At 35.6% G+C, this 72,089-nt stretch overlaps 4 protein-coding genes and 1 pseudogene across 5 annotated transcripts; 3 read left to right on the top strand and 2 right to left on the bottom strand.

Annotated features, from left to right (window-relative positions):
- Positions 1-2,724: 2,724 nt before the first annotated feature.
- On the top strand, positions 2,725-5,168 carry LOC131638176 (BTB/POZ domain-containing protein At5g03250-like). Its single transcript, XM_058908722.1, has 4 exons — positions 2,725-2,786; positions 3,024-3,093; positions 3,311-4,468; positions 4,652-5,168. Exons 1-4 carry the CDS (start codon positions 2,725-2,727, stop codon positions 5,057-5,059), a joined length of 1,698 nt encoding a protein of 565 aa, XP_058764705.1. The 3' UTR covers positions 5,060-5,168.
- Positions 5,169-10,307: 5,139 nt separating this feature from the next.
- Positions 10,308-13,031, bottom strand: LOC131638166 (proline transporter 1-like; annotated as a pseudogene).
- Positions 13,032-14,320: 1,289 nt separating this feature from the next.
- LOC131638167 (leucine-rich repeat extensin-like protein 6) lies at positions 14,321-14,791 on the bottom strand. The gene is made up of 2 exons (XM_058908713.1): positions 14,639-14,791; positions 14,321-14,506 (listed from the first exon to the last, which is right to left on the bottom strand). Exons 1-2 carry the CDS (start codon positions 14,789-14,791, stop codon positions 14,321-14,323), a joined length of 339 nt encoding a protein of 112 aa, XP_058764696.1.
- A 3,511-nt stretch (positions 14,792-18,302) lies between these two features.
- Positions 18,303-20,117, top strand: LOC131638171 (uncharacterized protein At4g04775-like). Its single transcript, XM_058908716.1, has 2 exons — positions 18,303-18,596; positions 19,552-20,117. The coding sequence occupies exons 1-2, from the start codon at positions 18,399-18,401 to the stop codon at positions 19,936-19,938; spliced, it is 585 nt and encodes a 194-aa protein (XP_058764699.1). The 5' UTR covers positions 18,303-18,398; the 3' UTR covers positions 19,939-20,117.
- Positions 20,118-25,892: 5,775 nt separating this feature from the next.
- LOC131638179 (cystathionine beta-lyase, chloroplastic-like) lies at positions 25,893-30,594 on the top strand. 2 transcript variants are annotated; one of them, XM_058908727.1, is made up of 13 exons: positions 25,893-26,065; positions 26,586-26,760; positions 26,845-26,954; positions 27,080-27,150; positions 27,242-27,333; positions 27,689-27,776; positions 27,907-28,018; positions 28,171-28,267; positions 28,781-28,862; positions 29,492-29,609; positions 29,856-29,963; positions 30,050-30,152; positions 30,238-30,594. In XM_058908727.1, the coding sequence occupies exons 1-13, from the start codon at positions 26,000-26,002 to the stop codon at positions 30,411-30,413; spliced, it is 1,398 nt and encodes a 465-aa protein (XP_058764710.1). In that variant the 5' UTR covers positions 25,893-25,999; the 3' UTR covers positions 30,414-30,594. The 2 variants fall into 2 exon arrangements, with proteins under 2 accessions (XP_058764710.1, XP_058764709.1); XM_058908726.1 differs by having other exon boundaries at positions 25,896-26,065; positions 26,842-26,954.
- Positions 30,595-72,089: the final 41,495 nt, after the last annotated feature.

A 72,089-nucleotide genomic window follows, 5' to 3' on the forward strand; every position in this document is an offset into this window, starting at 1 on the left:
GGAAATATTAAACCACATCAAAATTGTCTTGTTGTGAAATATAACAATAACATTTGACCACACCAGAAATTTTGAGGTGTGGGACAAAAAACAATGTTAACCAAAATAAATAACCTCAAGAAAAAAAAAAAGAACATGCCAAATAATGTAAGCATATCCACAACAGGCAAAGGGAAGATAAAAGACTAGTGCACAAAGAATTTTTTACCCAATTTGATCAAACATATCTACTCTAGAGGAGAGAAAAGTTCTCTAATTCAGTATTCTCTAAGAAATGTTACAAGAGATTACAAATGAGTTATAAGAAAATAGTCTCCCAAAAATAAATCCTATTTTTTACCCATTCCATTCCATCTAAAGGCGACAATCCCAATTATGAAGTCTCAATCCAAAACTTCACCATTTAGGATGGATGGGCAGGTGGAGCTTCCTTAAGACACACAATACTTGATCTTAAACCCCCAAATTTTCTCTGCTAGTTGATATGATCACACGGATCTCTGTGTCACACGTCAGATTAGACGGGGGAAGTTTCAACCTCATGATTTATATAAACTTCACCAAGTTTGGATTATAAGTATTATCTCATTCTCATTCTCAAATTATATTTATGAAACTTCACTGACTTGCCCGTTAGAGTGCTAACCTTGGAGGTCCTCCCCGATCCTTCATACCATAAGCTCTCGTTGCCGCACCAAAAGAGTTAATTCCATCATCAAGCATATTTTTTGTTCCATTTTGGAGTTGTGGCATCTTTTGTGATAATTTACTTATAGTTCGCACAAATTTCCATAATATATTCATTTAGTTTTGAAAGTCACATGTCACTAGAAACTATATTGCGTGATCAATCATGTCAATCTTCAACATGACTATTAGGGTCACCTCCCGAGTACATACCTAGAGATCATAAAAAAAACTCATTGTTTCCCCTCATGCATGGAGGATCATCCAGCAAGGAAGAGCTAAATGATAAACATTCACCAGAAAATTCCTCAAACTCTCAGACAACAGAAAAAATTGAAAAAAGAAAGACTCATTTTAGGATTCTAAGATAGCAAGAAGTTGGAAGGGATATGTAGCATGACATTTCTGTTAGTGGTGATCATATTTGTCGATAACCATACAATGTTAGAATCCTTATCAACAACGAAAGTTCATGTAAATTCATATATGACAAAGTATTTGGAAGACTGAGGATGGGTATAGAAGACCTCACTTGTATGAAGGTGCGAGTCTTTAGGCATTCGATGACTCTGTCACTCACCCTCGTGGTACTAATGAATCGCTGGATTCCATTGGAGAAGGAAGAAACATGAGGACACTGAAGGTGCGTTTCATGGTGGTCCCTTGTGAAAAAAATTACAATTACATCCTAGAAAGGCCTTCCTCACAGTATTATACGCAATAGCTTCACCCATCCACCTAAAAATAAAATACCATAATTTCTTCGGTGAACCAGATGTCATCCAGGCTAACTTTCGCGGAGCCTACCTAAGTCACGAGACAATTTCAGAAGACCCATATGCAATCGTCCTCGCTCTACAATGAAGAGAAATGAGACCCCACCCCTGCCAACGACAAAGTTAATATCGATATGTGCAAAGATGAGGCTATGTCGAATGACGAATACAACTCTCTGGTGGGGACTAAAGAGAAGACACTAAAGCCGGTTCCAGATAGAATATTTGAGATCGTACAAATCAAAGAAATGCACGTCATCTATTCCAAACTAGGTGTGCCTGACTTGTTGACATTATTGAGGAGAAGCCTTATTGAGTGCCTAAGAGCTAACACCGACCTCTTTAGAATCTCTCTCCGATGAAATGCACGTCATCTATCCCAGCATAGCATGTCACCATACGAATATCGTCCTTTGTATATGAGATATAGCTCAGAGAATGAGACGAAAATCACCCAAGAAAGCCAAAGCTACCACGAGCATAGTCTGAGGCATGCTCTATGCCAACTTTATTTCTAAAGTAAAATACACTGAATAGTTATCTAATGTTGTCCTACTTAAAAAGGCATTTGTCAAACAAAGGATGCATGTAGACTACATCGAACTCAACCGAGTTTATCTTAAAGATTCATCTAGGGTTGCGACTAGTCGCCACCTTCTCTTGTAATAACTTCTCTTATAAATTTTCTAGATCTTTCTAATATTCTATTAAGTAGAACCGACTACATGGATCAACTTCCGACATAATATTATATTCAAGACCATACTTCTATCCAAAAAGTTAATTTTGAAATCTTTTTTAATAACTTCTCTTATAAACTTTCTAGATCTTTCTATATCATTAAGAAAATAAAATTAAGAAAGTTTTAAATTAAGAGACTCTTTGTTGATCGATTTATTAAGACAAAATAGTAAATAAATATTAAAGAGAGCTAAGTGAAAAGAGTATGATGTATAAGTTAGTGTTAAGTGGAGTAACAGATAAAAAAAAGGTGTAGAAACTAATGGGCCAAGTAATACCTAATTAAAAGGAGTATAGCCCATTTTATTGGAGTGTGTCTACTTGAAATCAAATTTTGTGAATATTTTAATAACACAAAAATTGCGGAAGCATTAGTTTCGGTTATTTCAGTTATGTGAGCTTTAGAGTCGCGAATTTGTGTTGTGGACAATAATCATTCATCACAATCACAATGAAACGGTTCCACTCTGCTCTCTTCTCTCTATCACATTTCAATCTACGTTAACCCAAGCTGCAATCAATGGCATTGCTCAAGCTTGGATCCAAATCTGATGATATTTTTCGTCGCGATGGCCAATCATGGTAGCCATTTTTTTTCCTATTCTTGTTAATCACACCATGATCAAATCAAATCTAATATATGATTTTGTTATCATACAAGAAATATCTATGACCTAAATTATATTTTATGCTCTTTGTTTTTGTTCCTCAAGTGTGATTATGTTAATTCACTTAATTGTGAGTCAATAAGATAGAATGAGGAATGAATTATGTTATAATCTCATAATTTTTTGGCATATGATGGATATCTTGTTGTAGGGTTTGTACAACTGGACTTACTAGTGATGTTACCATTGAAGTAGGCGAAACTTCTTTTTTTCTTCATAAGGTATATGAATTTGGATTTTAGTTGAAAATGATTGTTTGATATAGACACTATCTGCTTTAGGGTTTGTTCCGCTAGGGAACAAGAAATGTTCGGTGAAATTATGAAGTTGAGTCTTGATGGGGCGGAGTAGATCTCAGGTGTGGCGGTGCAGATAGACCTGCAAGGTTAACACTATTTAAATTTATTTGTTTCTGATTCTTGATTTTTTATGATGCAGTTCCCCTTGCTTTCTAGAAGTGGATTACTAAAGAAACTCATCGCGGACTCATCAAACGAGGACGGAACAACTTCCATTTTGCAACTTCATGAAGTACCTGGTGGAGACAAAACATTCGAGATCATAACAAAATTTTGCTACGGTGTAAAACTCGAAATCACACCTTTAAATGTTGTTAGTCTAAGATGTGCGTCAGAGTATCTACAAATGAACGAAAACTACGGTGAAGGAAACTTAGTAGACGTAACCGAAACTTTTCTCAACGAAGTTTTCAGCAGTTGGTCGGATTCGATAAGAGCACTTCAAACATGTGAAGAAGTTAAACCATATGCTGAAGAGCTTCACATAGTTTCAAGATGCATTGATTCCTTGACCATCAAGGCATGTTCTGAGGATATTATATGCTCCGAAACTAAATCTCAAGCTTCGAGTGATGAGTGGTGGTATGAAGATTTGTGTTTGTTAAGTTTACCTTTATATAAAAGACTTATTATATCGGTTGAATCCAAAGGTATGAAACCGGAGAATATTGTTGCATCGTTGATATATTATCTTAGAAGATTTATACCTTTGATGAATAGACAGTCTAGTTTCAATGATAAAGCTAGTGTTAGCCAAGCGACAACACCGAGTAGAAGTTCAGAAACGAATCAAAGGACGTTATTGGAAGAAATCGTAGGGTTGATTCCGAATAAAAAATGTGTCGTACCTTCGAAATATCTCCTTAGGTTGTTAAGAACAGCTATGATATTACATGCGAGTTCATTGTGCATAGAGAATTTGGAGAAAAGGATTGGTTCTCAGCTTGATCAAGTTGAGCTTGTGGATATTTTGATACCAAATATGGGATACTCAGTTGAGACACTTTATGATATCGATTGTATTCAACGGATTATTGATAATTTTATGTCGATGTATCAACCTGCAACAGCTTCAGCTACACCATCATGTGTAAATGAAGATGGATCATTGATTGGTGGTGTTGATGCATTGACACCTATGACAGTTGTGGCTAATTTGTTGGATGCTTATCTTGCTGAAGTGGCTTTGGATGTTAACTTGAAGTTGCCTAAGTTTCAAGCTCTTGCGTCTTCGATTCCTGATTATGCGAGGCCATTGGATGATGGTTTATATCACGCGATTGATGTATACCTTAAGGTAATGGTTGCATCGAGATGTTCATTTCAAAGTTATTACCATTTGAAACTTGAAAGTAATCGTTGTTGACACTTCAAATTTAAAATGTGTCTGATAACAGACACATGCTAAACTTGAAGCGTCAGCAACTATTATTAATTTAGTATGATGATTCTAATGTGAGAAAATTTGTGACGAGTACAGGCGCATCCGTGGCTGATAGATTCGGAAAGGGAACAATTTTGCAGACTTATGAACTGCCAAAAGCTTTCATTAGAAGCAAGCACGCACGCTGCACAAAACGAAAGAGTACCGTTGAGAGTAATCGTGCAGGTCCTATTTTTCGAACAGCTTCGACTTCGAACATCGATTTCTAGCTGGTTGTTTGTTTCGGACAACCTCGAGACTTCACAAAGTGGAAACCTTGGAATCACAAGGAGTAATGGAAATGGTCAGGCGGACACTGTACAAGGTGGTGAAAACTTGAGGGATCGAGTCTCGGAGCTAGAGAAGGAGTGTTCGAGTATCAGAAATGAGATTAAGAAACTCGGTAAAACTAAGAGAGGTTGGAGCATTTTTCCAAGAATTTTCTTTAGAAAACGTTCCTCCTAATGTTGCAATATAGTTGTTATACTTGTTAATGTTCACTGAGAAGTATATATAGCTCACTAGTGGAGATTTTGTTCAACTCCATCTTCTAATTTTTTTTCTCTCAATTGAATACATTGCTCAAATCAATTATAGATAAGGCTCTTTTGGCGAGTGCATTAATTGGCATACCTAGTTGACACCAAAGGCCATGCACAGTCTGGTTATTGTGACATATTGAAAATCTAACAATAACCAAAATTGCAGAAGAACCACAGGCTCAAGATCTGCAAGCTAACTATTGTTTAACAGATTTAATTTAGAAGTGGAATATTCGGAGGTTGTGGCAACTTCATGGCCATTAGCAAGGCTTTTTATATTTGTTATTGTGTATGGATATGTGCAAGAAAATACTGAAGCAACAATCAGGTTATATTCTACATGAAGGCCATCAAGAATTACCAATATATGATTTGATTCTTCAATTGCATAACCAATTGTTGCAAGATTATCTACAACTTTTTGAATAGTTAGAAAGAATTCAGTGAGTTTTCAAATTTTCTTGATGTTGAATCTTGAGTTGAGTGATGTTGGATAGAATTCGGGGTGCCGAGTAAACTTGTAAATTCTTCCGGATTTGAAAAGCATGATACCATTCCACTTTCTTAATCATACTATCCCGGAATCAATATGAGGGTCCTCCCTTTAGCACCAAGAAGAGAAACCACTCTCCACCAAGGAGACACAGAGTGAAGGTAGGCATCTCTACCTCCTGAAACGGAAGACGTCAAAATAACTCCATATCTAGCATATAAAATATCTTTCCAAATTCCTTTGTCTCCCGAGAGTAACTGCCACCTCCACTTATCCAACAGAGTTAAGTTAACCAACCGAAGGTCATAGACATTGAGGCCTCAAAGTTTTTTGAGATTTCAAACATCAGACCACTTAACCCAAGTGATCTTAGATACCCCTCTAACACTACTCTATAGAAACTTTCATTGAATTTTCACTATCTTCTTCCAAACCTTAACGCGTATTTTTAAAAAAGACAAAAATAAGATAGGAATTGCATTAAGAACAAAATTAAGAAGACCCAATCGCCCTCCCAGAGAGACATACATATGTCTCAACGAGTGAAACCGCCTAGAAATGAGGTTAACTAAGGGTTCCCAAGTAGATGACAAATGGGGATTCGCTCCCACCGGGAGACCAAAATACTTAAATAGGATGAACACTTGGTGAAAATGATGGAAGCCGCAGGCTAGGTCAAGGAAAGAAGGATCGAAATTCACCCTAATAAGACTACTCTTGGAAAAATTCACCCTAAGGCTAGACTACTAGCTCAAACACACGGAGGATAGCATTGATGGACCAAAGTTTCTCAATTGAGATATTTTCCAAAATAATTATGTCATCTGCATACTGAAGATGAAAGACCACCAATTCTGAGGAAACCCCTCGAATACTAGTATAAAGTTATTGGTCCATAGCCCATGAAAACAACCCACTAAGACCTTCGTCTACCAGGAGAAAGAGGAAAATAGCTAGTAGATCCCCTTGTTTCACCCCTTTTGAATGCTAATTTCTTGGGTCGGGAAACCATTAACCAAGATCGCAAGATTATTAAAGAAAACACATGCACAAATTCCACCTCACAACTTATCATTAAAACTGAAATGGGAGAGCATATAATCCAGATAGGACCACCTAACAGAGTCACGTGCTTTCTTGAAGTCCACCCTAATTGAAACAAGTTTTCTTATTCTTTTTCACTAGGTCCACCAACTCATTCACAACAATAACCCCATCAACTAGAAACCTACCCTTTAGGAAGTCTGACTGATTAGAAGAGATAAGCTTATCCAAAAAAACTAGATAGCCCCTACCAAAACTTTAGGTATGAGCTTATAAACTTCCTTACCAGTGAATAGGCCAAAAATATCCTAACTTAGAAGTAGAATCAACTTAAAGGATAAAGATCACAAAGAAAGAAGAGAAACCATGAGGAAGAGAAGAAAACTTATGAAATTTCTTAAACATTGTCTTAATCTCATCCCTAAGAAGAGCCCATAACCTCCTAAAAAAATGAGAAATTGAACCCATTAGGACCTGGACCTTTATTCCCATCACATAAAGTAACAACCTGGTCAATCTAAAAAAAAAAGGGTAGTAAGACTAACACAACCCTCCTTCGAGATATATGGGAAAAATCTCATCCAACCTAGGCCGATCAAGAAGAGGCTCTCTAAAATGATTGGAAAAGTAATTAACCACCTCTTGACGAATCTCAAACACTCTCTCCACACAAGCATCATCAACCTTAAGGGATAAAATTGTGTTCTTTCTGGATGTACTCTTAATACAAACATGAGAGAGACTAGTATTTGCATCCCCTTCCTTAAATCACTTAACTATATATCTCTGAAGAAATTAGGCATCTCTAATCTAAAGTAAGGACTAAAGATCCGAAGTAGCCTTCTTCCTAGAGCCAATCTCCTCCACCAAAAGACTGCCCTGCTCAATTTAAAAAATCTAGAGAGCTCACCCCCTGCCTTAAGGAAGCAATCTGGGTTACTATGGTACCAAAGACTTGATGATTATAGAAATTCGACATACCCTTGAAAGCATTGAGCTTCTCTTTCAAAACAAAAACTTTCCAGCCAAAGAATTGAAAACTAGACCAGCTTCTACACACCAACTCACGAAAGAGAGGATGAGAGAGTCAATATTATTGAAACGGAAAGGCTTTATCTCACAACTGATTGGACTATATGAGAATAATAGGATAATGATCCAACGCATCTCTAGGTAGAGCCCATTGAGATGTAGTCCCCCACAACTCCTACCAACCTTCCAATATAAGGATCCTATCCAAGCGACTTGCTGCCTCACCATAAGGCTGGTATTAACTGTAGCTCCTACCTAAAATAGGAAGATTGAGTAAATCCATCTCAGAGATGAAGCCATTGAACTTAATCTAAACATGATTTACAACATTAGGAACAAAGACATCCCCACCAATTCACTCACCCGAAGAATAGACAGAGTTAAAGTCCTCCATATTACACCACACCTCCCCGCCAAGACTTTCCATTCTCAAGAGAAGATCCCTCTATAGAGGTCCCTTTTCTCTCTCAAGCTACACTTAGAATAAATGTTACCAACAAAATAAATCATCTTTTCTACTCCCCACTTGATAGACACACCGATGTTAGTAGTACCAGCAAACGAAAAAAGAGATGAACCCTTTGAAGAGCACCAAATGGAGAGAGCTCACCACTATCACTTGAAGATGGAGAAAAACTCCAATCACGAAAATAATTCCCCCATAAAACATGGACAAAAGAATCAGAAAAATCACTAGTCTTAGTCTCTTGGATTATCCATGAATATTAAAAGGCGCTATCAACATCGAACACAATTCGTGAACATCCTAGGTGACATCAATGGCCTATCTATGTTCTAAATCCACCAAACAATGAATTTCAACCATAGAACTAAACACTAACTTACAATCTAACTGGCATTCTAAATACAATAATTTTAGACGTATCATATTCGGAATGTTCCTAATATATTGCAAGTGCCCACTATGCCAACGTCAAGTTAAATTGAAACTCCTACCGTCAGCATGCTCATGATACTCCATCCGTTTTACAATGAGTGATTCAGCCCACTATTTCACATAGATTAAAAAAAATGTATAAAAGTAAGAAAGAGAATAAATGTTTACCATAGTATCCTTATCATGTATTGAAAATGATAAAAATTTATTAATTAGAGGGTAGAATTGAAAAAAATATATTAAAAATTAAAATTTTAAAATTGACATTGATTATAAAGCAGTAATCTGTCCTTCGAAAAATGATGGTGATATGTTGATGATTTTGTTGCATTCCTTTACTTTGTTTTGGAGAGAAATAATACTATATTATTATCTATTGTTCTAATGAAACGTTGTCTCTTTAACCTTGCTTTTTTATTAACTTTTTAGAATGACTCTTGAGATGATTAGGAAGGTAGCTCGTTATATTGATCATTTTAATCAAACTTAGTATATCTCTTTATTTTCATAGATAAATAATATAATAATATATTTTAGTCGAATATTTAAATTGGTTAACAATCCCTTAAGCGGGTAAAAATATTTCACTTCATGTTTTAGTTTTGTTAAATAAATAATGAATTTTAACAATATAAAACTTTGATTGATCATGTTAAAGTTAAGGATATATCCTTAAAAAATGTTTAAAGATATGTCCTAAAAAAGTGTTTGCACATATAACATTGTATAGCCGTCACTAGTACAAAAATGTTAATTTACACCCGTTTTTTTATTAAATTTACACCCATTATTTTTAATAAAAATCGGGTGTATATCCACAGGGTGAGAAATGTCTAACGAATTTATACCCGTTATTTTTAACAAAAATCGGGTGTAATTGGGCGTAATTACGTTTTTAATTACACTCTGTTTTAATAAAAATCGGGTGTAATTGGGCGTAATTATGTTTTTAATTACACCCTGTTTTAATAAAAATCAGGTGTAATTGGGCGTAATTACGTTTTAATTACACCCTGTTTTAATAAAAATCGGGTGTAAATGAGCTTAATTACATTTTAATTACACCCTGTTTTAATAAAAATCGGGTGTAATTGGGCTTAATTATGTTTTAATTACACCCTATTTTAATAAAAATCGGGTGTAAATATGTTCTTAATTACCCCCTATTTTAGTAAAAATCGGGTGTAAATACGCCATTTATGAATGAACAATTATATTTATTTACACCCTATTTCATAAACACCATTTAGTTATATTTTATTTTCAGTCATAATATTGCAAATACTATAAAATCATACACATAAAAAATCATATTTTAACTAAGTCAAAATATTTTTAATATTAACCAAAAAGTATACAAAATCATGTGCATTCATACTATAAAATCATACACATAAAAATTATATTTTAACTAAGTCATAACACTTTCTTCATATATAAGTTTTCTTCTTCTTCTTTGACTTTTGTTTTTGCAACATTTATATATCCTTATCCTCCAGATATTTGCAAAAACAGCCATGGTAACAACTACCTTGTGGTGAAACAAATGGCTAAATAGATAAAGAGAAAGGCACAAAGGTAACAACTACCTTAAGGTAGCCAATCCTTGTTCGGTCAATGATACATTGATTTTACATATGTGAGCTTAATTCTATTTGTTAATTACTAAAACTAATGCATATAATTCTATTTGGTAATCCACTATCATGCATCCGCAAAGAACTGATACTTTTGGATATTGTTGATGATGAACCGAAGAGCTGAAATAGTTGTTGCTATTGTAAGTAGAAATGAGGATATTGTTGATGATGAACCGAAGAGCTGAAATAGTTGTTGTTATTGTAAGTAGAAATGAAAATATAATGTTGATCCAATGCCATGCCTTCTTCTCAATTCTAGCTCCCTTTCCCTTTATCTTAATTTAAAACAAAATCATAAACAAATTAATTAGTCAAGTATAATAATAATTAATAACATTCTAGTGAGTATAGAGATAATAACCTTAAGAAAGAGCACATGCTTGGGAACATGAAAGTGAGGGGAACAAGTGAAAATGATCCAAGCAAATTTACAAAGTCACCCATAAAAGGAAATGCAGCTGCGAAGAATGTGTTTCCGGTATAGAAGCAGACGCGTAGTAGAAATAAACGTTTAAAATTCTTTCCCGAATGCATACCCTTGTCGATTTCCAGAAATCTAGTGTCCAAAGCCTCGTGAATCGGTGCCACAAACATCTGCATTTTATTTGAACATTAGTTTGTTCAATTGCATCTCAATAAATACTTATATGATGAGACATATGCTAAATACTTACATGTTGAGAAACTATGGATTGTAGAAAAACGATGACATTAACAATGACATTGATCCATCTTGGTCCACTTAAGTTTTCAGGAAAATATGAAGATACCATTGATCCATAAGCCTAATATCCAATTATAGTAACACCATAGTAGAACAAGATTCCCACTGTAAATTGTGAGTACAAGGCTTTTCTCATGTTCTTTACCGCTGGCTTACGTAGAGTTGACTGTATTTCAGGAAGCATGCCACTGGTGTTTGTAACAATGATTGCAGAAATAGCACCAAAGCTATTGAATACCTTGTTCACTTTGCTTCCGGTGATGGTGAAATCTTTGTTGGGGTTTGATTTACCATCTTTGACAACAACAATGAGAAGAAATACAATGTAAGCGAGGGTGATAATTGCAGATGCTCCTAAGTCCTAACCAATTTCTCATTGAAGATAATGTTGGAATGGAGAAGGAAAATATGAGATATGCAGCTCCTGTGATTGCTATGTAATATTGAAGTCTTAAGGGAGAATCACTGAATTCTGAGTTGATTTCCTGTCATATCAAGGTAAAAACAATAATTTTTTCTCAGAATTGACTCATTCGATCAAAACAATAGTTTATGTTTGTAGACTATTTGAAAATAAATATGCAAGGCCTAAAATGCGGTCAAGACTCTCTTGATGCTTTAACAAGAAGGACCATCTAAATATGCATCACATTCCGGCACAACACCGCCATTGGCATGCTGCACAAAAGGTCACAACAGATTCAACTTCAATCATTCAATCTTCCAGCAGAAACTGTAAAATTAAAAATTCACTATCAAAGCATAAGACACTAGCCAGACTTGTGGTGAAACTTCTTCAAAACCTCCAATTAGATGCAACAATATCTATCACACATGTTCTTTACCTCCACCATTTTAGCTTCTTCCTTGTAGATCTTGTATAAATCATCTTTGAAAAACTTTCTTGTCCTAGCCACTAAAAGAAGTTAAATAACATCACTAAATGACATGTCTACTTGCATATATTGTTGTAAGAGTAAACAAGCATTTTAGTACTACAAATTATAAAGGGGCACAATCAATCATAGAAATCTTATTTTTACACACCTAGCTCAAACTGTATCTCCAACTTGCAGAGTTAGTTACTACAAAAAATAGAGCCTCTATATTCTATGTTGAAGAAATATAAACACAAATTCACACAAATGGTAAAGTATCATTGAGAATTAATCAGAAACACCAATTAAGTTGTACAAGTTCTCTTTCTATTCCAAACCATGGTGAAAATGAAGGGAAATGAGAATATTTATGTATGTATTAACTATCACATATAAATAAACCACAGAAATTTGAACCACTTCCATTGATTGTAATTACAAAATATACATTTTAACACTAAACAAGGTACATAAGGATGTAATAGAGAGGCTCTAAAACTTTAATTTTGACCATATAAATCCAGGAAGATTATTCTTACCTTTCATTTATGTAAGACAAGCTCAAAGCAAACAAAAGGCAACCACAAATTGGTGTACACTCCAACAAGAGAACCCAAGTCCCTGCATTTAAAGTCATATAAAAAAATAGTTCTAAGACCCTGCTATGTTAATCAAATTGGTATATATTAGTAGAATCGGTGAGGAACGCTTTACATGGAAGTCGCACTACGACACAACTATATCAAAGTTCTGCCAATCATTTGATGAACCATGAACTTTGATAGCTAGAAACATAATTGTGGTTTATTATAATAAATTTAACTAGAGTAGTGTTTAACATAGGACACATGTATGAAGAAAAAGAAAAACAGGGCATTTCTAAAACATGGAAAGTATAAATAAACAAACCTGTTCAATTTTCAATCTCATCTGCGTGTTACTTAGAACCTTATTTAATAATTCTCAAGAAAAACAGGGAATTTCTAAAACATGGCAAAGTATAAATAAACAAACCCTGTTCAATTTGACGACAATTGATCGAACACCTAGTATGAGTCTCTTGTTTCTCGCAAATAGAATCGTCAACAATCATATACTTAGCCGAAGAAGAGACAAGCCCAACTGTGCCATGTCTATAACTCTCTTCTAAAGATTCAGTAGAAGATTCCACTATAGAGGAGACCATAATCAAGATTTTACACAAAATCAGGATGGGAAAGTAAAATTAGAGAATCTTAACACTAATAGTAAGATTATACCAATTCTATAAACTAGCACTAGTGAGACAAAGGAAAATTAAACCCTACCCAGTTGGATAAACTTTGGCTAGGGTCATACTAAGAACACATTTAAATTGTAATTTCTGATTGGGAAAGATTTTCACACAATATAACAAACATGTCTATTCTTCAACTCTTCAGGACTCAAATATCCACGGCTGGCTCTGTTAACTTAACAGGGTTGATCCCATCTGTATTTGGCAAATTCACAGGAGTGAGAATCGTGATGCCTCGAACAACAATGTTGCTGCATTCAATTTCTGAATATCATATGAGTGCATGATTTCAATCAGGTAAGGCCTTGTATAACTAAGCTCCCCCTTATGAAACTTTTGCCACCACACTTCACCTTGTCCATCTAATGTTCCATTGTCCCCTATTCAAATTCATTGTTAAAGAAACCAAATTTTAGATTAATCCCAAAAGCTTAACCGGATTGTACAGTTCAGTCGTCGATTCGCAATATCTCAAAAGTTACCTGTTATGACTACATCAGTGAGGTTGGTTCCAAAAATCAGACTACTATATCGTCCGCCTTGAGTGTGCAAGACTAGTTAAGCTAATAATCAAACCTGAGAGGCAAGAATGACATCATCTGTTTTCATACAAAGCACTTGTAAGACATTTAGGACTTTAAATACAAGTAAATTTAATCACACTCACATGTATACACTAAGGCATTCCAAGGCACATCCATATCCCACTTAATTTCCCGACACCACATAGCAAACCACCTCATCTAGAATTATCTAGTAAGTGCATTAAACAAAAGAACAAAATCAAAAAGTATATGAGCACAAGTACTTAAATCCATCCATTCTTGCATGTGAACAAACATGATAACAAATAATTATGAAAAATAACTTAATTTAAGTTGTTTAACGGCATGTTTTTTCTATTTTACAGAAACAAGAATTTTAGTTTCCCAATTATTAAATCACTAGAGTAAAGTAATAGTCCATGTTTCGAAATTCTACCGTTTTTTTCCTTACACCACTGTTTGATAAATCTAAATTGAGCACAGGAGAAAAATCCCACGGATTTGGAGCATTGATCGATATAATCCTTAAAATATCTATATATGACTGTCATAAACATTGACCTTAAAGAACACAGAGATATTCAGATACCTAAATGATAAACAGAAATTATCATCATAAAAAAGAAAGAACAAAATAACTGACAAACATACCAATCAATTTTGCTGTTGTTGATTTGGAGCATTTGGTGGAGGAGGCATGCCAGACCGAGGTGGACCATACGCTGGAACACCACTTCCAGGAGGAGGAGGCATGCCGGGACGTGGCGGCTGTTGCATTCCAGGACGAGGTGGAGGAGGTCCTCTCAACATCTGTCCAGGAGGAGGTGGTCCCATATGTCTCTGTCCTTTTTCTCCCATCAACATTCAAAGCACTTCAAGTACATTACATTTGCATATTCACATAGATGTACTGACTCAGATGATCTACCGCCGTCTAAAGGCTTGTGTGTTCGAAGTTTGTCCATCGCCAACCGCTCCAAACTCCGTCACTAAGGCACTGTAAGCTCTGCAGCTCATAGCACAGTACTCAACATAGTGCTCCTCAGCCGGGTTTTTTCGGCTCTCAACTACATTCAAGCTTAGGAAAGCAACCAATAGAGACAGTAACAACAATAACACATCCATAGGAAAGAAATATGAGAAATCAACAATGTTAAGCTATAGATACATGTATAGGTCTGTGTTTATATATAGAGATATATAAATGGTAGTGATTATTAAGCATTATATTTTGCACTTCCTCACTCCACCCACCCACTCAAGCTGAAATTATTATAGAGTTGGAAAATATTGAAATGTGATCTGGACCTTTCAAGGAAGAATTTGAAGTATAAGTCAGAGTATCATTTACCATAAAGAGAACCATTATTATAAAGAAAAATGACAATGAGCAGGTCGAGATCCTTTCCTTGCAGAAGGTGTATATGAAGAAGTCCTTCAAAGTTCAAAGAGACATTTTTACAAACACTTTCCATGCATCCATCTCTCACATTTGAAAGTTCAAATTTACCTATTAACTTTACATTTAGCATAAACAAATTGTTGAGAAATTACAAGAAAAAAAATCATAAAGTTATATAGAAGCGTCCTAAATTGTTATTGTAGATTGAATCAGATAACGATGATCAATAACGTTGCTGCGTTGAGCTCACCTGTGTTCTGGAATCGTTGCAGTTGTGTGTGTCAGTTTTCGTTTTTGCCGATGATGATGATGATGTGGTCCGTGAGGTGAAGCTCGCGTCGGTGTTTGCGATTGCGTTGAAGATTGGAGGATATGTAGGTTGTGCTTCTGTTGTTGATGCACCGTGGTTGCTGTTGAATCTGCTTGATGGATAAAGTTGTGTCGATGTGCTGCAGATGGATGATGGGTTCTGTATGTTGCGGTGCTACGATCTGAATATTGAGGCAAGTGAAGTTGTATGTTGGAGACTGACTCTCTTGCAGGTTTAGATGCGTCAATGTAACAAATGTTTGAAGATTGTGGATATGTTCATTTGGGGTGTCGAGTTGAGTTATGAAATTTAATAATTTTTTTAAACAATTTAAATTTACACCCTTTTTAAATTTAATGGGAGTAATTGATATCTGATTATAATAATATTTTTAATTTACACCTGATTTTTAATAAATAGAGTGTAATTTGTCACATGTTAATCCTTAAAATGAAACTTTATTTACAAAATTGCCATCACGTTTCTAATTTACACCCGTTTTTAGAATATCGGGTGTAAATTTTTAAATTATATTATTCTTTTTGTACTAGTGCGTGAGGAGGTTAGAGACTATAGTCAAATATACAAAATATTTAATATAATTTTTTCTGTCTCAAAATAAATAATTTATATAAAAAAATTAAATTAATTAAACCAAATTTTTATTTAAATTTTTTTATAAAAAATATTGTTGCAAATATATATATATATATATATATATATATATATATATATATATATATATATATATATATATATATATATATATATATTTTAAAACAAAACAAATGAGTTCTATATCAGGTAACAAATGATATTTAAGAATGTAACGGTTTGATTTTGATGAGTTTTAAATCAAAGAAAATTTTCAAGTCGACGAAATTTTATCAATTCAATTTGATTATATTTTAAATATCTTTTTAGAAATAAAACTTCATCAAATTAACCGACTTAGTTTGATTTAGTTGATTGGTTTAAAACACATTTTTTTACGGATAGCATAGAAAATTTTATTTGAAGAAGAATAATAACAGAGTAAAAAATATTGTAAGAAATGTATGATTATTTTAAAAACTATCAGCTCTACAAATAAATTTTTCACGTTCTGTATTTTCAAACAACCTCGAATTAAATTTAATAAATTCATATAATATACTAAAAATTTAATAAATTCATATAATATAATGATAATAGTTCATCATCAAATACAAATAAATTCACCCTTAAACTAACTAAATTCATACAGCATATTCAACATAATAGTAGATCACCATCAAATACAAATAAATGCATAATACATATTCAAAGTGATGATAATTCACCATCAAATACAAATACAATCATCATAAAATTATGTTCTTCATCAAAATACTAATATAATTAAAATAAAACTCTAATTCCAAAGATGGAAATTGAGAAAACTAACTAAAAAATTGTAAAGTGAAGCAACACATACATGATGTGTTGTGTTTGTGTTGGACCAGCTATTCATGGAATGCAAGTATATGATGATTATACACATTGTTTTAGTTCATCGGTTATGTAGTTTTTAAAATGACGATTGTGAACTGAACCAAACTAGTTCGGTTTTTGTTCTGTTCAGGAACTAGTAATAGCTAGAGATCGAATAAAATAGATCTCAAATGCGTTGAAGTGGGCTACCCGTATAACAGGGCGGGGATGAATCTGCAAGTTTAACACTTCAATACTTAAGTCATTGAAAATGAAAAAATAGCTTGAGTGTGTGAATAAGAGAATACCTAATGTGGCGCGGATTGCGCTCTATTTAGTATGAGCGGTTAAAACTGTCTTTGTGCAATATCTAGCGTCTCGTGCGGATTTTCTTCCCAACTGAGGAAAATGTGATGGAGGTTAGAATCAGGTGTCCTCGCCAAGGGTAAGGCCTCACTCGCTTTGTGCATCCTTCTGTGCAATGCGTGCTATTGACCCTTTCATTGTGGGCATTACGAGTGGCTCAGAATAGTTCGTTTGTTCAATTCGAGTTTTAAACAAAACCAGAATATCTTTTTTTTCTCTCGATTTTATTTGGATATTCAATTTCTTTGAATCAGCTTACAAATTAATAATACATGCGAAGTTATATTTAAAAATCTAAATTTTAAATTAAATATTGTTTCCGATAAATTTCATTTACCTGTGAAATTCTTATTAAAACAAACCCTAAATGTAGACATATTTTGTTCCTAAATTTGAATTATAACTAGTTATATTTTAAAAATTTAACGGGATCCTATTTCATTGGTGATTATGTTTGAATAACATGAAATGAACGGAGCGGAGTGGGATAGAGCGGAATGAAGTGGAGCGGAATAAAAATAATATTCCATTGTTTGGAAATTGTATGACGGAACAAGGCAAATTGTTCATTTCATCCAAATTAGAGGTGAAGAAATATGATGGTAAGTGGTGGAATGGAATAAAATTCATACCACTCAATTCCGCTCCGCTCCATCTGTTTTTAAATTATCCAAACAATGAAATATTATTTTATTCTATCTCATTCCGCTTCCAATTCCATCAATTCAAACAAAGCCTAAAAGTTAATTATAATTTTGAATGGCAGAGTCTTAAGCTACTATTTCATATGTTCAAATATATAAAAAGAACATTTAAAATCTTTGCATTTTAATTTTAAATGTATAAGTTGAAAATTTCTTTTTAAAATACATAAAAAAATAGGCATCAATTTGATTACATGTAAAATAAAATATAACTATTTGTTCACGAGAATAGAAAAAAATATATAAGAAAAAGAAACACGCTAGTCCCCTTTCATTTACTTGTACATGTTAATAATCACTAACATACTCGATAGGCCATTAGTTTGTTTTCAAAATGACATTTATTTAATTTTTAAATTAAAATAAGAGTCATATAAAATGTTCACATGTTGGTTCTCTATGTTTCATTAAATCTCTAACCTCCAAATCAATTTCTTCTTCTTCTTTCTCACATAGAGGTGTCTATTGACTAATCTTAATTGGTTCTTTGTGTACAAAATGAAGGGTGTTGTTAGATTTGAGACTTCACCAATACTCTCCAAACGTGAAGTGAATTGGAGTGAACGTTTTTCAAGTGTTGATACTAATGAAAGTGTTGTTGCTCCTACATGCAAATGTGGAAAAAAGTGCATTTTATACATCTCAAAGACGTCTAAGAACCCTAATACACCCATCTTTAGGTGTCCCTATTTTAAGGTTAGTAATCACTTGTTTTCAATATTTCTCAAATTAGATTTTGAATCATACTTGTTAAATTTTTTAGGTTAAAAATTTAAATAATATTGTAGCGAGATAATTTTAATGAACACTATGAAGAAGGAAAAACCAAATATATTAGTGATGGACGGGCTTCACAATATGGCCATAGGCCGCTTGAATTTGATATTAGGCTCTTCTATTGGATTCGTGTCGTTCTAAGTAGTCTTTGCTTGTCCAATAAACATGAGTGATGACGTGTGACAATATTTTACTTATTCAAGAGTGAGTCCGTGAGAAACTAGTTTTTCTTACGATTCTAAGGAGACTAAGGGTCTGTTTGAAATGGTTTTTGTTTTTAGTTTTTAAAAACTGAAAAGTAAAAATCAAAACACAATTTAGCCATTTCAGTTTTTTGCTTTTAAAAACTGAAAAATTGTGAAGAGTTTTTAAAAACACATTTGTAAAATATTATATTCAAACAAGTTTTTAGTTTTTAAATTTTCAAAAACTAAAATAGAGTTTTTAAAAAGCCTTTCAAACAGGCCCTAAGTCTCCTCTTGGCTACGTCCCCTAGTCGTGGTCGTGGAATTAGGATAAACCACTCTTTGGCTCTCTAACCCCAGTCCAATAAATTTCCAATTTTTCTTTAAAAAATTATACGCATAGTTTCTCACCACGTTATGTGATTTAGTTTTAATCACTATCAAAACACAATACCATATAAAATTCTACAAACACAGGACTACTATTATTGTACTTTTTAGCAAGTATAAATCTCAAAAGCAAAAATGATATATTTACAAGAATTAAAAAAATATTTTTACAAATACTAAAAACTAAAAATAATATACTTGCAAATACTAAATAATATATTTAAACTTGTTTTTTTATTTATTTTGTTGTTGCAATTTTAATTAGAATTTGTATAATTAATTTTGGTTAATTTTTACAGCAACACAATAGGCCACATTGCAACTACTTCATGCAGAAGGATAAATTTATTGAGTCACAAACCACAATGATTGGGATGCAGTCAAAAGCCACAATAGTTGAGTTGCTTGAAGCTAGGATTAATGAAATGGAGAAAGATGTGAAAATTATGAAATTTAAGATAGAGAATGATATCGAAGCTAAAATCATCCAATTGGAGAGAGATATAGAAGTCAAAATTAATCAATTTGAGAGGGATATAGAAATGGCTAAAACACAAATAATTCAAATGCAAGTGAGAATGGAAGAAGGAAAAAATTGGAAAAGATGTGTAAAAGCAGTAGGGGTTGTGATTGTGATTTGGTTATATCCTTTTGTGTTTGGGAGTAGAAAAAGATTATGCAAGTAATCTCTGAAGTTAAATTTAGGTGTATTTATTTTGGTGTGATGTTGTATTTTGAGTTTGTAATAAATTGTGTTAATTTTATTCTTAAAATCTAGCCCAATGGGAAATACTAATATGGTAAGGTTGAATATTTTATTTATGTTCGAATCTAAATTGTTGCAATTAAGTATGCGTTTTAGGAACTAATGATTGAGTTAGTATTTGAATTTGTTTTCTATGAATGATTTGTTCTTTTTCAAGTTTTTTATTTATTTTTTAGTTGTTTTTTATTAATAAAACTCTTTATTAATGAGAAATAATAATAATAATAATAATAATAATAATAATAATAACAATAATAATTATAATAATAATAATAATAATAACAATAATAATAATAATAATAATAATAATAATAATAATAATAATAATAATAATAATAATAATAAATAAACAAAGAAAATGTGGAGCATGTACCAAACTCATCAAAAGTAAAAAATGAAGAGAAAAGGTAATTAGTTAAATCAAAAGAATCTTTAAAATAATTGTCTCAATTATTCTAAAATATTTCATCACATGTCATAGCTTCAATATATCATGCTTAAGCCAATTTATCCGCAATGGTATTTTCTTTGCAAAAGATATAAGAGATTTTAAATATAAGCATGTTATTGGTCCAACCAGCCAATAACTTTTTAAATAATTAATTTTTTATTGGAAAAAGTTTGAGTTGCAAGGGCTGAATCACTCTTTAACAATAGGTGTTTCATCCCTTTTGATGTGTTGTCGGCCACATATTTTTCGATCACGGTAAGATCAGTGGCGCCGTCTGTGGGAATCTTTTGTTTCCCCATCTTTTCTTTTCCTAAAACCAAAAGATAAAAAAAAATCTCAGTAATTGATCATGGCCGGTCAGGCGACAACAATATCGATGGTCCCGAAACCGCCATCTCCATCATTTGTAATGCTAACAACGACAATGAAATGTTGTTACAAGAGGAAGGAACCCCAACGAGGAGAGACGGGCACACCGCTTCCCCCTCATCCAACAACGCGGATGATAACTCCCTTCAATTCATCGAAACCCGCAAAGGTCTAGAGAAGACGCCGAAGAAATTTCAGTCAATTTCGGTGTCGTCCAACACCGGCTCGACCATGGATGCCTTGTTCGCAGGACTCAACCAGACAAATGCATTGATTTACCAGCAAAACGAAAGGATAAGAGCATTGGAGAAGGACCTTCGTTCACGCTCTCTCCCGCGGAGACACTAACGCTATGAGTCCCAAAGCCCTTTGCCTAGACAACTGTGCTGCCGCCCGACGTTGGAAAATCCGCAGCCGTTGATGATAAAAAAAAACACAACTCTTCTCCTCCCCATGAGGATCGAAGCTCTCCGGGTACCAAGAAAAACAAGGCCAGTCAACCTTCGTTTGCCTCTACCCCAAAGAAAAGGGTTGGCAAAAGAACTTGTCGCCACACTGCGATGACAACCCTCGACGAGAAAGGTATGACCACTCTTGTCACAGTCGCCAGTTTAGAGTGACGAAGACGACCTTTGCGGTCCATTATCTCGAGCAATCATGAACGCTCTCCTTCCCTTTGCATTGGAAAAACCACCGAACTTAGGAACGTATGATGGCACGACTGACCCCCGACGAGTACATCAAAAACATTGATGCTCTGGTCGATTATCATGGTGTTAAAGACGCCATGAAATGCAGGTTATTCCCCACTACTTTGAGGAAGGGTGCCATGACTTGGTACAAGAGCCCCGCGGACGAATCCATCACTTCCTGGAAAGACCTAGGAAAACAATTTTTGAGGCACTTCACTGCTTCTCGTCACCATCCAAAATCTGAGGCGACAATCAAAGCAACCATGTAGGGGAAAGAAAAATCTCTCCGAGCCTACATCGAGAGGTTCAGTTGGGAAGCTGTCTAGATTCTAACTAACAAAGTTCTTATTCATATCGAGAACGTGAAGTACATTATTACAAGTAAATTTCTTCCCAGGGGTGAAGTGGAGTTACACGGTTCCCATTTTAACGACCCTTAAATGTCCTTCATTTTCCATTTGAACCTTTTGTCCATCGGTGACTTCAAAATAGGTTTTGAATGTCATTTTGTCTTATGAAACAAGGATAGTATCACAAGTATCATACCACAATCCTTGTACATCACCTTTAATCGCCATAATTTTGTTCATAATAGCAATTATGCTATCATCAGCTTGAACAACATTTGCCTCATCTTGGGACTTGTTGTGCTTGCAATCTCGAGCATAACGATCGTGTTTGACACACATAGTAGTCGCCTTTCAGGCCTTTTAATCCTCCAGAATTATTGAATTTAGTTTGATCATTCTTAGGACCGAGATAGTTTTTCTCATCATTTAGCTTGCTTCTTCTTACTTTTGTGCTCATCACACTAGCTTTAGAAAATTCAACAGTCTCAAATTTCTCTCTATCTTTTGATTCCTCCTCGATTTGAAGATGTTTACGGATTTTCTCCAATGAGAAGTCCTCGAAATTATGGAGAAACTTCTTCCTATAAATTTTTCAAAAAGATGACAATTTTGCAATAATTGCACCAACTCAAAAAGCTTTAGTAATATTGATCCTCATAACCTTCTGTTTGTTTACAAGAACTTGTAATTCGTGCACTTGTGCAAGTATAGGTTTTGAATCCAACATTTTAATATCAAAATACTTAGAAATTAGAAACATTTTAGTACCTTACTCCTCAAAACAGAATTTGAACTCGAGTGCCTTTCAGATTTCCCTTGCAAATTGATTGACTCCATACAGAGGCTGCATAAAAGATACGATAGTGTGTTCAAAATATGCCCATGACACAACACTTTACCCTTCTTTTGTTTCTAGCATTCAGTCTTGAGTTCGTCACAATCATTGTCTTGTGATTTTGGAATTAGTGCCAATTCAGGATCCAAAAAATAGAAGATCTTTAATGCAATTAGGAGGAAGATCATCATATCTTTCTAGCGAGTGAGGTTTCTCCCATCGAAACAGTTTAACTTGACAAGGTTCTGATTCATCATTTTAATGCTTAAAACTGAGGCTTTAATAGCCATTATTTGAGATACTATTAGATTGCTAGTGAGAAACTGTAAGTTAAATGGGTCAAAACTGAAATCGTGCATATGAACACTTTCCTAATAGTATTTCAAGCGCTTTCTAACTGTCTTAGAGTCTACACACCAGAGATATTCAACATATCTTTGAGTTTGCATAAGATAGATGAAAACTCGAATGGGGGAAGAGAGAAATTTAAAATTTACAATGAAGTGGAAAAGTTCAATTTGTGTGTGTTTCTTAATCCAAAACAATCTATTTATAGAATGAATAATGTTGTTTCACAAGGTTCTGACTCTTGATAAATGACACCCTCAATTGCTCTGATGTGTCGTGTTTAAATGTCACCTACAAGCCACTATTATCATCACTACTGTAACGACCCAGAGTACTTTTGGGATGATCGACTGACCCCACAAACCAACACGGGTCTTTTCAGCATGTTTTGACCTCACTCCCATGCTTTCCGGGAAACTTCCCAGAAGGTCACCCATTCCAGAATTGCTCCAAGTCAAGCACGCTTAACTGTGGAGTTCTTATGGAACAGGCTACCGAAAAGAAGATGCATCTTGTTAGTATAGGTAGTACCTATCAATCCTTATAAGTTTTCCTTCAACCATGCAGTCTTATACCTGCACGGCCTCAAGATCCCTCTGATTCTGATGTGGCGACCACCTTTTTCCTCTTCAGCCTCAGGTGTTCCATGCGGCGCAACCACCCCTCGCCTTCTTCGGCCTCGGGTGTTACATGCCCACCATCTTCTGCATGGTTCGTCCTCGAACCATATCGTACTAGGAGAGGTCTGACTCTGATACCATTTGTAACGCCTCAGACTGCTTTAAGGATGATCGACTGGCCCCACAAACCAACACGGGTCTTTTCAGCATGCTTTGACCTCACTCGCACGCTTTCCGGGAAACTTCCCAGAAGGTCACCCATTCCAGAATTGCTCCAAGTCAAGCACGCTTAACTGTGGAGTTCTTATGGAACGGGCTACCGAAAAGAAGATGCATCTTGTTAGTATAGGTAGTACCTATCAATCTTTATAAACTTTCCTTCAACCATGCAGTCTTATACCTGCACAGCCTCAAGATCCCTCTCATTCCGATGTGGAGACCACCTTTGCCCTCTTCGGCCTCAGGTGTTCCATGCGGTGCAACCACCCCTCGCCTTCTTCGGCCTCGGGTGTTACATTAAGTGATTAAATAAAATGACCTTACTATGTTGGATTTAGAATTGGAAGAAGGAAGAGCTATCATAACACAAAGAGGAATAGGGTTTGGAGGAGAGGTGAAGAAGAGAGCCATGGCGGAAGAGAAAAGCTAGAGGAAGTCCAATTTTTGCAGCAAATTTCTGCAGTGAAACACCTTAGTAAAACAAACATTTCTCCCAATCCAACCATTGGATCGTCGCGGTTCTTGGACACAACGTTCCAGACTCGTAGAGGTTTTTGGTGCGTCTCTGCACGTTGTTAGAAAAGATTTTCGGAGAAAAGTTGGAAGCGGCGACATAAGCTATGACAACCGGGAGAGTAGAGCAATCTCATATCCAAGGTAACAGTGGGGTTCTAGCTCTATAAACGGGATTATGATGAATGATATGTGGGGGTTATGGTTGTATGATTGCCTCTGTTTTGTGTGTGGTGATTGTATTGTTGAATGTTGAAATTGATTGACGTCGGTGAATAAGGTTATAAAAGTTCAATCAATGGTTGTGGGAAATTAACCTAGGGGGAGTATTGATCTTTTTAATGTAACACCCTGGATTTCCGCTTACCCCGCAGGACTTCCGGCCTACCAAGCATGTCACCAGCTTAATCAATAATCCCCCCAAGGTCCGCTTACCGGCTGCCCAGGAAATATTGTTTTTGCCTCCCGCAGGAATCGAACCATGTACTTAGGGGTTAAGTACATATTCATTGCAAACTTTATTTTAATGTCCGCGCCGCGTCACCAAAAGTTCGTAAAGAAAAATAGGGCGAGATGAGACAAACATATTAGAGGGTAAAAGTCTAAAACTTTGACTCGTGTTGTAAAAACTTACGGACAAATTAGACATACCCGACAGACTGGACTTATTTTATCATCTAACTACATAAGTACCCGTTACTTAATTGAAAAAAGTTATTTTTGTTTGCAACAAATAAGTTATTTAAAGTTTTTTCTACATTAAACATACCCAATTTTAATTTTAATTTTAATAAGAGATTAATTGAAATACTATATCAATCTAAAACCATTTTATATTATCATCCAATCAAAATGCATCATTTTAACATATAAATATAGAATTAAAAATAAAAAAACTTATAATTTAATCATTTTAATAATTACTTGTTCTATATTTCTCTTTTATATGTCATAATAATAATTACATGATAAAGTGGTTTTACAATAAAAGTGTATGATAAAGTGGTTTTATAATGAAAATGTATTCTAATGAATACTCCTATTATAATTATCTCATTTGTATTTTTTTAATGTATTTTAAAATAAATATTTTTTTAGAATATTAATACAATATTTTTTATATTATTATATCTCTATTTATTAACTTTCATGTTTTTCAACTACTCTATTATTTATAATAAATAAATATATTTAGTAAATAATATTAATTTTAAGGGAAATGCTAACAAGTGTTTCAAGGGCACTCTTTAAGAGCTTAAAAAGTAAGTTTTTCTTGGAAATATACCTAATTAATGCATCGAAAATTGAAATAGTGAACTTTTTAAAGAATATTTCCCCTGGGACACTCGTTAGCATGACCCTAATTTTATTATTAAAATTAAAACATTTAATTATTTTTATAAGAATCATGTAAAGTTTAAATAAAACATTTATTATGAGACGGAAGAATTAGAAAGAGAAATAAGTTCAGCAGGTATTTAACCTTAACCTATTTTGCTACCATGTTGATCTTGAAACCGGCAGTGGGCACCACCATATATACACACACAGACAGCACTGTCTGTTTTCTCTAAACACCAAACAATGGTTTCTTCTTCGATCTCTCTCAAACCCTTCGCTAATTCAGTTTCAATTTCTCGCCCCACTCAGGTAAACACCGCCACTATATCTTTTCTTTCCTATAAACTGCAGCAGAATTACACCTGCATAAAAAAAGTACTCTTGTAGCTATTTGAACTCTAAATGTTGCTTAATTATTACCACTTCGTGCTATAACTGATGCAAAACGTGTGTTTCTTGTTTGTATAGTAGTATTTCACATTTGAATTGATGTATTCTATTCTAGAGCATGATTATGATTTCTGGAATTTTGTATTTTTCCCTCATTGATTGATAGGGATAATCACACTTCTCATTTGAATCGGTTAATTTTAGGGCACAATTTCCGGATATTTGTATTTTTTTAAATACTCCCTTCATTCCTTGTTATAAGCAAAAAATTCACTTTTTAAATACATTAAATAATCAATGTATCTGGTCCATATATAGTCCAGATACATTGATTATTCAATGTATCTAAAAGATAAATTTCCTTTTTTATAATAAGGACCCGAGGGTAGTATAATTTTGCGTGTGTTTGATGTTGATATGCATAATGGTTCAATTATAGAGCACAATTTCTGGAAAGAGTTGGGATAGCTTGGTGTTTAGCAAGTCGGATAATTTCAGAGGAAATATACGGTTGTGTGGAGACGGGTTGAAGCTACGTTGCTCGGTTGATAGAGAGATGGATGTGAGCACTTCTGCTTTGGTGGATGATGGTGTTGTTGCTGAGTGCTTAAATGGTTTGTTTTGTGCTTTTGATATGTATGTAGTGGTTTTTGTTTTATGGGTTTAGGGTTTATGCTGATTCTTGTTGTTTGCAGAAGAGGAGGTAAGGGAGCCGAGCATTTCGACAATGTTGATGAATTTCGAGAGTAAGTTTGATCCTTATGGTGCAGTTAGTCCGCCGCTTTACCAGACTGCTACTTTTACGCAGGTGAAAATTTGTGTGAAACTTTTTTTTTTTTGTTGAATGTATCTGTTTTTGTGACTTTGAATGATAATTTCGCTGTTTAGTATTCTGTAGTATGTATTCATGGTAATTTGTGTCTCTTGGTGCAGCCTTCTGCAATCGAAAATGGTCCTTATGACTATACCAGAAGTGGAAATCCTACTAGAGATGTTTTAGAAAGGTTTGCCGTGACTTGTTGGCTTATGTTTTGTATTGCAATTGTGGATGATTGATTTCTTATTTGATGACCTTTTCATGTTTTGCATTCTCAGCATTCTTGCAAAACTTGATAAGGCGGATAGAGCCTTTTGCTTCACCAGTGGAATGGCTGCTTTGACTGCTGTTGTTCACCTTCTTAAAAGCGGTACTTTTTCCCTCTTAACACCTGATCTTAGTTTATTGGATTGAATATATGTTTTAATTCGCTAAAAAGTAATGTACATATGCTATGCAAAGTTGGGTTTGTTGTTATTCATTCACTGAATGTTTATGAAAAATATCTCTATTTCTTTATGTTGGTCGTAAAATTTGGTTTAATTGTATAGTAAGTAGTGCATATTTCTTTATGACCCAGCTTACATGTTGTATCTTTCTTCTGCTATTGCGGGGGCTCTAGTAACCATGTGTCTGTATTCTAACACAATATTTTTTCTAATTTTGACAGAGACTTGATAATTTTTCTCGCTGTTTAATATTTATTCCCATTAATATACTTACAGGTGATGAAATTCTCGCTGCCGATGATCTGTATGGCGGAGCTGATAGGTTGCTGTCCCAAGTAGTTCCGAGGAGTGGAGTTTTGGTGAAGTTAGTGTGATTTATGTTAGTCTGACATTTATTTTCTGTACAATGATTAAGTATAGAAACAAATCAGCCAAGTTTCTTGATTCAGCTTGGGTTAAGTCCATCATTGTTAATTGTAATTTTGATTTTGTAGACGGGTAAATACAAGTGATTTGGATGAGGTCGCATCTGCTTTTGCACCCAAGACTAAGCTTGTATGGCTGGAGAGTCCAACCAATCCCCGGATACAAATTTCTGATATCCGAGTAAGAATCTCAAGTGTTAATTATGTTGATTAAGTTTCTCTGCTGCTGTTCTCCTTATTGTAATGTATTGTAGTAAGTATTTTTTTTTTTTAAAATGGTTCTTCGTTACGTAATAAAATATTGTTTTTCTTCTCTTTTTAATTAATCTCCAGAAAATAGCAGAATTGGCTCATGCACATGGTGCTCTTGTTTTGGTGGACAACAGTATAATGTCACCTGTATTATCCCAGCCGTTGGAACTTGGAGCAGGTATATTATAGCTATGAAAATCACTTAAACTTAATTGCATGCTAAGCTGGCCAAAACTTGCGAGAAAAGAAAATCGTTGTGTTAACTTTTAAGTAATGAATTAATACTCTAAGATCATGAACTACATAGGTTCAGTTGCTACAATTAAAGGAAAAAATGTGAAGTTACTACAACTAGTGAAGAGAAATATTTTTGACTCTTGATTTACATTTGAGTAGAAATATTTTGTCATGGAAGATGAATGCAAATTCTCATTTTCTCTCTTCATTGTATGCTTCTTTATGTATAAAAGAATTTGAAATTTCTGAAGGAGCTAAGCATGGACTTCTATGCTAAAAGTATACATTACTCGGACCCTAAAATTTACCTCGCTAGCTGATTCGACTTAAATCAAATTTCACTTTTGCTTACTATGTCTACCATCCCACCCCCAAAAAAAATGAAAGTAAAACATCATTAATGCCCAAACTTTACAGTTTACCCTGTTGAAGCTGGTAAAATTTTCCTGCACAGATATTGTCATGCACTCAGCTACGAAGTTTATTGCTGGACATAGTGATATTATGGCCGGCGTGCTTGCTGTGAAAGGTGAAAGGTTGTAGCTCTTATTTCATATTTATCAGCTCTTCAGATTTTAAATATATTAATATATTTTTGACATTGTTGCTTTTTAATCTGAATTTCATTCATCCATTGGAAAGCATGTTTCAATTGCTTGTGTAAATTATTTCACAAGATTTGTTGAAAAAAATTCACAACCTGTCACGACTTTGATTATGGTCTCTGGATATTAGTTTATTGTTTTCATTGTAACTTGAGTACAAGTTTTCATTGGAAAACTGTAATTTCAAAATTTGATTGTATGCCATGTCTGTCGCAAATGCGTAAAGTTGTCTATTCATTTACTGATTAGGTTGGAATATTTCACAAGGTCTTTTACAGGGTGTGAACTAATGCATATTTCAATTTTCATATATTTTTTGTGTGAATCACTTCACAAGATTTGTTGTGAAAATTTCATGAGCTGGCCGTAAATCACGACTTTGATTATGATGATCTGGATGGTGTTAACTATTATAATTATTGTCGATTTTTGTGGTCAAATTTGTTTAAAAATTTCATTTCTATTTGATAAATAAAAGATCAAACATATCTTTTATTTCCCCCTTATTTTCTATAGACCTTCCACTTCAAATGCTTACCTCCTTTCTTGATTTTCTTAAGGTTGGCAAAGGAAATATATTTCGTACAAAATGCCGTGGGCTCCGGCTTAGCTCCAAATGACTGTTGGCTTTGTTTGCGAGGAATCAAGACTATGTCCCTTCGAGTTGAGAAGCAACAGGTGCTTTTTCAAACATTATTTCAACTTTCAATTGCTGCTATTTATCTAATGATACTAGTGTCATGCCTTATTTCAACTTTCAAGTGCGGAATTCGTAAATTTAAAAATTGAGCTTATGTTTGGGTCCATGTACTATGCTCTTAAATCTGTCAAAACATTGTAGATTGCACAGAAGCATACTACATATATTTGATCAATAACCACTTATTTTATTCAATTTTTCAATTTGGGGTTAAAACCTCTTAGGAGAATGCACAGAAGATCGCTGAGTTTCTTGCTTCCCATCCGCGAGTGAAGAAAGTTAACTATGCTGGTTTGCCTGGTCATCCTGGGCGAGATTTACACTATTCTCAGGTGTTTTTGATGAGTTGAAATTTTGTATTACATTTTCTTTGCCTTGCATTCATTTCCTCATATATTTTTATCTGGCCCCTTTCCAGGCAAAAGGTGCAGGATCCGTGTTTAGCTTTTTGACAGGTTCACTTGCGCTCTCAAGGCATATTGTTGAAACCACCAAATACTTTAGCATAACCGTTAGTTTTGGTAATAATTCTTCTATCCCGTGCTCGTTAAGATGATGAAGTTCTATATGCTTTTCTGCTGACCATGTTATTTTTCTGACTGGCAGGGAGTGTAAAATCACTCATCAGCTTGCCTTGCTTTATGTCACATGCTAGCATACCTGCTGCAGTCCGCGAGGCCAGAGGTTTAACTGATGATCTTGTTCGTATATCCGTTGGTATTGAAGATGTCAACGATCTGATCGCTGATCTTGACAATGCATTTAGAACCGGGCCTCTGTAATTTCATATAACTATATCCACCTTTGTGCAATTGGATTTTCTGTATGCTTTGAATTAAGAAAAAATAATTTGTTCTGATGAAAATGTTGTGAAGATTTGGAAACATGTATTTGTAGTGTATTGAGATGTAGCTGTATTTTTAATCTAAGTTCAGAACATTTATTTAAATTATCTTATTGAAATTTTTAACAAAGTGATTAGTGAAATTGTTTTGCCAATTATCTTTTTATAGAAAAAACAGTAAGATGAAAAGGGAATTTAACTGCAGACCCTTTTTACAATCAGGTTTTACTTTGATGAAAGTTGTTGCTTGAAAAAGTGTCAAAATAGCACACCTTTTTGTTTGATTACAGAAGGAAAAGAAAACATGTGCCCCATCTATACTTTACATGATTTAAAGAAGCTTTCTATTTGTCTGTGTTTATGCTAGAAACAATGGAAAGTGGTCACAAAGCTGGAGCCAAAGGAGTGGTGGTTATCATTTGAAAGATAACCAAATGATTTTTACTCTTTTTCCAAAGGATAGAAAGAAAAGAATTTTATCAGAGCAAAATTACTCTAAAAACTAATATCAATTCTCTCCAAAATAGATAGAGTTTTTATTTTTAAAATTTTAAAAAGAGACCAAAATATATTAACAATAAAATTGATAAACAAAAAGAATGAGTAGAGATCCACTCCATTTCCTAAAAAGAAATGGAGGTCCATTACTATAGTTTTGAATAATTTTAGGTGCATAAAATTAAATAAATAATAAATGTATGTCCCATGTCTTAGAAATACGTGTAATATATACATAAAACTATAATAATGGACCCTCCATTTCTTTTTAGGAAATGGAGTGGATCTCTATTCAAAAAGAATTGGGGACATGACCATAATCCATTGAAAAATTTGAGTATAAGAAAAAGATAATTCTAACATATTCTTTACATAGTCGTACCTAATATCTAAAGATAAAAGTCAAAATAAGTCAAGACAATAGATCTGCTATGCTAGCAAAAAAGTTTACATATGTATTGTCTTTTAAAAACACCTACGAGATGAAGAAAGACATGTTAGTGAAAATATGTAAACAAGCGGTTTATGCTAGCAAAAAAGTTCACATATGTATTGTCTTTTAAAACCACATAGGAGATGAAGAAAGACATGCTAGTGAAAATATGTAAACAAGCTTGCCATATGTTTCTAATTTACTGAGGAAAGAAGGGAAAGAAGTCATGACTGACAGAAGACTTACACTATTAAAAGAGAGTCTGACTCCACCTAAAATTTGATTCAACCTTTGTCTTTAGCCGTTTCAATAGCTCTTACAACGCCACAAAACTAAATTAGCATGTGTTGGAGCGGTATAACGGCAAACAACAAAAGTTTTGGAAATATTTATTCGGGAAATTATCGTCTCCACAGGGACTAGTGCAGTGAACTGCCGTTCAACAGTTTCCATAGTTATGAGTTTGCTTTGGAATGAATTTAAATATGAAAATGGAAAAGTAAATATCAACACAAAAGAATTCATTCTTCAGAAAGAAAAGACTTATCAAGCATTGTATATAATCTACTTCTCACAAACTTAAACTTATCGACTAGTTACACTCAACCTACAATACTCGTCAATGTCATCCGGCGTCACTCACACCCTAAGTCATTTCTAACCTAAAGTAGAGAGGACTATTATATCATCTCGACGACGATCTCTCAGCACACCTCAACAACACAACAGACATCCATATCAATCGTATCAACGATCTCTCAACCGACACAACCAACACGAAAGCATTAAGCTTCGACACCCATAAAGATTGTTAGCTCTAAATCTATCTTTAAAATCCAGAAACTAACAGATAATCATCGTAGATAAGGATTCAAGAATTCTATCTCTAAAACAACCTAAATCCCTAGCACAGAGCAAAAATCTAAGACAACAATCAACAAAGATTTGTAAAGCAGTCTTTATATAATGCCATGAGCGACAAATATACATGAGTTCAAAGTCAACATATATACAAAATCCAACTAAGAAATAAATAGAGAGAAATAGAGATAAAACCACAAATCTTCCGGTTTGTCAACGCTGGTTTATGAGCAATTCACCTCCGAATAACCGAATGCACGACCCAAAGTTGTTATCTAAGCTAATCCTAGAGAAAAATGGGTGGAATTGGCATGGGAGCACAAAAATCCCCAAAACCAACCACCACAAAACCTAAAATGTTCTAAAATGAAAATATATACAAAATCTGTCCCGACGCGTTCGCCCGACGAGGCAAATGCTCCGCCCGACGAACGACTTTATTCTGGCCACACAGCCTGCGCCACGTCAATAAGTGAGCAAAAATATCTTTCGCCCGACGAACGAAATGCTTCGTCCGACGACTCCTTCTTCTTCCGCCCGGCGAACAAGAGGCGGCACAAGGCAGAAGCAAGACCATTATTTTCCAACGCTCGCCCGGCGAGCCAATTGCTCCGCCGGGCGACTCACACTAGAAGTAGCTTTTAATTTTCCTCACTTGCTTCTTCCTTTATTTATCCAAAATTGCATCTTTGAAGCTTTATTACTCAATGCTCCATACATGCTCAAATACCAACAAAATGAATGAAAAATTATTAGTCGGTACATAAATGAATCAAAAACTCAATTAAATACAAAGTATACGTATTGTATGTAATATACACTAAAACACGTCTAAATTGAGGAAAAAGAGAAGATAAGTGTCGCAAAACTATACACAAAATAACTGCAATTTGGTACTTATCATCATGGAATTATCCCAATTCAAACGTTCAGCAAATGCTAAGAGGAACAAACCAAGTTAGTTTCTAAAGATTCCTCAACAACCAGTAGCATTGGGGGGTTAGATGTGTGTGTATCATCAACATTACACTTGATCGAGTTCAAAGAAGGAGGATTCCAAATATTTTTTAAAATATTAATTTTTTTAAAATTTATTTTTTATGTATTGAAAGATTAATTTAACATCTTATAACATAAATATACATTATTGAAGATTAAAACATAATCAAAATTACAATTTTTAAAAAAAAAAATGTATTTGAAAAATAATTTTTGTGAAAAACTATTTGAAATAGATTCAAATTTAAATGATTTTTTTTTAATTTTGATATAAAATAATTATAGTAAAATGTAAAAATATCTAAAATAAAGAATAGTTATTTAAACTAATTATTGATTTAAAATTTTTTTAAAAAAATTTGTATATTTTTTAAACAAAAATATATAACACTATAAAAATTATTTTGAAACAAAATAAACAATGTAACATTATATTTATTTATTTTTTGTTTAATCCAAGAAATTAAACTATTAATTCTTAAACATATAAAAATCAATTTCAAATTTTAAAGAAATTCCAAAATCTTACCTTTAAGTGGTATTCAAAATTTTCAATTTTTAAAACAAAATATTTCTTGAATTCTATTCATTTTTAAAATTCCTTAAATTTACCATCCAAAAAATAAATAAATCAAATTACTCTCAAAAAGTTTATTCATCCAATCACATTCTTAAAGAATTGCAAAGGTAACATGAAAAAGTACTTTAAAACGCATGTATTTATGTCTTGCATTGTATAGCAATTGACAAATCAAGCTTTAATAATTTAATCTAATGCAAGGCTTTTAGGTTGACACCAAAATCAACTTGCAAAAAAGCCTATATAGGTTCTTGCTATATAAACACCATAAGGTATAACGTGTAGACAAAACTGGCCAATGTGGCTCCAAAAAAGCAATACAAGCCCAATTATGCTATCACTTCACTTTACCAATTTAGAGGAACATGGAATCCCTTGAAATTAGTTTTTTTTTTTTTTTTGCATATGAGCCATTTTATCAATCGATCATGTCTTCATCATGAGTCAATTGTTGGGGTGGCAAAACGGACATCCCGTCCCGCAACGCCTTAAACCTATCAAAAAATGAGCGGGACGGACAAGTCCGTCAAGTGGAAATGAGCATAAAAATCATGCACGTTCCGCCAAGGTCAGAATCTCTTATCAGATTTGATTGCAAGGTCAAAATCTAAGTCAATGTCTGATAGAGATAACAACAGATAATATTGATTAGAAATAAATAAGAGAGCAAGACAACACACAAGTAATTATCCTAGTTCCTCCTACAAATCAAGAGTAGTCTAGTCCCCTTGCACTTCCAAGAAATTTCTACTATAACCAAATCTGATTACAAGTTGCTCAAGCACACAACAATAAACTTTGAATGCCCAAACACACAAGTAAGAGACTTCAATGCTCAAACACACAAGCAAGAGACTTTTGATTGCTCAATCACACAAGCAAGAGACTTTCAATGCCAAAACACACAAGTAAGGGACTTCAATACTCAAGTACACAAGCAAGAGACTTCTAATTGCTCAAACACATAAGCAAGAGACTTTTGATTGCTCAAGCACACAAACAATAGGCTTCTGATTGCTCGAGCACACAAGCAAGAGACTTCTAACAATCTATCTAACAGATGAATGATAATGGTAGAGTGATAATTACACTTGATATACAATCAGAGGTGTAAACAAAATTACAACACAAAAACTCTAAGACTTAAGAACTTCTAAGAATGTATGATTGTTAAGAAGTTCTAAGTTAGTTTGTGCTCTATGTTTTGACAGAGTAACTTCTCTTTTTCTTATCAAAGTGAAATCTTGTATCTTTTTCCAAATCTTTAGCACATTTTATAGAATTCCATGAAAGAGTCGTTGGAGAGAACTTCAAGCACAAGAGAGTCTTTAAAGAGTAGCATCAACAGATTCGTTGCAAAGCTTCCTAAAATGGTTAATGTCGTTCCAAACTCATTTGAAACTCCTTTAATACAAAAGGAATTATTAGTTGTAAAACTTCTAGCTTCTGCAACTTTTTGATAAGTCTTCACGTGACCAAAACATGACAGATTGACCTTAGAGTATGATAACGGAATGTTAGAAAATCCTCGGTTCTTGAGCTTTGACTAGACCTAACTTCTGGTCTTTCAGAGTCTGAGTCTTAGCTTCTGATCCTTCAGACTCTAACTCTTCAAAGGATGGGTTGATCTTCAGAAGTTGACTTGATCAGAGTATAGAGACTTCAGGTTTCGATCATCAGAAGATGACTTGATTAGAAGTTGATTCTTCAAAGTTTGATCTTCAGAATCTGTCTCTTAAGAGCTTCTCTTTCAATGTTTTATGCAGTTTCAGAACTGACTTTCAATAAGTATATTGATCTTTGTACCTAGAGCTATCAAAATGAGTTAGCCCATATGGGTCGGCCCGCGAGGCCCGAAAAATCATAGGGCTTTGCCTTAAAATTAGAGTCTATATTTTTCAGGGCCTTTTTAACCCAGCCCTGAAAAGCCCGCTACCCATTAGCGCAAGCCATATGGGCTGTGGGTAGCCCATTAGACCCGCATAATTATAAATTTTTAAAAGATATATTAATATTTATATTATCTTACTCCAAAATAACATAACATATTGATTTTTCTCACTTCATTAAATTTTATCTCTAATCTATTCAATCTTTCTCTTTTAAATATTATAAATTGATATAATCAAAAATTTTTCATCGTATTATAATAGTTTTTCTCTGATAATAAATATTCAAGTATTATTTTATACAATTTAGACATATATTGTATTTAGAAACACATTATAGTATTTATAAGAGATAATATAATACTTAAAATGTATTATGTTTAAAATAACATAATTTTTAATTTTATTTATAATGAATATTATGGAGTTTTTATTTTAATTTTTTTAAATAAAAAAACTCATTTAGGGCCGGGTAGTCCAAAGTCCATGTAGGGCCGGGCTCGGGTAGTAAATCTCGAGCCCATATTACACATGATCTTTTTGGCCCAGCCCTAAAAAGCCCAGGGCCCGCAAGGACCGACTCGTTTAAGATCGAGTAGTCCCTTTTAACAGTTCTATTTGTACTTGCACACTTGAACACACATTAGTCTACTCGGTTGTTCCTTAAATACTTTGTTATCATTAAAATTTAAGGGATATAGTATAAACCAATTTTGTTCCAACACGTAAGAAAACAAGGGTTTATTTATAACGTGTAATTAAAATTATTTTAAGAATTGTAAAAAATGGTGAATTAATTAAAAGAGTGTTTTTTTAGTAACGAGAATTTGGTAAAAATTGTCATGACTTGTTTTTATTTCATATAATAATAATAATAATAATAATAATAATAATAATAATAATAAAATAATAATAATAATAATAACAATAATAATATAGAGTTTATTATTTTTATTATTAAATATTTTGGTATATGATTATGAACTTAGATTTTTTTTTGTTGTGGTTATTGATTTTAAATACGACTTATGTGTTGTGAAATTATTAATTTTTTTCATACCATTCGAGTACAACCGGTTTATTATGCTATTCTATATATGACATAAACACAATTATGTGCTTAATTTTTCACATTGACTCATGCGAGTATTTTCTAGCATAATTAGGATAATTTAATTGTCATTTGATTATCAAGCGATCAGATAAACATACAATTTTGATATTACATTTGCAGGTAATCTTTGTGTGAATTTTAAGACCTTCCCATTTAATTTATTAAATTAAAAATCTAAGACAACAATCAACACAGATTCGTAAAACAAGTTTTATATAACGCCATGGGCGACAAATATACATGAGTTCAAAGTAAATACATACACAAAACCCAACTATAAGAAAAAACTCAAAGAGGAAGAGAAATGAACCGAAAATCTCCCGGTTTGTCAGCTTTGTTCGACGCTCAATCCACCTCCAATCATCCAAATGCAAGCTCCATAGTTGTTTTCTAACCTAATCTAACCTAAAAATGATAGTTTGAATAGTTAGGAACAAATACCCCAAAACATAACCTAAAAAATGTGATTTTTTCCCCTTTTAACGAGCTGTTGTCCCAAGCAATCTCGCTTAGCGAGCTTATCTCGCCAAGCGGTAGCAGAAAAAAACAAATTTTCTTTTCACCATAACTTGAGAACCGTAACTCCGAATTGCGCCTGATTCGAAGCGTTGGAAAGCTTATTCAATGCTCTATCTAACAATGACTAAATAGAAACCAAATTAATGATTTTTATCATCCTTATTTTGAGCCTTATTCTATGATGAATTGGTAAAATTTACATTCTTGAAGCTTAACCTTTGGCCTTTATTACTCAATGCTCCAAATATGAATGAACACCTACAAAATGAATGAAAACTATTAATCGGTACACAAATGAATAAAAAATACAAGTATGCACATATTTACACAAAAGTTGGGATTTTATTATAAAAACAGAATGAATAGAATCGATAAGTGCCACAATTATATACTCAAAATAACAATATTTTGGCACTTATCAGAAGATATTTGCTCTTGTAGATTAGTCGTAAGTTTAGGTTTTAAGGATTGGGGGATGTAGAAAGTAGGGTTAGGTTTAGGGTAACGGGAAGGGCTTTGAGAATTTGGGCTTTGAATCTTTGAGTTTGGACTCGATGAGTTTGGCAAGACCAATAGCTTGGGAAATTGAGATGGATCGATGAATGACCATTTCATTTCGAATTTCGGGGGCTAAACCAGAAATAAAACAATTCAGAATTGCATCTCAAGGTAAACCAAAAACTTGGTTACCTAATTTCTCAAACTTAGTTTGGGTAATCCACATCAAAACCATCTTATTTAATTTGAATAACTCAGCTTGATGGTTGTCATAAGTTGAAGAACCAAAACGCAACTCCAAAGCTTTTGTGAATGAGAACCAATCTGTTAATAATTGATTCTGATGCATCCATTTAAACCAACATAAAACATCAACTTTCATGTAAAATGATATTAAGGATAATCTATTTTCAGATGGCAAATCGTAAAAATTGAAAAATTAATCTACTTGAAATAACCATTCTGTTTGGGGAGAGATGTAGGATGGGAAAGCTGGTGGGGGCTGTGCAGCTGTGTTTCACATTGGGGGTGTTACCGTAGGTTGTGTATGTAACACCCCAAATCTACCCCGCAATAAAGAGGAATACCAGAGTACAAAATTTCAAGCAATTAGAACATAACGATTCGGAGCATCACATTTTAAACAACAAAATCACATACATATATCATGCTCAATCACTTAGATACATAACACACATGTAGGAGAACAATATCGAAATCATTAATCATTGTCAGCCAATCAAGTACTTGCATCGCAGCGGAAAATCATATGTCAACAACAATACAACTCATAATATCACGGCCAAACACGGCACGATACATCTAAAAAGTCTCAGCATAATATAAGGACAAGGTTTAACAAGGATAAACACAAGAAACCAAAACATAAACAAGTAATCCAACGTTCCCCGAGTGCTACGTATTAGAGCATCGACACACACCGACTCGAGATATAGGTACACGACTACTCCGCGTCATTACATGCACGTTACCAACGGAGGGTAACATTCAAACAGAAAGGGTGAGATATCAATCATTATAAAGAAGCGTATGATAATATTCAAAGCGGAGAAATAATCATACATCGGTCACCACTTCTCAACATATATCACTTGCTACTGTTCACAACATTCAACATCTTACCGACAACAATGATATCAATCTCAATTAAGGCATACATAGTCATTTATCACATATGCTCAACAAAACAACCATCAAATTGACACAAGATAACATTCATGTTATGCGCACACAAATATTCAAATACGACTCATCATACGACTTTACTTATGCAACTCAAACAATGCAAATGCATGTGGTACCATTGGAGTAAAACTCCCGTCTCAAACAATTGCCATTGGGCCGTCTCAAACATTCGCCACAAAGGCCGTCTCAAACATTTTCCACTAGGGCCGTCTCAAACAATGCAATGAATGTGACTCAATGATGCACATTCACAATCACACTTAACGACATAATCGACTCGAACAACACAGTCCACGTAAACGACATGATCAACTTAAACGACATAATCAATTCCAGATATCCAATGTCAACAAAATCCAATTCAAGAAGATTCCAAGAGTATTCAAAGTTATACAAAGCATATTCTACGGCAAGACATCAATTAGGGATTCACGTAGGTTCAAACGGCACTTAAAAAGGAGTTACGGTTCAAAAGATACAGCATTTCAAAGTTTAGGAAAAGTTCTGCAAAACAGGGTTCGCGGCGCCAACAGGGTTCGCGGCGCGAACTGAGTGAATCAAATATTTCCTAAGTTTCTTCCAAGCAGTTCGCGGCGCCAACAAGGGGTCGCGGCGCGAACTAAGCAGATCCAGAACTTCCAAAGTTTCTGCCAAGGGGTTCGCGGCGCGCACAAGGGTTCGCGGCGCGAACTGGCGATTTTCAGAAAACCCCAAACACAGAAAACAGCATACGAAACCCATCCCAAAACCCCTAAACTCAACCCAATCAAGTTGGAAAACATCAAACATCACGAACAATCACAGAATACATGGTATAAACACAAATACAACACATATTATGGGTCTTATAACATCATAACATCAATTTAAACACATTTCAAATCATCAAATCAAGCATTTGTTCATGGACCTTAACATCTCTACACACAACTTCCATGGATGCAACATACAATTAAATCCCACCCAAAACATCATCATACATCCCTTTAGCATGAAAGAATCCCACCCTTACCTTAGGTTTGGATTGAAGACAACTCTAGCTTCAATATTGAGATTCCCCTCTTTCTCTTCACTCTACTCTTCTCTTCTTTCACCAAAAACCCCAAAATGAACTTCTAATTTCTATTTCCTCTAAAACCCTTGTTTTAGTTAAACCCTTACTATCTTAAATTACTAATGGGCTCTAACTAACACCCCTCACTTACTAATACCGACTTAGGCCCAATTATCAACAACACTTACTATCTTATATTATTACTAATAATCCCCAAATAAAACAACATAAGATCAATTAAACATATAATTAAAACATAATTCACATAAATAAATAATTAAAGAAAAATGGTCGTTACAACTCTCCCCCACTTAGAATATTTTCGTCCTCGAAAATTACCTCAATCGAATAATTCAGGATGCGACTCGCGCATCTTGCTTTCCAATTCCCACGTCATACTTTCACCGGTAGCACCCGACCAAACGACTTTCACCAAAGCAATCTCTTTGCCTCTAAGCGTCTTCGTCTCGCGATCCTCAATCCTTATAGGCATAGTCTCCACCATGAGATTATCCCGCACTTGCACATCGTCCATATGAATCACATGCGAAGGATCCGAAACATTCTTTCGAAGTTGCGACTCATGAAACACGTCATGCAAATTCGAAAGATTAGGCGGTAAGGCCACTCTATACGCCACATTACCAACTCTCTCAGAAATCTGATATGGTCCGATAAAACGAGGAGTTAGCTTCTTCGACTTCAAGGCTCTCCCTACTCCGGTAATCGACGTAACTCTCAAGAATACGTGATCACCAGCTTGGAATTCTAAATCCTTCCTCCTCTTATCATGGTAACTCTTCTGCCTACTCTGAGAAGCCTTCATCTTCTCACGGATCAACTTAACCTTGGTAGTTTCCCGAACAATCTCAGGTCCAAGTACTACACTCTCACCCGTTTCATGCCAACACAACGGAGTCCTACACCTCCGACCATACAACACTTCAAACAGTGCCATACCGATACTCGAATGGTAACTATTGTTGTATGTGAACTCTATCAATGGAAGATAAGTATCCCACGTACCTCCCTGCTCAAGAACACAAGATCTCAACAAATCCTCCAAAGATTGAATCATTCTCTCCATTTGACCATCGGTCTGAGGATGATACGCCGAACTCAACCTCAACTTAGAACCCAACGCCTCTTGCAAACTCTTCCAAAAATCTGAAGTGAACCTTGGATCTCTATCCGAAACAATATACAAAGGAACACCATGCAACTTCACAATCACACGGACATAAATCTCCGCCAACTTCGAAACCGGATAAGTGATGTTAATAGGTATGAAATGAGCCGACTTCGTAAGCCTATCAACAATCACCCAAATCGAATCATGTCCTCTCACGGTATTCGACAAACTTGTCACAAAATCCATGGAAATACTATCCCATTTCCATTCAGGGACTTCTAACGGTTGCATTAAACCAGCAGGCTTCTGATGTTCAACCTTTGACTTCTGACAAGTCAAACATGCGTACACAAACTGAGCTATGTCACGCTTCATTCCAGGCCACCAAAACAAATTCTTCAAATCTTGGTACATCTTCGTAGCTCCGGGATGAATACTCAGATTACTCCTATGACCTTCCTCAAGAATAGATCTTTTCAAATCCACATCATCAGGTATACAAATCCGATCATGGAACCTGATCGGAAAAATAGCAAGTGTACTATTTTTACGAAGTAGTAATAAAAGGTGAAAAACCAAGTATTGATCTCGAGGACTGCGTTGGAATATAAGTTTTATAATTATTCAATTAAATAAAAAGTCAACTGGTGTTTTTGATTGAGTTATAATTTCTAAATAAAAATAGCAGAAAGTAAATTTAAGCCTTTTTCACTAATATGAGTAAATGCCAAGGCAAGGTGTGTAATTTGCTCTGTAATAACCCTGAATTCTTATTTGAGATCTTTTCAACAAGTTCATGATATTCAATTACTAAATCTTTAGAGTGTTTGCCCCTAAATCCTTATTGGGCAAACCTTTGGTTTTTCATCTATAAACCTAAGTCCTTAGAGAAAACAGATAAAACCAAGCTTGTTTTCTATAAAGAGTTCTTAGTGACCATAGGGTATCCCTAGTCCTAGGTGATATCTACTATGGTTCAATTTAATACAAACCTTAACAATTGCGAGCCGGCAAATTGTTAATCATAGAACAATCTTTATTGGTCCGATAAAGAAGGCATTAAAAATAGTATAAAATCGAATTGAATAACATAAACATGAAGTCGATCAAATCAGAATATCAAAGTTATTACAAACCAAATCAGGGACACCCCCCTAGCATTGGGGGGTTTAGCTACTCATATTGTTCAAAAGAAATTCAAAAGTATCAAAGTTAAACATTACAGATAATTGGGGAATTTGTGATCTTCAATTGCTCTTGCTCATGAATGATCTCTCTTCTCCAATAATCTCATACGTTGCTCTGCTTCAGATTCAATTCCTTTGGTTGTGTAAAAGATACCCCTTCTCTTCTCAATCCTCCACTATATATTGCAAACCCTTCTTTTTAAGTCGGAAAGTACCAAAACGCCCTTCTGGATCACTTTTTGAGTGAAAATCATAAAAACATGAAAATTTGCGTAACAAGCCAACACGGGTCGTGTTAGGCAACACGGGTGCCCGTGTTGGTCCTCTGGATCTCTTAAAAAACAAACTTGTGCTCAGTAGAAGCAACACGGGTCGTGTTAGGCAACACGGGTGCCCGTGTTGCACCACTACTTTCCACTTTTCCTTCTTCCTTGCATGCCCAGCAACACGGGTCGTGTTACTCAACACGGGCGCCCGTGTTGCACCACTGACTTTATCTTTTCTTCTTTATCTTGCTCTTTACCTCCGACATTTCTTGCACTGGGTCGCGTGAAGAATCTCCTAGATCTGAAATACCATTAAACAACCAAACCAACGCATAAAAGGGGAAAATAAACTCGAAAACTAACAAACGGATAAAACTTGCAAAAACAAACAAAACTACTTAAACAGCTTAAAAAGACTACACTATGACATTAAGAAGTGCAAAATACCTGGATTATCATCAGGAAAGTGACAAAGACATAGTGAGAATCGTGACCGATCACAACCCCAAACTTATTTCATTGCTTGTCCTCAAGCGGTGCTCGAGAAACAAGTAAGGTCCCCCCCAAATTATTCACAGATATCTTACCACAGTACTGCTGAGATTTTTCGCACTTCCCTTTTCTTAAATTTTCAATGATTTCCTTCTTCCCCGAATATAGTGACTCCGTTATACTTCCACATTGCGGTGTCTCTTTACCTGTAAGCTTATTCACACTCTCACCAAAACTCTCATGTTAAAGTGTCTGCACTCAATGATCAAGGCATGCACAGTCAACTCATAGATTTGTATAACATTTATCTTCATCTCATGCGCACACGACACACTTTTTGAGGTCTTTTAAGGTTGTAACGGGGCTAAGGGACAAGGTGGGATGAACAAACAAACGGGAGAACTAGAGGCTTTTGGCTTAGAATCAGAGTTATTATCTCGCTCACTGTGTTAGTACGAAGTTCACAATCACAAATGTCGGACACCGTTTCTTAAGATATTTGACTAACTACTCATATCTTTCTTTGAATATCTCTTTTCTTGCGCATCTTTATTCTCAGATCAATTTCTTCTATAGGTAAGTGCTCCCTTTTTGTATTTTTCATTTCTTTTTTTTTCTCTCTTTTTTTTTCTTTTTTTTTTTGATTCTTTTGCACTTATCTATTCTTCTGATTTCGGTGTACCGACCCCAAACTTAAATTGTTTCACAGCTTGCAACAACAACAACTCTTATCTAAGCAGGGTAAGGAAGTGTTTGGGTTATGGGTTAATTCATGCATGTATTAAACAAACAAAAGGCTATATGGCTCAAACGGGGTTAACAAGGGATAACGTGAAAAGGTTGGCTTGAAAGGCTCAGGTGTAAAACAAACAAGTGCCTCAGTGTGTAAACATGTGCATTAGAAATTTCAACAAAAACTTACACAAATCAAGAGTGACGATGGCATACCTGACAACTCTCATGATTATTTTGTATTTGGCTTTTTATGATCCTCACCATGTTTGGTCAAGCTTACAGGGTCCGAAAACACTTCTTGCTTGGTACACTTTATCACCTCTCTGAGTCTGCAAGTCTATCATTGGGTCCAATTCTTGAAAGCGCGTCCGATCATTGAAATCAACAGTACCAACCTTTTGGGGGTTCCTTTCACCACTGCGAGGTGCGATTTGGTTCACTATCTCAAATTCTCACCACTTTTCCTGCTAACAATTTCAGCATCCTGCACTGACATGTCATAGCTAACACACAAACTATCATAAAATACTGACAAATTCAAAAGAGATACGATATCAAAATGAAAATGAAAAGAAAATACTGAAAGCGATAAAAGAACTCCCACCACACCTGAACGAAACATTGTCCGCAATGTTTTTGCATAAGCATGAGAGGTACATACCGGACCTACTGAGGAGGGGGTGGAAATTGCAACATCAGACGTTGCATTATCTCGTGCATATCAGTGATCATTATTCCTTGACGGGTCTGCTCTTCTCCCTGCCGGGTTTGCTCAGTTCACAGATGCCCAATTTCATATTGGACCCATTCCCATTGATTCGGAGCCATAGAAGAGGATCCTGAACCATAGGTATTAAAATAAGAGGGCTCCTGTGGGAACTGATGCTGAGTCGGGTCTTCACCGTCTCCTTGATTACCTGCATCAAAATCAACATCTTGGTCGTCTCCTTCCGGAGCGACATTAGTGTAGAGCCAGTTAGCACGATTAGACGTGCTGGCTTTTGCCGGGTCAGGTAATTCAAACAAGAATCGACTTCTGCTTGTCAACCAATAGCCACCATTAGAAATAGTAATCATGGATTGATGAATAAGAGACTCCATATCAATCTTAGTTTTACCTGCAATAGGAGTGTCAGTGTCCAATAATTCTTTGTAACCAAAATGAACCGCAATTTGGGTGATAAGACCACCCACAGAAATTCCACCCGACGAGGCACGACCCACCTTGCCTAGAAAATCAGCCACGAACGCGGCGGCATTAAGCACATCATGATGAAGCATTGCATAGAGGAAAAAGAGTTCCCTCATGGTCGCAACGCCATGACTATCACCCCGGCCAAATACAGTATATGCAAGACCCTTCTGGGCATAGCGAATACATGGATTCTGAATCCATGAGGACTTAGCACTCGCGGCGACATACGCCTCCAATCCTGTGATATCGCCCCAAAATTGTTGTCCCGGGAATTCATCCGGAACAGCCCCCGGTCCATAGATGGGCAATTTGAGGATACCCCCTAACTCCTCTACGGTTAACTCATGAGCTTGGTTAAACATGCGGAACTTAAGAGTACCAAAGAAGTACTTAATAGACCCGTTCCACTTTCTTTCTAAATGAAACTCTATTGTGCTTAGAAACTCAAGAGTGAGACGTTCATAGGATGGTGCCTCCATATACATAAATTCCAGCATACCTACAGAATGAAATAGCCTATCAATTTCGATTTTAATGCCTAGGGTATTCATAGTGTTTTCACAGATATACCTTGTGGGGATGAGCTTCCGTTTGACATGGTTCAAATATCTTTGGTGATGCTTGGGGTCCTCAAAGAGAATGTCATGCGGGTTGGATTGGCGGACCGGCCTTTTGCGAGTGCCTGCAGACTCAGCGACTTGCTTACCCGTGTTGGTTCTTTTCTTTGGTGGCATGATGAGTACCTACAAGAAAGAGAACAAACAAAATACAAAATGAAAAATTTATGAATTAGAAGAAAAAGTTACCGTAGGGTTGAAGAGGGTGAGGAGTGGAATAACTTTTGTGAAGGTTGATGTGGGTTTGGAGTAGTGTAGAAGGGGAAGTTGAGAGCTTTAAGATTTGTTTTAATCGAGGTTTAGGTTTTTGTGAGAGAGAGAGAGAGGTTGAAGAAAAGTGTTTATGAAAGAAGGAGGAAATAAAATAATAAGAAAAAGGAGGGTATTCGATTCTGATTGGATGGAAAAGAGGTGGGATGGGTGGGGTCCATGGGCCCATATAAAAATTTTTGAAAAAATTTTCATGTTGCGCAACACGGCCACCCGTGTTGCCTTACTGATTTATTTTTCTGAAAACAGCTTGCTCCCAGTGGACGCAACACGGCCCGTGTTGTGCAACACGGCCACCCGTGTTGCTCCACTGTTTTCACCCTTTCTCTCTTCTTTTTTCCATATTTCGTCTAGGGCAACACGGCCCATGTTACCCAACACGGCCACCCGTGTTGCGCCCCTGGTTCCACTTCACAAAAATTTTCTTCTTCATTTTTTCCTTGTTTTTCCTCGCCTTGTGACCACCACTGGGATTAGCTTTTCCTGAAACATTAAAAAAAACACACATAAAAGAAAACAACGAGAATACATTAGAAAAATCCGTGGGTTGCCTCCCACGAAGCGCTTCGTTTAACGTCGCTTGGCTCGACGATCGTTCATCTTATCCTGTAAGGCGAACACTGTGAATCAGGCCACTTTCTTGTCCTTGATAATACGGTTTCACCCGCTGTCCATTCACTTTAAATGTATCCCCGTTGGTTTGATTTTTTAATTCTATTGCTCCATGAGGGAATACTTTGTGAATTAGAAATGGTCCTGACCATCGTGACTTTAACTTTCCAGGGAAAAGTTTCAACTTGGAATTAAACAGCAATACCAATTGACCTTCCCGCAATTCCTTTTTCTGAATCCTCTGATCATGCCATCTTTTTGTTTGTTCCTTGTAGATTTTGGCATTCTCGTATGCTTGATTGCGGAACTCTTCCAGTTCGTGAAGTTGAGTTGTACGAGCTTCACCGGCTTTTAGAAAATCACAGTTTAGGAATTTGGTGGCCCAAAACGCTTTGTATTCGAGTTCGAGCGGTAGGTGGCATGCCTTCCCATACACCAATTGATACGGAGACATACCTATCGGGGTCTTGTACGCTGTTCTGTATGCCCAGAGAGCGTCATCTAGCTTGGTCGACCAGTCTTTGCGAGAGGCACTAACTGTTTTTTCCAGAATTTGTTTTATTTGCCTGTTAGAAACCTCGACTTGCCCACTTGTTTGAGGATGATATGGGGTGGCGATCTTGTGTTTCACATTGTATTTTTTTAGCAAATTCTCCATTAGTTTATTTAAGAAGTGAGTACCTTCATCACTGATTAGCGCTCTGGGTACTCCAAACCTAGAGGAGATGTTATGCTTGAGAAAAGTCACAACCACTTTCGCATCATTGGTGGGTAAGGCTACAACTTCCACCCACTTTGATACATAGTCAACTGCCACCAAGATATAATTCTTCCCGAAGGATGGTGGGAACGGTCCCATAAAATCAATCCCCCATAAGTCAAACAGTTCCACTTCCAACATAGCATTCTGAGGCATCTGATTTCGCTTTGAGATGTTACCTGTTCTTTGACATCTGTCACATTCTCGAACCACATGGTGAGCACCCTTGAATAAGGTCGGCCAGTATAACCCAGATTGTAAGACTTTCGCTGCAGTTCTATCTCCACTAAAGTGTCCCCCATAGTCTGAGTCATGGCATGCTTTTAGTACATCCCTTTGTTCCTCTTCTGGTACGCATCTTCTGACCAAACCATCTATCCCTTTCTTGTATAGGAAAGGGTCATCCCATAAATAGAACCTGCAATCATGTAGAAACTTTTTCTTGCGGTTAGAATCAAAATCTTCTGGGATTACCCCACCTACCAGATAATTTGCATAATCGGCGAACCAAGGTGCACCAATAACAGCAAGGATATGCTCATCTGCGGATTCATCTTGTATTGGGCGTTTTTCCTCTGTTTCCTCGATAGGTGATATTCGGGAAAGGTGGTCTGCAACTGTGTTTTCGCATCCTTTTTTATCACGAATCTCCACATCAAACTCCTGAAGGAGTAAGATCCATCTCAGAAGCCTTGGCTTAGAATCCTGTTTGGCAAAAAGATACTTCAAAGCAGCATGGTCAGTGTAAACAATAACTTTGGAACCCAACAGATATTGCCTGAATTTATCAAAGGCATAAACAACAGCAAGCAACTCTTTTTCAGTTGTTGCGTAATTTATCTGTGCAGGGTTTAAAACATGACTAGCATAGTAAATAACATGTAACAATTTGTCCCTACGCTGTCCTAGAACCGCCCCTACTGCAATGTCACTTGCATCACACATGATCTCGAAAGGGAGAGACCAATCTGGGGCCACAACAATTGGTGCCGAAACTAGTTTTTTCTTAATTGTTTCAAATGCTACGGCACACTCATTATCAAAATTAAAAACCCTGTCCTTAACCAACAGAGTAGTTAAGGGTTTAGCTATTTTAGAAAAATCTCTTATGAACCGGCGGTAGAAACCCGCATGCCCTAAGAAACTTCGAATACCTTTCTCATTCATTGGTGGTGGTAGCTTAGATATGACTTCTATTTTTGCTTGGTCAACTTCTATTCCTTTGTGGGAAATTTTGTGACCGAACACTATACCTTCACGCACCATGAAGTGACACTTCTCCCAGTTGAGGATCAAGTTGGTCTGTTGACATCTTTCTAACACAAGAGCAAGATCAGTTAAACAGTTATCAAAAGACTTACCAAAAACTGAGAAGTCGTCCATGAATACTTCCATATGCTTTTCAAGCATATCATCAAAGATGGCTTGCATGCATCTTTGAAAAGTAGCTGGGGCATTACATAACCCGAATGGCATCCTTCTATAGGCAAAAATACCAAACGGGCAAGTGAAAGCCGTCTTTTCTTGATCTTCTTGTGCGACCGCTATTTGATTATACCCCGAATACCCATCGAGGAAGCAATAGTAATCATGACCCGCTAACCTTTCTAGCATTTGGTCTATGAAAGGTAACGGGAAGTGGTCCTTTCTTGTCGCCAGGTTTAGCCTTCTGTAATCGATGCAAACTCTCTATCCTGTTATTGTCCTTGTAGGGATTAACTCATTTTTCTCATTTTTTATTACTGTAGTTCCTCCCTTTTTCGGCACTACATGTACAGGACTCACCCAAGCACTATCAGATATAGGGTAGATCATCCCCGCATCTAATAATTCCACCACTTCTTTTCTGACTACTTCCTTCATTGCTGGATTCAACCTCCGTTGAGGTTGGACTACCGGTTTGTGATCATCCTCCATGAGAATTTTGTGCATGCAAACCGTAGGACTAATACCTTTCAAATCGTCAATCGACCATCCCATGGCCCTTTTGTGCTTTTTCAGAACTTCAACAAGTTTGTTCTCTTGGATAACTTCAAGGTGTGAACTTATGATAGCCGGACATTTGTTTTCTGTGTCTAGGAAAACATATTTGAGGTTCTCCGGTAGTTGTTTCAATTCAGCCCCCTTCTTTGGTTCATCTTTCTTTTCCTCTACTAATGGTTGCCTTAAATCCTCCCACCGATTTTGTCGAGAACTTTTAAAGAAAGGTTTTGCCTCCATCATATTCAACACTTCTATCTCTTCTTCGTCAACCTCTTCAGTTTCGTTGAAAATTGATAAACTCAACACTCTTTCTAAAGGTAATTGTTGTGACTTCAAAGCATTCTCATTGTGAACAATTTGATCAATCACCTCAATATGTTGACTAGTAGCAACATCATCCTTGTATTTCATGGTGTTTCGCACATCAATTTTTAACTCTTCATCATACACCTTCAAGGTCATCGTGCCCTCTTCTATGTCTATCAAACATCTCCCGGTCTCTAAGAATGGTCTCCCCAAAATGATCGGAATTTCTTCATCTTCTGGCATCTCTAAAATTACAAAATCCACTGGAAACACAAACTTGTCTATTTTTACAAGCACATCTTCTACTATCCCGTACGGTCTTTTTACAGAATGATCGGCAAATTGGAGTGTCATTCTTGTATCTTGAACTTTACCAATTCCCAATCTCTTGTAGATGGACAGCGGCATAAGGCTAACACTTGCTCCTAAGTCAATAAGAGCCTTTTTAAATGATATATCCCCAATCGTACAAGGAATAGTTACAGAGCCTCGGTCTTTCTTCTTCACCGGAATCTTCATACCCTGCAAAATAGCACTACAAGTTTCAGCTAGAATAATTGGATCACAATCGGTTGTCCTTTTCTTGGAGATGATATCTTTCATGAACTTGGCATATGTAGGCATTTGTTCTAACGCCTCCAGGAATGGTATGTTCAACTCAAGTTTCTTAAACATTTCCAAGAATTTTTGAAAGTTTTTTCTCGTGCTGCCCTTTCTTCTTATTTCTTGTTGGAAAGGGTAATTTGATTTCCGGTTTTTGTTCACTAGTCTTCCCTTTAGTTGTTGGTTCCAACACACCTAAGTCTTCCACTTGTGCTTCATTCTCTTTTATTTCTACATCTACTTCAAGCAATGGCTCTCCTTCTTTAGCAATCTCCTCAACAACTTCTTTCGCTTTACGACTTCTAGTTACTATAGCGCTCACATTATTATGGTCTTTGGGGTTTGTAACTGTGGCACTAGGCAGAGCACCAGGTTGCTGAGGGCTTGCCAATTGTTGTGCTATTTGACTCATTTGAATTTTAAGATTTTTAATTGATGCTCCTGTATTCCGAAAATTACTTCTTGTTTCTTCTTGAAATTGGGAGCTTTGAGCAGCCATTTTTTCAATGGCGATCTCCCAATCTGCTTTTCTTTGCCCTTGTTGCTGGAACTGTTGTTGAGGTTGTTGATACGGCTGTTGATATGGTTGTTGTTGTGGTGGCCTATATTGCTGCTGTTGTTGTGGAAGACCTTGATAAGGAGCAGCCCCTTGTTTTGGAACGTTCCCTTGTTAATCTTTCCAGGAGAAATTCGGATGATTCTTCCATCCTGGATTGTAAGTATTAGAGTAAGGGTTGTTCTGTTTCAAAAAGTTGATTTCTTCCACCTGCTGGGCTGTTACCACACAATGCACGGCAAAGTGAGGTCCTCCACATATTTCACAATTCACTGCTTGAATCGGTTGAACCGGCTGAACTTGAGCCACCGTTTGTTTTTCAAGAGCCATTTGTTTCATTCTACGCTCAACTTCAGCTGCAATCTGCTCTTCCATCTTAACAACTTGATTCGTCAACTTCAAATCAACTAACCCTTCTGGTTGATTTACACTGCGGTCACACAACTCTAAGTGTTCGTTTGCTGCAATAGCATCAATGATCTTCTTTATCTCAGTGGCTGTTTTAAAATTCGTTGAACCACCAGCAGCTGTGTCAATTAGTTGTTTAGTCTTAAGCTTAAGACCATTCACAAAATTCTGCATTTGCTCGGTTGCATCCATGTTATGAGTAGGAAATGCAACCAACAACCGCTTGAATCTTTTATATGCATCTCCAAGTGATTCTCCTTCCTTCTGTTTGAAATTAACTATATCATATCTCTTGCGGATATACACAGAAGCTGGAAAATATTCATTCAGAAATGTTGTCTCCATTTGTTGCCAAGTTGTGATACTTCCAGCAGGTAAAGAGTAAAACCACTCTTCAGCATCGTCTGACAATGTAAATGGAAACATCACCAATTTCTTGGCCTCTTAAGAATGCCCCTCTATCTTTAATGACGTTGTCATAGTAAGAAACCTTTGTAAGTGCTTATTTGCATCTTCATTGATCCTTCCAAAGAATGGTTTCTTTTCAAGTTGTCTGATTGTTGTCGGGTGTAGCTGAAAATGGGCAACATTGACCGGTTGGTTAACAATTGTCATCCGGCCAAGAGGTGCATTTGCTCTTCCATAATCACCTAAAAGCCTTTCCACAGGAGGTGGGTCTTCAGCCATAGTTTCAGGTTCAGAATCTGAATGCTCAGAATGTATTGAATGAGTCTTCTCTGTTTCGGGATCTGAAACTATCAGCGGTTCTTCTTTTGCTTCCAGTTCTCTTTGTTTAGCTTCTCGGCGTCTTGCTCGAAATAATCTTTCTGGTTCTGCGTCAAAAAGAAGTTCAGCTGAGGCCTTACCTCGCATACAAAGATTAGATGAATATTAGTATGAGCAATTCAAATAACAGAAAATAAAATTTTGGTTGCAGAGCAACAAAAATTCAATTGAATTATTATTTAACTTATATTTGGCAGTCCCCGGCAACGGCGCCAAAAACTTGATCGGAAAAATAGCAAGTGTAGTATTTTTACGAAGTAGTAATAAAAGGTTAAAAACCAAGTATCGATCTCGAGGACTGCGTTGGAATATAAGTTTTATAATTATTCAATTAAATAAAAAGTCAACTGGTGTTTTTGATTGAGTTATAATTTTTAAATAAAAATAGCAGAAAGTAAATTTAAGCCTTTTTCACTAATATGAGTAAATGCCAAGGCAAGGTGTGTAATTTGCTCTGTAATAACCCTGAATTCTTATTTGAGATCTTTTCAACAAGTTCATGATATTCAATTACTAAATCTTTAGAGTGTTTGCCCCCAAATCCTTATTGGGCAAACCTTTGGTTTTTCATCTATAAACCTAAGTCCTTAGAGAAAACAGATAAAACCAAGCTTGTTTTCTATCAAGAGTTCTTAGTGACCATAGGGTATCCCTAGTCCTAGGTGATATCTACTATGGTTCAATTTAATACAAACCTTAACAATTGCGAGCCGGCAAATTGTTAATCATAGAACAATCTTTATTGGTCCGATAAAGAAGGCATTAAAAATAGTATAAAATCGAATTGAATAACATAAACATGAAGTCGATCAAATCAGAATATCAAAGTTATTACAAACCAAATCAGGGACACCCCCCTAGCATTGGGGGGTTTAGCTACTCATATTGTTCAAAAGAAATTCAAAAGTATCAAAGTTAAACATTACAGATAATTGGGGAATTTGTGATCTTCAATTGCTCTTGCTCATGAATGATCTCTCTTCTCCAATAATCTCATACGTTGCTCTGCTTCAGATTCAATTCCTTTGGTTGTGTAAAAGATACCCCTTCTCTTCTCAATCCTCCACTATATATTGCAAACCCTTCTTTTTAAGTCGGAAAGTACCAAAACGCCCTTCTGAATCACTTTTTGAGTGAAAATCATAAAAACATGAAAATCTGCGTAACAAGCCAACACGGGTCGTGTTAGGCAACACGGGTGCCCGTGTTGGTCCTCTGGATCTCTTAAAAAACAAACTTGCGCTCAGTAGAAGCAACACGGGTCGTGTTAGGCAACACGGGTGCCCGTGTTGCACCACTGCTTTCCACTTTTCCTTCTTCCTTGCATGCCCAGCAACACGGGTCGTGTTACTCAACACGGGCGCCCGTGTTGCACCACTGACTTTATCTTTTCTTCTTTATCTTGCTTTTTACCTCCGACATTTCTTGCACTGGGTCGCGTGAAGAATCTCCTAGATCTGAAATACCATTAAACAACCAAACCAACGCATAAAAGGGGAAAATAAACTCGAAAACTAACAAATGGATAAAACTTGCAAAAACAAACAAAACTACTTAAACAGCTTAAAAAGACTACACTATGACATTAAGCAGTGCAAAATACCTGGATTATCATCAGGAAAGTGACAAAGACATAGTGAGAATCGTGACCGATCAGAACCTCAACACACCGTGCGCATCTAACTTGAAATCACCATTCTCAGCTTGGTCGATTCCAATCATCGAACCAACCAATTTCATATCCAACTTCTGGGCTTCTCTGATACTATCCAGAAAATCATTGTTAATCTCAACATACCCAATCGAACACTCTTAGGGGTCACTTCACATACCAAACTCATATCTCGAAATTGCTCAATTAATTCCAACTCCTTAACCATTATTGCCGACATATGCAAAGTCTTGCGACTTAAGGCATCAGCAACGACATTAGCTTTTCCTGGATGGTAATTCAAACTGAAATCATAATCCTTCAACAGTTCTAACCACCTTCGTTGTCTCATATTCAATTCCTTCTGATCAAACAGATACTTCAAACTCTTATGGTCGCTAAAGACTTCAAATCTAGAACCATAAAGATAATGTCTCCAAATCTTCAACACGAACACTACAGCAGCAAGTTCCAAATCATGTGTAGGATAGTTCTTCTCATGAACTCTCAACTGTCTTGATGCATAAGCAACAACTTTACCATTTTGCATGAGCACACCTCCTAAACCCATCTTAGAAGCATCACAATAAACCACAAACGATTCTTCCAGATTAGGCAATATCAAAATCGGTGCCGACGTCAACCTTTTCTTCAACTCGGTAAAACTATCTTCACAAGAAACATCCCACACGAAAGCCTTACCCTTACAAGTCAACTTAGTCAACGGAAGGGCTAACTTAGAGAAACCTTCAATGAACCTTCTACAATAGCCAGCTAGTCCCAAAAAGCTTCGAATCTCGGTAGCCGACTTAGGAGTATCCCATCTCAACACGGCATCAACCTTAGACGGATCCACGACAATGCCATCACCAGAAATGACATGCCCCAGAAAACTAACTTCCTTCATCCAGAACTCACACTTGGATAACTTAGCATACAACTTCTTCTCTTTCAAGACTTGCAATGCCAACTTCAAATGCTCAGCATGATCTGATTCTGATTTAGAGTAAATCAAAATGTCATCAATGAACACCACCACAAAACGATCCAGATATTCATGAAAAATACGATTCATGTACTCCATAAATACTCCAGGTGCATTAGTAACACCAAAGGGCATCACGGAATACTCATAATGTCCATAACGTGTTCTGAAAGCCGTCTTCTGCATGTCCTCGTCTTTCACTTTAATCTGATGGTAACCCGACCTTAAATCGATCTTGCTAAATACACGAGCACCAACCAATTGGTCCATCAAGTCATCAATTCTTGGAAGTGGATACTTGTTCTTGATTGTCACTTTATTCAACTGACGATAATCAATACAAAGTCTCATACTTCCATCTTTCTTCTTAACCAATAATACTGGAGCTCCCCACGGCGACACACTAGGTCTCATAAACCTCTTCTCAAGCAATTCTTCCAACTGCTTCTTCAATTCAGACAATTCAGATGCAGACATCCTATACGGTGCCATAGACACAGGTCTAGTACCAGGTACAAGATCAATAGAGAACTCAACTTCTCTCTCAGGCGGTACATCAGGAATTTCATCAGGGAAAACTTCAGGAAAATCGCACACCACCTTCAATTCTTCTATGATCGCTTGGTTCTCAATAGACATCGATGCAACCAAGGCAAACACTTGAACATCCTCTCTTACTAACAAACGAAACTGTCTAGCGAACAACAACTCAACACCTTCCTCTTCAGGAGAAGAAAACCTCACAGACTTATCATAGCAGTTGATGTGAACACGGTTATGCTCTAACCAGTTCATCCCTAAGATCACATCCAAACCTCTCAACGGCAAGCACACAAGATCAACAAGGAAGTCTCTGTCAAAAATCGACACTGGACACTTCAAACACACAAGAGAAGTGGTCACCGAACCCTTAGCCGAAGTATCGACAACCATCTCCCCGTTCATAGCAGACAACACAAGACCCAATCGATTAACACAATCAGCAGATATAAAGCAATGAGAAGCACCGGTATCAATACTAGTAATTAAAGGAATGCTATTAATGAAACAAGTACCTCTGATGAGTGAATCCTCACTAGTGGTCTGAGTTCCCGAAAAGGCAAACACCTTTCCACTAGATTGCTCCTTCTTGGGCTTCTGACACTTGCTTCCAATATGGCCTTCTTCACCACAGTTGAAACACACCATATCCTTATGCGTACAATCGGACGATGCATGACCAAACTTCCCACAACGGTAGCATCTTCTAGCATCAACATTACACGACGTGCTCTTGTGACCAACCTTGCCACACTTGAAGCACACAATACCAGCAGGAGCATCTCCCCCACTAGTTCTCTTACCCTCAACCGCTTTCTGCTTGCCCTTTCCACTCAAAGCTTCATAAGGCTTACCACGACCTTGATAACCCTTTCCCCTCTTCTCACTTATCACACGATAATGAGCATTGTTATCCTCTTCATAGATCCGACAACAATCAACCAAATCAGCAAAGATACGAATCTTCTGGTAACTAATTGCTTTCTTAATCTCCGGAAGCAACCCATTCTCAAACTTAATGCACTTGGAAAACTCACCATTCGGCCCATCATAGTGTTGGTAAAACTTTGCCAACTCACCAAACTTAGCAGCATACTCCACAACAGATTTGTTCCCTTGACTTAGCTCAAGGAATTCAATTTCCTTCTTGCCACGGACATCTTCAGGAAAGTACTTCCTTAAGAACTCCATGCGAAACACAATCCAAGAGATCTCTTCACCACTCGCTTCCAATCTCCTACGAGTCTCTAGCCACCAATCATCCGCCTCAACTGCTAGCATATGAGTCCCATACCGAACCTTCTGTTCAGGAGTGCAATCCATGACACGGAAAATCCTCTCAATCTCCTTAAGCCATGTCAATGCGCCATCAGGATCATAAGTTCCCTTAAACACAGGAGGGTTCTCTCTTTGGAAGGTAGCCAAACTCCGAGAAGCAGCACTCTCTCCACCATTCGGTTGGTTCTCCAAAACTTGAGCCATTGCTTCCAAAGCAGCAGCTATTGCAGCATCATTCCTCCCAGCCATCACAAGTCTTCACTACAACACAAAAGCAATCAGCACAGACAACAATATACGCTTGTTAGACTACACTACGACACGACACATGGCCGGACAAGACCGACCTGCTCTGATACCACTAATGTAACACCCCAAATCTACCCCGCAATAAAGAGGAATACCAGAGTACAAAATTTCAAGCAATTAGAACATAACGATTCGGAGCATCACATTTTAAACAACAAAATCACATACATATATCATGCTCAATCACTTAGATACATAACACACATGTAGGAGAACAATATCGAAATCATTAATCATTGTCAGCCAATCAAGTACTTGCATCGCAGCGGAAAATCATATGTCAACAACAATACAACTCATAATATCACGGCCAAACACGGCACGATACATCTAAAAAGTCTCAGCATAATATAAGGACAAGGTTTAACAAGGATAAACACAAGAAACCAAAACATAAAAAAGTAATCCAACGTTCCCCGAGTGCTACGTATCAGAGCATCGACACACACCGACTCGAGCTATAGGTACACGACTACTCCGCGTCATTACCTGCACGTTACCAACGGAGGGTAACATTCAAACAGAAAGGGTGAGATATCAATCATTATAAAGAAGCGTATAATAATATTCAAAGCGGAGAAATAATCATACATCGGTCACCACTTCTCAACATATATCACTTGCTACTGTTCACAACATTCAACATCTTACCGACAACAATGATATCAATCTCAATTAAGGCATACATTGTCATTTATCACATATGCTCAACGAAACAACCATCAAATTGACACAAGATAACATTCATGTTATGAGCACACAAATATTCAAATACGACTCATCATACGACTTTACTTATGCAACTCAAACAATGCAAATGCATGTGGTACCATTGGAGTAAAACTCCCATCTCAAACAATTGCCATTGGGCCGTCTCAAACATTCGCCACAAGGGCCGTCTCAAACATTTTCCACTAGGGCCGTCTCAAACAATGCAATGAATGTGACTCAATGATGCACAGTCACAATCACACTTAACGACATAATCGACTCGAACAACACAGTCCACGTAAACGACATGATCAACTTAAACGACATAATCAATTCCGGATATCCACTGTCAACAAAATCCAATTCAAGAAGATTCCAAGAGTATTCAAAGTTATACAAAGCATATTCTACGGCAAGACATCAATTAGGGCTTCACGTAGGTTCAAACGGCACTTAAAAAGGAGTTACGGTTCAAAAGATACAACATTTCAAAGTTTAGGAAAAGTTCTGCAAAACAGGGTTCGCGGCGCCAACAGGGTTCGCGGCGTGAACTGAGTGAATCAAATATTTCCTAAGTTTCTGCCAAGCAGTTCGCGGCGCCAACAAGGGGTCGCGGCACGAACTGAGCGAATCCAAAAATCCCCAACTTTCTGCCAAGCAGTTCGCGGCGCCAACAAGGGGTCGCGGCGCGAACTGAGCAGATCCAGAACTTCCAAAGTTTCTGCCAAGGGGTTTGCGGCGCGCACAAGGGTTCGCGGCGCGAACTGGCAATTTTCAGAAAACCCCAAACACAGAAAACAGCATACGAAACCCATCCCAAAACCCCTAAACTCAACCCAGTCAAGTTGGAAAACATCAAACATCACGAACAATCACAGAATACATGGTATAAACACAAATACAACACATATTATGGGTCTTATAACATCATAACATCAATTTAAACACATTTCAAATCATCAAATCAAGCATTTGTTCATGGACCTTAACATCTCTACACACAACTTCCATGGATGCAACATACAATTAAATCCCACCCAAAACATCATCATACATCCCTTTAGCATGAAAGAATCCCACCCTTACCTTAGGTTTGGATTGAAGACAACTCTAGCTTCAATATTGAGATTCCCCTCTTTCTCTTCACTCTACTCTTCTCTTCTTTCACCAAAAACCCCAAAATGAACTTCTAATTTCTATTTCCTCTAAAACCCTTGTTTTAGTTAAACCCTTACTATCTTAAATTACTAATGGGCTCTAACTAACACCCCTCACTTACTAATACCGACTTAGGCCCAATTATCAACAACACTTACTATCTTATATTATTACTAATAATCCCCAAATAAAACAACATAAGATCAATTAAACATATAATTAACACATAATTCACATAAATAATTAAAGAAAAATGGTCGTTACAGTGTAGGGGTGTTAGAAAATGTTGCTGAATGTCTAATGGGGTGTTGGCAGGGGTAGTAACCTGGGTAACAGGGACTATAATCATATAAATAGAATGGGTAACAGGGACTATAATCATATAAATAGAAGAAGAGTTTTTAGTGATACCTGAAGAGATATCCGCTGAGTAAATAGTAGTATATGTTGTTGTTCCTTTTGGTTTGCTATCTTTGTGAGAATAGACATGATGGACTTATATCTTGAATCAAAAACATGTTTTTCATTGTCCAATCTTGTGTGAATCTATCCAACATGCTGCTCAAAATTTAGTAGCTTTGTCAAACCTCTCATCCATTTGTTGTTGGGTTTGGTTGATAGCATTGTCTAAGTGAATGTGGGTTGTTTGAACAACTTCTTCTACAATTTCTCTAGAAGAAGGGTTGATAGGTTTAGGGGGGAAGGGGGGCATGAATAATAGGAATGAAAGAACCAATAATAAATTATGCTATTCTAGATCTAAATTGCATAAGAGATAAAACATTAAAACTTTTCTTCTTACTTCACTCCAACACAGAACTTACCATATATAATTAGGGTTTACATAACTAAATGGGCATGGGCCACTTAATTTTAAAAGCATAAAAACGGTAACTAAAACATAATACTAATTACACCTCTAACTATCATCAAATCCTTTAGCAATACATATTTCTTTCTTTCTCTAATGGACCTTTTAATTTCCTTATCACATAATAAAGGACAATTAGTCATACATTTTAAGGTCGGTTTGTGAGAAAAATGGTGTGATTGTGGCAAATTCAATTTTTTCATGTGTCTTGTTCACATATCATTGTGGCATGTACAAAGTTCTTTGTCTCTTACTTTAGAGTCTACCATTATCTAGTAAAAGAGTGAAGAGAGAGTGGCAGGGTATGTTATGTGTAGAGGTGAAAGTCAAGCAACTCAATGCATATGTAGCAGGCTTTTGTCTTGTAATGTTATTGTTACCACCACCACACCAACTTAGAGCTAAATGCCAATCAACTTTCAAAATTCTTACTTTTGTCTAAATATCTTTCAGGAAACTTTTGGGATTCACGACAGTCCCTAGGGAAGGGAACAATATCACCCTTACCATTGATTGCTTCACTATCATTCATCAACCATATTTTTGTTTCTAACCACCCATCCATTACGCCATACCTTCATTAACCACATTCAGCCAAAACAATAAAAACAAAAACACCTGAATTGACTGGAGTTGACTTCACCATATAAACATAATAATTGAAGTTTATTTAAAAGCATATGATTTAAATTCCTTTTATTAAAATTATGATATGTAGAACCCAAATAATAGAAAGATTGATTTTAGAATTGATAACATGAAGTTGATTATAAATGAATGAAAGAAGCTGATACATGTTAATATATCATGGGAAAATATATTTTTACATTGGTTTTAACACAAACCAACACCGTATCATATATCCATAAAAATTATAATTTGGTCTATATTTTTCAAATTTTAAATATGGGTAAAAATATTCAAAATTTTAAAAATTTGTACAAAAAATTTAACAATAAATAATTTTAATACTCTATAAAAAAATTAAAAATGAATGAATTTTAATTGAGTCATTTACATTGCTTTAAATTTTAAATTATTCACAAATTTTCAATTAACTCAACTAAACACACTTTACGAATGTGTTTGGAGGTAATATTCTAGAGAATTCAGAATGATCCAAACAAAATTAATAATTTAATAAATAATAAAAAGAATTGTTAAAATGATAAAGTTTAATCAAAGAATATAAATCTTTTCTTATACTTTATAAAAGATGAGTGCCTAATTGAATATTATCATTATTTTAGATTTTGTAAGTTGGTCTTCATATTTTTTAAAATTTATAAATTAATTCATAAAATATTTTAAAATTGCAATTTGATCATTAAAAATTTTCAAAATTTATAAATTGATTCCTTTAAATTTTTAAAAATTGAACCTGATTGTTATTTTTAAAATTTTAAATTTAGTTCAACAATAAATCTCTTCATATTTTATCCAAATAAAAGAATTTAAAAATAAATAAATTTCAGTTGAATTATTTAAATTATTTACAATTTTTAATTTTTTTTCAATTACCTAATTCAAATATACTATTACATTTTTTTATTAAAAAATTGGATCTTTCACAGTGTTTTTCCTAATTTAATTCCGTACATAGAAAAATAAAGTAATCCTAAATTAGAAACGGAATCATTACCAAATCGACAATTAATCCTCAAGCACTATATAGACTTAGAGGTTCTGTATATTTTTGTAGGCGTGCAATAGAATATTGACAAAGCAACAAAAGCAATCAAAGGTTTCTATGGTGCAAATCGGGTGGGATTCATAGGCAGAGAACAACAAATCTTTGAGTTACATCAGTGTGGGATTTCATGGCACAAACTAACAACAAAGAGATCTTAAATCAAACATAAAACCAAAGGAGGACAGAAAATTATGACCAATCATATATTTGAGAATCATCTAAAAAAAGAGAGAAATGACATTTTTTTTCAATTATGGATTTGTTTTTTTTATCTTTAAATTTTTGTTTTTGTTTTTGTTTTTTCAACACAACTTTTTTTATTTTTAAGTTTTAAAATTTGTGTCTTTAAAGCACAAATTAGCATGATTTTGTAAAGTTATATGCTATGGATAGAGAACAATGAACATGCATTTGACATATGTAACTTTTGGAGTAGAATTTATAGTTGCTTTACCATAACTCCACACTGCGAGTTGGATGATTTTGTAAAGTTATATGCTATGGATAGAGAACAATGAACATGCATTTGACATATGTAACTTTTGGAGTAGAATTTATAGTTGCTTTACCATAACTCCACACTACGAGTTGGATGTATGTGAAAGTTTTTTAGTATTGGTGCAAATGTTTGAATGGAAAATCCATTATGACACTTCTTTTATCTCTTAAAAGTATATTGCTGCCCTATGACTCAGACACGGGGTCGTGGTTTAATTTCTCCGGTGCCGACCATTCGTAGCTTTAGGCTTTTACAGAGAACTTGAATTGTTTTGAAGATTGATTCTTCCTGATTACCCTTATCCACTTGAAGGTTCATGCGGCGGTATGTGCTGTCGGAGATGGAGTGGGGGTTAAATGTACAGACTTGTTTCCCAAGTATTAGAACGAAAGTCATTTCTTGATGGGAAATATGATGTATGCTTACAAAGGGGACGAATATCTCAAGAAGAAATGTATCAGAAGAAGCGGCTGGTGAGTTTCATCAACAATTAGAGTTATATCAGGGGGCTTTACTCATCATAATGAAAGCTCTCGGAAACGCTTGAAACTTCTCATTGACACTCGCTTACTGATGGATGCCTGCACTAAGGAAGTAAGGAAGATTATTTTATGTAAGTCTCGAAATCTTTTGGTATTTTCGCCTTTAACTTGCTTAATCATGACGTATTTATTTCGGGGATGACTATGTGCAGATTCAATGAAGGACAGGGAAACTCTTTGAAGGTGAGAAAAACACAAGAATGGGGGTTGAATTGTGTTACCTTTTTCTCTTAATAAAATCTCTTAACAAATTCTAAATGCAAGATCAGAATCTAATTCAGAGTCTGAAGAGTAGCATAGGATAAAATCAATTAAGAGTCAGAGAAGAAAAAAAGAGAGACACAAGCAATTATCTTGGTTCCTCCCACAAAAATCAGGAGTAGTCCAGTCCCCTTGCACTTTCAAGGGATTTCCACTATAACCAAACCTGATTACAAATGCTCAAGCACACAAGCAAGAGACTTCCAGTTGCTCAAACATACAACTGAGAGACTTCAATGCTCAAGCACTCAAGAAAGAGACTTCAAGTTGCTCAAACACACAAGTAAGACACTTCAATGCTCAAGTACACAAGAAAAAGACTTCTAAAAACCTATCTGACAGATACAGGATTCTTTTAGAATTACACTTGATATACAACCAGAGGTGTATACAAAATACTGACAGACTCTAAGACTTGGGGATTTATAGAATATACGAGAGTTAAAAAATTGTAAGTTAAGCTTGTGCAACTATTTTGACAGAGTAACAACTCTTTGTTTGTCAAGGCGCAATGTTGTAAATCTCTTCAAATCTTTAGCTCCTTATATAGAGAAGAAAAAGAGTTGTTGGAGAGATTGCACAAGAGAGTCTTTGAGAGAAGCATCATCTGTTGCAAAGCTTCATGATATGATTAATACTGTCACAATGTCATTTGAAAATCCTTTGCTACAAAAGGAATTATCAGTTGCAATTCTTCAGGCTTGTGCAAATTTTTGTAAAGTCTTCACATGATCAGAAGAAGAAAAATTGACCTCAGAGTCTGATAGTGACTTGTCAGACTTTCTAGATCTTTGAGCTTTGATTGACTTCAGGTTCTGATCTTTCAGAAGATAAATCTCAGCTTTTGATTCTTCATACTCTGAGTCTTCAAATCTTGATTTGATCTTCGGATAATGACCTGATCAGAGTCTGGAATCTTTAGGTTCTAATCTTCAAATGATGACCTGATCAGAAGCTGAACTTCTTTACAAGCTAATTCTTCAAAGTCAGATCTTCATAATATGCAACTTTAAGATTCTCTTTGAATTTCCAATGCAGTTTCAGAGCTGACTTTGAATCATAATTTTAGTCTATGTTCCTGCACACTTGAACACACATTAAAATACCCAATTATTTTATAAATACTTTGTTATCATCAAAATCTAAGGGATGTGGTACAAACCAATTTTATTGCAACACTCTCTAGCTTTTACAATGGGAAATATGGTCAGAAAGAACTGTAGCAATCCCTTCCACCACTTTAGAGCCTTCTAGGTGTGTTGATGCTCTGAACGCCCCTCAGGGACCACTGTGTGCATCAAAACCTCAAACCCTTGCGTCCTTGACAGGTTTGGGTCCCCAAATTTCTAAGGAACATTGTGTTCCTCCTTTAGAGGAGGACACTTCATATTTAGCCACTTTATACGGGCGTGCCCTAAAGGAAGAACTAGATAATTTGGCGTGTTACACTCGGTGCATATCTACTACTTTGATCATGGATGGAGCTGACTGCTGGGACACTATTTGGTCTAACCCCAAACACGAAGATAAGATTTGGCTAGAGGAAAATGTTTGTATCCTAAAGCTTCAACAGGATACGTACCTGCAAAAAATACATACATCTTTCACTAAATTTCTAGGATAGGTGATGCTTTCAGCCCACTTAATATCCTTGGCTCTCTTTCAAACCAGGTGACCCTTTTGGTGAGGTGTGTTGTGAGGAAGGACAAGTCTCTAGCTTCTTGCTGGGATACTTTGACGTCTACCCATGCATTTCTTTCAACGGCTTAAAGAGAGTTAGAGTCTCTGTGTCTTGAGAATGCTTCATTTGCTTAGCGTTTGGCTGATGGCTCTACTGCCAATCTTAGGGCCGAGTCATAGTTTTTTTAAGAATGGTCTGCAACAAGTGAAACATATTGCCCATATTCTGCGTATTTCTAGAGCATGTTTGGCCTGATCACATGCTTAAAGACAGGATGGTCGTTCCCTTACTGGGGTAGCCTTGCCCTTTTTATTTTTTTTCACATACTGTGTGTAAAATATATTTGCAATAGAGAAATAAATATTTTTTTGTTTTTTACCTATTTGAGGTATGTTTGTGTGATTTGAAAAGCGGAACCCCATATTACTTGTGAATTTATGAGGTCTTCCCTCGAAGTTTATTGGACATCTCTAGGATCTTTCTTGACCAAAAGGTCTTTCCCCTTCCCCCTCCCAGGTGAAAACTTTATTTTAGATGAGTTTATTATATCTTATGTAGTTTGCTTGTTTTTCCAACACCTTACCGAATATATAACTTTTCGCATTGCATTAGAAAATTATAATATGATAGATAAAGTTATATTTGAAAACAAGTTACACGTTCAATTCTAAACAAGAATCTTTTAGTCCATTATATGCATTTTGTTCTTTAATAATGAGAACTTGGTTTAATTCTTCTTATTTTTTAACCTCCCCTTCCTTCACCTCTAATTTAGTTTGGAATGTAACTAATATGCTGCAAAAATAACTAGAGGTGAAGGAGGGGGGATTGAAGAACTAGGAGCATCAAAACCAAGTTCTAACAATTATAGAACAAAATGCAGATAAGGAGCTGAAGAATTCTTGTCTAGCATTGAACGTGTAATTTGTTCTTCTAATATATTTTTATTTGTCATATTATAATGTTTTAGATCAGAATGAAAGGTTATATGTTTAGTGAGCATAGATGAAATGAGAATTCCATATTATTTATAATAAACCCAGTGTATATACCACAACATTTGTTTAGAAAAATTGTTGTTAAATGTTTTTCTTTAAATAATATCACAACTATTATTTTGAAACACCCTTGTGGTAGGTAGCACACTACTTTACATATTATCACGATCGCGCGCCCGTAGTGGAAAGCATCATACATACAACCACCCCTTACCTCACAACGGTTGGTAAGCTGTTATGGTATCCATTTTGTAATCGTGATGGTAGACCTTTTCCATAGTAGTGTTTCAAACACACTTCATCTTCTCTGTTGGAAGACGATTCTTCAAAAGTTCATTTTGAGGTTGACTCTTTTTAATTTGTGAAGGATTTGTTTTCTCTTTGTCTTTTGAAGGCTCCATTGGATGATGCTTCTTCTTCACATCCTTTCATAGATGAAGTTCCTTTTTTTGATGTTGAATCCTCCAAAGAGCGTCCAACTATAGAAATTGTTCTTTCGAAGGAAACTACAATAGTTGTTTTGTAGGAGTTTGATGAAGTTGCTAATGATTCTTAAAGATTTATACCATCATATTTAAGTAGCTGAACTAACTCGTTCAACTTTTCTACGATTTCACCCTTCTTTGATTTTTCCTGAAAATCATACACACCCCCATATCTTGATTTAAGGATTGGGTCAAATTTCAAATTCTAAATCTTAACTCTTAGATATTAGTTAGTAACAAATGTTCTAGTATAATTTCTGAGCTTTCTAAATTCGAAGAAACATTTATGAGTGAACCATTCATCTTCTTCGTCTCGTGTGTTTCATTGCACTTGTTTGATACTCAAAGAGACTCCATATATCATTTAAGGACTATCCCACATTTTCTTAAAGGATTTACAATTATAAACATAAATGAGTTTACTATCATCTAACGACGTCACTAGAAAATTCTTAATTTTGAAATAAAGTTTCTTTTCTCCTTTATGGTCCAAAGGAAACTGGGATTATTATTTCCCACAATTCTAAATCAATACTGTTAATGAAAATTTTCAATCTAGCTTTCCAAAGTTTAAACCTGTCACCATTAAACAATGGATGTGCATTTAAGAAAGATCTCTTGTTAAAAAAATGTAGGAAGTCATTTTCCTCCCGAGACAATTAGTCATTGAACACGAGTTAGACTCTGATACCACTTGTTAAACATATGCTTCCACACATAAGAGGGAGGTAAATTGTGGAGGTTTTAAAAATGATGATTTGAAACATTATTAATTTCATTGTTAAAGTTTTAAAACATTTGAAATATAGCACCGAAAAATAAATATGCGGAAAATAAAGAGATAAGGGTAAGAAGATGACACCAAAAACTATAGAGGTTAGGTTAAAATGAAGTGACCTAATCGTCTCCCTAAGATTTGATCTTGAGAGTATTTAGTAATACTTATGAGCTTTTAGTAGGTTAAAATCACGAACCCCCTTATACAAGAAAAAATAAAGTTCTAGGCTAACTTCTAACCAAACAAAGAACAACGGACTAAAGCGATTAGTCTTCCTTCTAAACACAAACTTGAAGCAGGTAGTCCCCAAGCTATAACGAGATTTTATGCGGACTTATCTCGAACAAAATGCGGAGTTTTAACTAGATCTCCTTTGAACCAAATTGGGGGTTTTATACGGGCTAACCACAAACTGAATTGAGATTTTACACCAGGCTAGTCTCAAACCAAACCGGGGTTTACACAAGCTAACTACGAACCAAATTGAAATTTTACGCCAGGCTAATCTCGAACCAAGTTGAGCTTTTACACGAGCTGAACTCAAGAACCAAACTGGAGACTAAATACTAAATTCCCAAACTAAGATTTTAATGTATTTAGCTTTGAACCCAAACAAACACTCCCTTAAGAGAAATTATTCAACCAAGAGAAAAATACATCTTAGTGAATTTACAATATTACCCTTTTCCAAAACAAAAACCTCGCTTAGACACAAAGATTTTCTTGAAGCGCTATGGCTAAACTAAAGTGAGAGAAAGTAGAAAATGTTTTTAAAGAGAGTGTGAGGAGTGAGATAGAGAGCTCACATTTCTGGATTGTAAAATGTGAACTGATGGGCCTCTATTTTAGGCTAGAGATTGTCACTAAAAAGGATAAGATCCATGAACCAAATTAATAAGCCATTTGATTGGGACCTTAGACCAATCGATTGGGATCCCTAAATAATCGTTTGTAGTGGCTTAATTTGGAAATACTGGATATCAATATGTTTCCCTTTATTAAGACACAATCACAATCGTTTATGGATAATATTTACACTAACCCATTCAGCTGGGCACATGTTCCAATGGATTGGACAGTTTAAAAACTAGTCCAAAACATTCTGACAGTTTCTGATTCATTTGGCACGAATCCAAAAAATGTTAGGTTGTTTTCTTTGAGAAATAAAGGTTTTAAAACATTTTTTAATGTGTGTGTTATTTAGATATAAATTTAAAAAAATGTCCTTGTAATTTTACAAAACACCGTCCACTCAGACGTGGATGGGTGAGAGTTCACACTTTCTCTCTTCCGCACTCTAAAGCTTTAAGACTTGCTAAATAAACCGACGATATATGCACTTGCTTGAATCTTCTTATTTATGAGGCTTTTAATATCTTCTAGTTGAATATTATCATCAGAGGATGTTTACAGTGAACATTAAACCCTAATTCACATGCTTGATTTAGAGGAAGAGCTTTGAACAAATTCTTTTGTCCATCATTTAACGGTTTGTCGTACTTTCTTGGCTTTATGCTTTGCGGTTTATCCAAGATTTTATTTTCACAAGTTGTCATCAGTAAATCCATGTTGTCCAAGTTATCATCAATAAAAGCACATCATCAAAAGCAAACCATGATGTATTTAGCTTTGATCACTTCTTAAATGGCCTAAAAACATTGTTCAAAAAACTTTACCTAATTGATGTTGGTTTTTGTGAGTAAAATCCACATCAGAAACAAGTATGTTTCATTCGCCCTTTCCTATTTTCCAACCTTCCTTTAGAGGACTTCCATAGTAACCCAATGACCATACGCATCTCATATTTCATTTGACTGATGTTAAAATGGGATGAGTCTTAATGGCCTCTACAAAGGGTCTTTGAGATTGAGTGAACAAATGGAATTCTTTGATATTTAGATGCATGGTTTTGAGGATCAGTTTCCTAACCCTTATTTTCAAGCCCAAGTACTTCTAGAAAGTCCACATTGGTGAAAGTGACAACTTTACCTCTAAACATGCAAAAGAGCCTATTACCTTTCATATCCTTCATGAAATTGCAGTAAAATACCTTTACATGATCCAGATCATACTGCTTGTCCAAACTCAAAAATTTCTGAAGCTCATGCTTTTTTGATACTTTCATAAAATTCATATAACTGAGAGATTTCAACTTTCTTAGTGACACAATACTGTTGATAAGTTTCCTTGTTGAGAAACATATCATGGAATCTGTTATAACCATCTTCATAGATCAAGTGAGTCACTTTGTGTAAGATTGGATGATGAATGGTTTTTACGATTGAGATTCATGTGAGGTTTGATTCTGTGGAACCTTATTTTGCAGGTAACATACTTTTAATCAAGACATCATCTTTTTATGATGACAACTAAGGACAACTAATGTTGAGTCAAGCACAACGTTTAAACGGTTAAAGATGCAAACCTAGATGTTAAGTTTGATGAACTTGATCATCAGAAGAAAGAAAATAGATTAAAGTAAACCTAAGTGTTATGGTTTGTGGAAATATCTGAAGAAGGTAAGCCAAGTGAAAGTATCCAAAGCATTAAGTTATCTCAAGTAGTGTCAACACAAAGATAGCATTTGACAAAAGGGCTTGTAAGAATGGAGTTAATCTCCTGATTTAGTAAGTGAGTGAACTTATGTAAGCAAATGGAATTTTTCGTAAAAGTATATGGCTAAAAGAACACACACTAAAACCTTTTTCAAATGTTTTTTTATCAAGAGAAAACATCTTTAAAAATGTCTTGGAGTTGCACCAAATAACTTACGAGCAGTGGAAATAGCCAGATGGAAAATTTTGACTTATCTAATCGATTGGGTCTTTTCGTATAATCAATTATATTAGTTCAAATTTACGCCCCAAACCATTTAGACAGCACCTTAATGATGTACAACGCTAGATATATTTTCTTTCCTTTTAAAGTACTTACAATCGATTATTTTTTAAATTCTAATCTATTAGAATAAATGCTAATCAAATTGGTAACGTGAAAGTTTATTGATTGCAAATTCCATTTTGGGCATAACTCTTGCCTATAAATAAAGGCTCCATTTCTTATTTCAAACCATCCAGAATTGTGTTTTGACACTACCATCTCTATCTCACACTCTCTCTAAGTTTTATTTTAACTTTCTCTCACTAGATGTTATAGTAAAATGCTTTTGTGAGAAATGTTTCTTTGTGAGTGAGGTTACTTGTGTAATTCTGGAAAGGGTGGAATTGTAAAATTCACTAAGGGAATCGTTTATATACACCTTGATTGAATAATTTCCAATTAGGGATTATTTGTGGTTCAAAGTTAACCCCAATAAAAGCTTAGGTTGAGGATTATGTGATCAATCCTAGATTGAAGATTAGTCGTTATTATAATCTTCCCGGGTTTTTGGTTAGCCTGGTTAAACCAAAATAGGTTGAAGATTAGCCGTTATTAAAATCTTCCTTGATTCTTGGTTATCCTGGTTAAAACCAAGATAGGTTGAAGATTAGCCTGGTATTAAAATCTTCATAGGTTCAGAGATTAGTCCGATCCAAATCTCAGAGGTTGTTTGGTTATCCTATTAAACCAGCGGAGTTGAGCTCAGATATTTTAGAACTTAAATAATAACTTCTCCAAGGTCCGTGTTTGTGGAAAGGAGACTAACCGCTTCCGTCCGTCATTAGGAAGGGAGGTTGGCCCTTTCATTCTCAACATTATATTAAAGAAAAGACGTAAAGCCCATATTTATCATCTTGTAATATTTGGTTGAAGGTCAACCATGATTTCCTTGTATAAGGGAATGAGCCTTTCATACTAAAAGCTCTCAAGTATTATTGGAAACTCTCAAGACTAAGTCTTGGGAAGAGGAATAAGTATTTTTTATTTGACCGAACCACTATAATTCTATGCGTTCTTCTTCTTCCCTTGACTATTTATTTTCTGCAATTTATTTTTCGCTGCTTATTCTTTTAAAAATGTTTTTGAACTCTGATTTAACTTGCCAAGAGTTTTCAAAACTGAGTTTTTCCAAACCACACAATTCACCCTCTCTTGTGTGTGAAGTCTCAAGTCTAACAGATTCGAGTCAGGTTTGGGGATGATTTGAATAAAAAAGGAAAAATCACTTGATTCGAGTTAGGCTTATTTTTTATATGAGTCATGAGATTTTAAAAGCTATAACATCCATATTTGATTCGAGTCAAGGGGGTATGTGTAGCGACTTGAGACAGAGCTTTTGTTGATTTTCATCTATAAGCAGGAGTCTCTCATTCAAAAGGTGTGTGCTTTGTTGCTGCACTAGGTTATAGATGCTTGTTATAAATCCGTTCTCTCCCTGCATATCGAGTGTGGCCTAAAGTTATTCAAGGTTCTAGAATACTTCTGGTTCAAGTGCTTGCATTTGCTTAAGTGGTTGTTTAGATGCTTGGCCTTAAAATAGTTTTTGAAAAGGTTGAACAATGGTAGGACTTGAGAGTTTTGTGGTCAAATCGATGTAGGAATTAGAATTTGGAAAGATGAGCTGGTCAGAGATGTTACTATAACCTGATTGTTCTCCCCCTACGGGGGGAGAGGATCTCCACGAGTGTAAATGAGGACCGACGTAGTAGTGTCAATTGCACAAGATAGGTTGCAATGAGTAATCAATCGAGTTGATTTGGATGTTACCATTGTTGGTTGAGAAACTTTGTGGCGGCTTGGACGTTTAGCAAGAATGATTGTGGCGGTTTGATAAAGGAGATCAAAGGAGTTCGATGTAGGTTTCGTGAGAGTCACGAAATGGCTCGCATAGACGTCATCATTATTCCAAGGTGGAATAGGAAATTAATGATATGATGGTGAATGTCATTGTAGAAGCTCTCTGATACGAAGACAAGAGTCTCCGGTGGGAAGATAAAGGAGATATACATGCAATGTTAGCACTTCAACGTCTAAGTAATTGAGGTATGAGAGGTGTAACTTGCAAGAGTGAATAGAATCATACCTTGGATTAGCGTGTGATCATGGTTATATACAAGCAACAGTTAAAACCACCTCCGATGAATGCGATGTAAAATACGATAAATCATTAGATTTGATTCTAACTACTACAATAAGTATGGTGTCGAGTTCTAGTGTGCGGCCTCCTGACAAGGGAGGATTTACTTGTTCGTCATATCTAATCGAATTAAGCCGATTTTATTAGGCTGTTTGACCCGTAAAAAAAAAGTTATCATGTTATATGTTATATGTATAGTTTCTATCAATGTTTAACTATAATTAAAAATTATTGAATATACCGGATGAATTTTGTATGAAATCGAATCTTTAGTCACTTGTTTAAGATAACTAAATATCTTAGTACTCAAGCAAATCCATTATTAGTTGTCTCCCCACTTAATCTAACTAATTCTTTTATTAGAAAAAAATAGTCCCAAAATCCTTGTGTAACTTTTATTCAAAATGGTACATTTTGTACGGTACAACCATGTTTCATTAAATAAAGCCATAGCCATAGTGCCATGCCATAGAAACACTACAGAAAGATTGATGATAAAATAAAAGGAGAATCGGAGAATACATTGATTTACAATGAGAGAAAAACTTCGACCAAAATAAGTTATATTTCCAATCGTACGGTACTTCCCACACAAGGT

Source organism: Vicia villosa, unplaced genomic scaffold (genome assembly GCF_029867415.1).
Source record: "Vicia villosa cultivar HV-30 ecotype Madison, WI unplaced genomic scaffold, Vvil1.0 ctg.002202F_1_1, whole genome shotgun sequence".
Classification (NCBI taxonomy): domain Eukaryota; kingdom Viridiplantae; phylum Streptophyta; class Magnoliopsida; order Fabales; family Fabaceae; genus Vicia; species Vicia villosa.

What these genes read in the sequence shown, in the direction of transcription:
- LOC131638176 (XM_058908722.1), top strand. Translation starts at nt 2,725, where the DNA reads ATGGCATTGCTCAAGCTTGGATCCAAATCTGATGATATTTTTCGTCGC. An exon ending in CGTCGCGATGGCCAATCATG is followed by an intron (nt 2,787 to 3,023) that starts GTAGCCATTTTT and finishes ATCTTGTTGTAG; the next exon opens with GGTTTGTACAACTGGACTTA. An exon ending in CGATTGATGTATACCTTAAG is followed by an intron (nt 4,469 to 4,651) that starts GTAATGGTTGCA and finishes TGACGAGTACAG; the next exon opens with GCGCATCCGTGGCTGATAGA.
- LOC131638167 (XM_058908713.1), bottom strand. Translation starts at nt 14,791, where the DNA reads ATGGATGTGTTATTGTTGTTACTGTCTCTATTGGTTGCTTTCCTAAGC. An exon ending in TAGTGACGGAGTTTGGAGCG is followed by an intron (nt 14,507 to 14,638) that starts GTTGGCGATGGA and finishes GAAAAAGGACAG; the next exon opens with AGACATATGGGACCACCTCC.
- LOC131638171 (XM_058908716.1), top strand. Translation starts at nt 18,399, where the DNA reads ATGAAGGGTGTTGTTAGATTTGAGACTTCACCAATACTCTCCAAACGT. An exon ending in TTAGGTGTCCCTATTTTAAG is followed by an intron (nt 18,597 to 19,551) that starts GTTAGTAATCAC and finishes TAATTTTTACAG; the next exon opens with CAACACAATAGGCCACATTG.
- LOC131638179 (XM_058908726.1), top strand. Translation starts at nt 26,000, where the DNA reads ATGGTTTCTTCTTCGATCTCTCTCAAACCCTTCGCTAATTCAGTTTCA. An exon ending in CAATTTCTCGCCCCACTCAG is followed by an intron (nt 26,066 to 26,585) that starts GTAAACACCGCC and finishes GTTCAATTATAG; the next exon opens with AGCACAATTTCTGGAAAGAG. An exon ending in GAGATTTACACTATTCTCAG is followed by an intron (nt 29,964 to 30,049) that starts GTGTTTTTGATG and finishes GCCCCTTTCCAG; the next exon opens with GCAAAAGGTGCAGGATCCGT.